The sequence below is a fragment of the Poromitra crassiceps genome (genome assembly GCF_964638095.1).
Source record: "Poromitra crassiceps genome assembly, contig: HAP1_SCAFFOLD_357, whole genome shotgun sequence".
NCBI lineage: Eukaryota > Metazoa > Chordata > Actinopteri > Beryciformes > Melamphaidae > Poromitra > Poromitra crassiceps.
In genome coordinates this window covers 1-72089 of record NW_028152047.1, presented here as the reverse complement: position 1 = coordinate 72089, position 72089 = coordinate 1, and the positions used below count along the sequence as shown (strand labels likewise).

Sequence of the window (72089 nt, the reverse complement as noted above, 5' to 3'; positions counted from 1 at the left end):
TTTGTTATCTCCACTGTGAAATGTTTTATGGTCACTATAGGTGGCTGGTTGGCTTGGTTCCAGGCATAAAACTCACGTAAGGATTTTTCTAAACATCTATGGAGGTAAAGAGGAGTCCCGCACACTGTCAATTACTTGCAAAAAAACCTTTTAATTAACACAACGTTTCGGTCTATCGACCTTCATCAGGTTAAAATCATTTTAACCTGATGTAGGTCGATAGACCGAAACGTTGTGTTAATTAAAAGTTTTTTTTGCAAGTAATTGACAGTGTGCAGGACTCCTCTTTATCTCTCATACGTACTGCATCTCCGACGCACCTGCCTTTAAGAGATTGAAGGTGTGCATCAGCTTCTCTCTGACTTAAACATCTATGGAGAAAAGCAATGGGGAATTCTCTGATGGAACGGCCGGGAGCTGTGGAAAAGTGCTCAGTCACTGTTAAGCTCTATGGACCCAGAAGTTAGGTGCATCCATAGCTGTTTTACAGTACTGTTTTTTTGGGTGGATTTTCCCTTCATGTCAGGCTGCTTTTGATACTTCAGCTTACCTTGTACTTCTGCTTGAGGTTTTCCCACTTTTTTTTATCCAGGCCGCCTCGACCCCCTCAAGGCCATACTCCTTGATGAATGTCCTGCAAGCATTGGTCAAATTGTCATACACTTGAGATAAACATAGTAAATCATTATATTGTGCCTCAATTCTACCAGCCACTTTAATATTTGCATTTGTCTGGTGCAACTTGATCCTGTAGGTTTTGTCCTGGTATTTTAAATAACTTTCAGACAAGAACATTCTGATCTGTATACCACAAGATCAGGATTACATGATCCAGATTTGCAGATAATGAGAATATTTTATTGGTTGATCATTCATCATGATTGTGCAAAAGCCTATCCCTCTTCTCAGGAGGAGGAGGGGGGGGGGGGCAGGCCTTAGATGCACTCTAACCAGCCACACGACTGTATAAGAGGACACTGATTAGATCAGGCTCAGTTTGCCATCTACGCTGCTGGGGGAAGGCTGTTGGTTGGGCCTTTCCTGCCAAATCCCTTTGTCTGCAAATGTACAGATGCATAATTTAAAGTGTTAAGTTTGTTATAGTTAGTGTTATTTCCTTTGTATATTGATTGAGTATTTGATTTGAATTAGTTTTATTATATTAGTTTACAGTTTAATTTGTTTTCTCTTGTTTGTTCGAATACTTTGTTAATATCTTATTTGTCTTTTAGGTTCAATCATCTGTTTACACTTGTCAACATCTGTCTGATGGTTATCCATCCACAAAGGGATCTGCTTTGAATAAAAACCCTTGGAATTGGTTCCTCTGAGTCCTCCTCATTCCACCATGATGTCCCACTTGCTGAGGCCATACCTGTAACTTTCACCTATACAGTTTAACACAATGATTGTATCATTCATTCAGTTGATGTTTCAATTGATAGTCCAAAATTGAAAAATGCTCATTTTCAAAATGTTTCGTTTTATGAATCTGATACAAACAATCAAATTAATTTAATTAAGTAACGTTGCGAGCCATGCACATGGAAATTACATGTTGTTAAATGTTCTTAAGCCTTTCACTGCGGAGTTTTTTTTTGTGTGTGAAGAGCTCTTCATTTTCCCCTCGCCATTTAATGAGGCGCCTGGTGTCTTCACCCCCCCCCCCCTGAAGAAACGAACGTTATGGCATTACTTATTTACGTTCATTATGAATATAACCCTGTCATTCTACTATTATTTGGGCACATTAACGCCACATTACTCACAATTTTAGCTCCTGCTGCTTCCAGCAGCAGCAGCTCCGTCTGCCATTGTAACTGTGGGGAGAGGGAACAGGGGTTCTGTGAGCAGAGGCGCCGCCGGGTGGGTCGACAAAGCTAGCCGGGGCCAGATCAGCCTGTTTCCCCGCAGGCGACAGGCTGCTGCCGACGTGCTCAGTTGTGGAGGTTATACACCCCTTCGAACATTTCGTTATAAAAGTCAACTAAAACGCTGCTACTATCCCTACTTACCGCCTCAAATGTGTCAGAAGTGAAGTTAGTGATGAAATAGCGTGAAAACAAAATTGTGAAAACATACCTGGAGCAGTGAAGTGGCGTTGCTCTAATGGCGGAGTTTCGAGTCTTCCCGGGGCTGGTCAGATGAGTCGCAATGCATTATGGGGGAATGAGTATATGAAGTAAGCAGCTCGTCTCTACTCAGGAAATCTTGCGAATGTAGTAGACTTCCGGGTTTTTCTCGCCTACTCAAAAATTTTATACTGCACAGTGTAAACACACTACATTTCTCAATGTAGTGTGTACTCAATTTAGTAGTAGGAGTAGTAGTAGTAGTAGGCGCAGTACCCGGTTTCGAACACACCCACAGTTTCCGGTCTACAGTGACGAGACAAAAACGTGTAAATAACACAGCTACGTCTGTATGTCTAATTTGCAGGTAAGCAGGACAACATGGGTTGAGTAAACACATATGGTGTCATAGGGTATGTGAAGGAGGAGGGTGGGAATATAGTTGGCCGTTTGTAATTCCGCCTGTGAATGTTTTGAGAGCAAGGTGATAAACGTTAGCAGCTACGCTAATTGTGGCTAACTCTTGCTAGCGGTTGTGCCCTGTGGTGCTGTTTCAGGTGTAAATTCTCTGTGTTTGAAGTACATTCTATAATCTAAGAAGATTGAATCACTTCTACCAACCTGTGAATTCTGTTAGTGACGCTAAAGAGGGGAGAGGAGTATTCATGTTTTGTATGATTTATTTATGTTTATGTTATGGATGCTGTATTTTGTCATTTGTATTTAACTAAGAGAAAAAGACATAGTTTCCGGTCTACAGTGACGAGACAAAAACGTGTAAATAACACAGCTACGTCTGTATATCTAATTTGCAGAATGCCAGTAAAGAAACGTATCATTCCAACACACTGACTGGAGTCTTGCTTAGTCAAGTGTGTAACACAAATGAAATGGCAAGTTTTTCTCTCCACTTCCCATCATGAGGGCAACCATCTGAAATAAAAGTGCTTCATTTGAATTTGACTGTTAAAAATCTGTACCAACCCTAAAGGCTATGTTTTGTGTAAGCATTGAAATTCAACTTCTGTTTTTTGGTTTCTTTTTTACTTAACGGTGTGCAGTTGAGAAGCCTGAGCCTCTCTCTTATGGAATCAATAAAGTGCCATATGTATTTTGAGCTTGAGAAACATTGTTTGTAAACTTTGAACTTGAACTTTGAACTTGTATGTCTGTAAATAAAACTTGTACCTGTAAAAATATCTTGTCCATCTGAGAGAAAGTTTTGTGCATCTGCAACCCATTTTTGTATCGGCAACCCATTTTTGTATCTGTAGACATATCTTGTGCATCTGGGAATAAGTTTTGTACACACGGATAGAATTTGTGCTTCTTCAAAAATATTTTTTACAAGTACAAAAATTTCCTACGTTCGTGTGCGACCTTGAATGCAGCACTTGCAAATTTCCTACGTTCGTGTGCGACCCTGAAAGCACCACGGACAAACTCATATTGCGAGCTTGGATGTCTGTTTACAAGTACAGATTTTCTTTACGAGTACGAATTCTGCCACCCAACCATGTCAACTTGGGGCCATAAATCTGAGCGGACTGGCCAATCAGGTTAGACCCAGTCCCCTCCCACTGAATATCGGATCGTATCGAATAAAACAATTGACAATTGACCAGAAACTTCTTCCGCCTTACAGACAAACAGAGCAGTGTAGTTTGGTAGTTTGGAAAGAATACGAGCTTCAGGTAAGTGGCCACTTTAAGTAAATCGACATAAAATATAAGTTTTGTTGGTTTTATGAGACATTTAACTGCACGACCAGGGAGCCATTTCATAGCATGTTACGATAGACATGATCCCCATGTTACTACACAGGCTCTCCCAGTGAGCTAACTGACGCTAGCTAGGTTAGCTAATGTTAGCTAGCTACTTCATTCAATTTCCCCAAATAAACTAAATCGCTATTTAACCCGCTAGCGTAAGGGGTAATTTGACTAACGTTACAGCTCACGTAAGCTATAAAGACTGTGTCCAGTCTTAGTACAGTTAATTTAGTAGCTGGCTAACGTATCCTGGCTAGCTAGCGTTAGCTTTCATTGCTGACAATGTTCCAGCACAGGCTGAAGCCACGACCGGGGCTATCAAAAGTATGTCAATGAATCATTAGCCTACATTTTATTATTTAACGCTATATAGCGTTACTGTAGGTCTGCTGTTGTACTGGGTCAGGCGATTGGCTGGTATTAGTAGCGTTATGAGTGAGGTACTTCACACAGCCTCACAAACTAGCTTCACGAACTAACGTTAAATCAAGTACAAAGGGCACGTTTGTATAATAGTAATAGTAATAGTGATAATAGAATAACAGTCATTATATTGAACGTGACATGACGGCCTATGTGACGTTATTGTAAGACCCTGGAGCTTTAGCTATCGGATAGCTATGAACGTTACTACTCCAAACAATCAATCAATCAAATTTATATGAATATGGCGTTACTGTAGGGCTACTGTTGTACTGGGTCAGAGATTGGCTGGTATTAGTAGCGTTATGAGTGATGATTCATCGCTTTAACGTGTTTAGTGTTAGCATGACATTATTGCTGAGAATGTCTATGCTTAGTGAGCGTTTTGAGGTATAAAGCTGTCTTGAGTTGCAGTTGTGTTTCCTTGGTATCGTCCTTTCAATATCTGTCTGTCAGTTTCATTGCGTCTTTGTCAGTCAGGTTGTTTACGTAGCGTTACCGAGGTTAGCCATATGATATGTGAATAGGTGGCAACTTCCATGACATGTATTTTTAATGTACCTGACTAGCTAGCTGATTAACTGGACAGTGATTGTTTATCTGTCCAGAGATGTGTAACGTTATGGCTGGACTTGGAATGGAGGCTAGCTGTCTGGAGTAGTAATACATACTACTGGACAAAATGAATACATCTGTAAGCAAGCTTATAGAAGTTGACTGCAGCAAGCTGTATTGATTGAGCATCTAAACATCAGTCAGAGGCAACAAAGGTGTCACACCCAAACCATGTGCCAGGACATCAGCCTGTGTTGCATTGCTGTAATCAGAATTATTATGTGCTTGGAAACCATTGTACATGCTATGTACACAATACTATTTCAATACTATTTTCTTTTTCTATGTCTTGCAATTGAACATGACTGTTTTAAACAACCTGCCCAGTGTTGCCAAAGCTAAACTGGTGTCTGGTATCAGATATTGATTTACAAGCTCTAAATACATTCAAAATGTCAACATTTATCAGCAAGTAGTTGGTATGATCTCCGGGCAATCGTTGATTTATATGTCTTGCTCTTATAAATTAGCTGCTGTGACTGACCTTTTCTCTAATAACCTGGGACTTTTTCATCCATTTGCTCTCCGTCTTTCCCTCTTCCTCTCTCTCTTTCTCTCTTTGCCTACCAGCCCAGGTTATCCTGTTGATTCTACCCTCAATCTTGTCGTGCTCTTCCCAGCAATGGTAATTGAGAATTTAATACTCTGTCATTATACACCGATAAAGCATGAATTCATGGGCCAGAGTTCACCACCAAGGGGCTGAGGGGGAAGTCCACAACAACTAATGAAACCCAGCAATTCTCATTAATCCTGGTGTGACCATGGCTACCTGTACCATCAACCCTGTCAAATGTCAATTCTTCCTTTCCAAACAAAATCTGTTTTCATGATGGGAGGACCTTTGTTTAATCTGCCATCAGCTTCTAGATTTATTTAGGGTTTGATTAGCCTCAATGCCTGATATACTGTATTAGCAGTAATATGTCTCCCAAAGGATGCATTCCAGAAAGCAGGTTAAATGACTACACAGATTTTTGCAGTGTTGGGCAAGCAACTTTGAAAATGTAGTAAGCTAAGCTACCAGCTACTCTACATTAAAATATAGCTTCACTACTTTGAAGCTATCCCCAGTAAAATGTAGTCGGAATGAGATGTTTGGAGCGGGGGAGTCTGGTGCAGCGCACAGGTCCTAGACCTGGTGAGACGAGGGAGGAGCCCGGCCGGGTGGCAACCCACAGAGCCCGGTCCCTCTACGTACCAGAGCCCTTCCCCCCCCGGTCCCGGCAGAGTAGTTCCGGAGCAGCGGATTGAGTGGCCCTGACCGCGTGACCACCTTCGACCCTTCCTAGAGGGCTGACCGTGGGTAGCTACTGGGACCTAAGTTGGGGCTTGGCCAGCCCCGGCTGGGTCACCTGGGCGAGGGTGTATGATGTTGCGAGACCCGAAACATCCAATGACCCCAGGGTACATCACTGAGGATACGTCCCAGTTGCATCCATGCAATGTTTTTTCATTATATAGCATGCTCAGCTACAGGCTCCATGCCAAAATAAAAGTAGCTTGCTACTTTACATTGTGTGTGTGTGTGTGTGTGTGTGTGTGTGTGTGTGTGTGTGTGTGTGTGTGTGTGTGTGTGTGTGTGTGTGTGTGTGTGTGTGTGTGTGTGTGTGAGGGAAAACACTTTCAATTGAACCTATTTCTAGATTTATTAGTGTTGGGCAAGCTACTTTGACAATATGGTGAGCTAAGCTACCAGCTACTCTACATTAAAAATAGCTTCACTACATTTAAGCTATCCCCAGAGAAATGTAGCATGCTGATGTAGCAAGCTAGTAGCTTCACTATTTGTTGCTAGCTACTGCCCAACACTGGAATTTTCCCAACCCATAGTTTAGACTAGAGAAATCTGGGATTTTAGATTCCAAGAAGTTCAATTAGATGAACTCCAGGTCAGTTACCATGGTAAGTTACACTCTGAAGCTACCCCGCTCGGTAGCAGCCTCACTTGAACTAACCTCAAGTATTTGGTCGGAAAACCTGTCAGCCTGCAGCTTTTTACTTGGGAGACAGGTCATATTATTCACAGTCACATGATCCAGTGACTGACTGAATATGGTTGAGAATTAAATTTGCAATATCAAATAATGGTTTGCTTTTTACTTCACTAGGACAACGGAGAAATTGTGTGTGCGCCTCCCTCGACCATCGACCCCCCAGGCACTTCTGCTGAATCTCAGGTGGGTTATCAGAAAATGCTTATTTCTATCAACAGAATCTGTATCAGCTGTGCAGCACACCAACTTCTTGCTGTACAAGAAAGTGCATTGCGTTATTTCTCTGTTGAAGCCCCATTATGCTGTGCTGCGAGCACTCATGTCTCTGTGCTTGAGAGTGGAGAAGGCGGAGAGAGCATATTTAAAAAAAAACTCTCTGTGGTGTAGCTCATTTGTAGCATCTAACTGAATTTCTGTAGTTTGAGGTTTAGTTTATCTCATGTGTTTCGGTTTGTACTTTTCGGATATCTGCTTTATTTCATTCCCTCATCTCTCAGAGCCATGTCATGTTACTGCTGAGCTGATGAAAGCATTTCTTAACCCCTTTGTACTAAAAATATTATATTTGCACTACCAAACTAACGGAGGGCATTTATTAGAAAGGGCTTTAAAGGAAATGCAATGTTTATCCACCATTCCACCCGTGACTTATGATACTTTCGATTAGGCTTTGGTCGGTACTAAGGTATTACGGTATACCATGTATTTAAAAATACTGACAGTATGATTTTCAATACATCAAAACCATATTCTATTTTGTTCAGGCAAAATAGTTGCAACTGTCCTTGCCTGTGCTCAGCTTAGCCTAAATTATTTTCAATCATTTTTTATTTTTTTTCGCCATTTGTAGGCTACCTTACTAATAGGCAAGCATATATGTGTTACAAGCAACACTATATTGTGTGAGACCCAGGCTTGCCCATAACAGTGTCCATTCCATTAGACATTCGTTCAATTGTCAGTCTCCATTGAGGACATTTAAATACTTTTCTGAAAAATAGAAGTTGCAACTTTTTCACTCATGGACCTGAATTTATATACCGTATATAACAGAATAATTATTTGGAGGTAGAAAAGAAACACTTTGCACAATTGGCTGGTTACTCCAAGGTTACTTAAGTTACTTACTACAAGGCTGATACCTGAATGAGAAGAGTAGCATGTAGGTGAGGGTGCAGTTTCCCCAAATAGTGGGGCTTTAATGTTGATGTCCCACCACAAGCTGTGACTTTGGGTTGTGACTTGTGATTTAACTTGTGTTTTAACGTCTCATTTCCACTTGTGCAATTGTAAATCAATTTGATTCACACATGTTTTGCTTGTTTGGTGTAGGCTAGGTTGCTGTAGTGTTTGTGTTTTTATAGCACCTGATAGCATCCTGGACTGTTTATATGTATTCAACGTATTTTCCAATAAGGCCTGATGCTTTTATATAAAGCATATTTCATGATCTCTTTGACAGGTGATGGTGGGAAGTCTTGTGTTAAACAGACTGCGCTCTAGATTGGAGCAGGCCTGTCAGCGACAGCCCTTGGACGTGGACTATGTTGAGTTTATCTGCCGGAGTGAAATGACTCTAATAAACTCACTCTCTGCTCGCTTAGACTTCCCACAGGAGGTAAGTTCACTGCTCTTTCTTCCATGTGCCTTGATATCTCAGCAACCTCGCTGACATGGACACAAAGTGGCATTGTCAGACAATCGAATGCACATTCCCAAGCAAGAGTATGTTGAATTAAAAGGCAGAAGTCACAATACTTATTCTAACCATTTGAAAGCGGTGCTATTCCTTAACTGCCCTTGTATGTAAATGGAACTCGTTCTTCTTTATTCATTTCATGGATTATGTCTGGGGCATATTTTCACCTTTATCGAATAATAACAATTAAATGTATTTTGTATAGCTGCTTTTCAATGACTCAAAGATGCTGACAATCTCGAGTCCACAGTAAACAGAAAAAAACAAACATACAAATAACACAACTAATCGGGTGGAGGGGAGTTGAGGGGGCGTGACATGGGCGGAAGATGTGGTTAAGGGTAGGGTAGGTTGTACGCTTGGGAGAACAGGTAGGTCTTGAGTCGGGATTTGAAAGTGGAGAGTGAGGGTGAGTCTCTGACAGGCTTGTGAAGAGAGTTCCAAAGTCGTGGTGCTGCTCTCGAGAATGCTCGATCTCCAAAGCTGTGGAATTTGTATGGAGGAACAGTGAGCGAAACAGTGGATGAGGATCGGAGGGTTTGGGTGGGGCGATGGGAGAGGAGGAGGTTAGTCAGATAAGGGGGGCGCCAGGCTGTGGTGGGCTTTGAAGGTGATGCGTTGTTTGATGAGGAGCTATGGAGAGAGTGGAGAACTGTAGGTGTCTTTTTTTGGCCTTTATTACGTAGGAAAGTTGTAGACAGGAGAGAGGGGGGATGACAGGCGGCAGAGGGCCATAACTTCATCCACTCTACAACTGCAGAAGATTGTTTCTTTTTTTGGTGTAACATTGTACTGACAGTAGTCAGTGTCAGAGGGTGTTATATTAACACATTGACTGCCAGCCGTTTTTTTTTTGCTGTAGGTAGCTTTTGCCAAGCCGTTTTTTGAGGATTCTGGCTCATTTTACAAGAGCCGAGGATTCTTTTCTGCTTGGAGTTTGTCAACACAAAGTTCACAAAAGTACTAATAGAATGTGTGCTTTCTCTGTCTAAAAGAGTTAGTTTGTAGAGTTAGTAGTTATGTAGATATTAGCCGTTGAGTACAGCATGGTTTTAGCGTCTGAGAGTGAAAGCTGAGATAATCGCAGTTTTGTGAAATTCAATCAAACAGGCAGAACAGTCACTTTAACCATTTATTTTTGACATCAGTGAGAGATCAGACATCTAAACAATATAGTTCCGAACGCCCTCTCCTTCAACTCCTCCCTCCGTGGGCGTGTCTAGTGGCTTTCAGCCTGCGTTTGTCACAAGCGAGTGCTCTGCTGCTGCTGCTGCGAGTTTGAGCAGCCTCCCTCCCTGGCAGCGAGTTTGAGCAGCCTCCCTCCCTGGCAGCAAGTGTGGATAGGTCTCACTCGTCTCTTGGGTTTGAGAGCCCCGATGAAGCCCCGTGCGACTCTAGGCTTTATGCTGCCCACCCAGTCCATTTCTGGAACCCCCCACCGCAGCAGCGCGAAAGCGTCCCCGCCTACAGTATGAGACTGAGGCTCGTTCCTTTCCCGACTGTAAAATAGCCAAGCCATTTCCTTGAGAATGGAGGAAGCAGCCGCGGGAGGCGGCTGCTTTTGGTTGACTTTCTCTCTGTCGGGAGAGGACCGTCGCCACCTAGCTGGTCGGTAAAATAGATTATACACATTCAATACTTCCAATATCTCCATAGGAGACGCGGGGGGCATTGATCCACGTAGCACCGTCAAAAAATTTATTTTTTATTTTTTTGACGTATTAATACGTCAATGGCAGTCAACCGTTGGATTATTTTTGACGTATTAATACGTCAATGGCAGTGAACGTGTTAATCACTATTATCATTTTAAACTTTGCAGCCCTAAGCCGAAATAGATAAAATAACAATCCTGTTGTTTGAAATATGAATACAATTGTTTTATGCTCTAAAATTATCTTACTCTGCTTTGACAATTGAGGCCTGTGAATGAATGAATGAATGACTATGTTGACTTTTAGTGACAAATATAAACTTTATTTAAGGTACTTGAAGGCCTTTCCCAGCTGGTCACCCTCATCGACAATGAAATCAATGGGAGAAGAACAGCACACCAAAGCTGGTTGTTTCCAAAGAATACCTCCGGGACCTGATCCAGATAGACCTGCCTGTCCACTGTCCAAACCTGCTTGGGAAACTTGTGCAGTTCTGGGTGGGCTGGAATGTGCTTCCCAGTGCCGACTCCGCAGGATGGCTTCGCATACCCCAAGTCTTCAACCTGCTTCAACCTGCTTAAACTCCCAGAACGTTACAAAGACTACGAAAGATTTGAAGAGGAAATCCTTGCCGCTATCGCGAGTGTTGATGTTGACCCGGGTTATGGACTGTCGTAAGGAGATGCATATATGTTCTTGTTTAATTGTTAATGAGTTTATTTCTGCAATAACTGCATTTATGGTTCACATACATTCAAAAAATATTTTCTTTAAATCTGAATTTTTTGGACGTTTTAGTCCGAGTGAAATGTTATGTAGTCTCTCCTGTTGTCATTGTCCATTTCTGTTCTTATTTGTAGGATTTGAATCATGGGTGGTATTTTACACCAGTGGTATGGGGGTCCGGGGACCCCCTGGCACTTGCCTGGGGTTCCGCGAAAAGGTTTCAAGAAAATAAAAATGAAAGCTTTTTTTTGCAAAATCTTCATAGTTCAATGAAAATATTTTATCCTTTGAATCTAAAATGGTTCATGGATTACATTCTAATCTAACAAACCTATCAATTTAAAAGTAAAGCACGTTACCATGGAAACAATAAAGCTTAGCCCAAAATCACAAATCAGAATGAGGGGGTCCCCGGTATATGTTCCATCTTGTAAGTGGTCTTTGGCTGAAAAACATTTTGACCACTAGATGGTAGTATGTACCTAGTCTTCTATGAGGTAATGCTGATCTCAGGTGTCAAGCTCACAGGTGAATGGGAATTTTAACATAGGTCTTAGCCTAAGTGTAGAGAATAATTGTCAAGCCACTCTGTTAAACAGCAAATCATGTGGATCACTTCACGATCATGTTAATTGCATCAAGGAAATCTATTTCTGTCTGCAACATCATTCTACAATAAATGAAAACCTCAAAGATACATCATTGTTTGGACATTCACTCACTAACTGGGTACACTGGCTACACACTGGGTCAATAACATTCATTTTCACATTATGCAAGTGAGCACCAATATGAAAATTTTGGCCAATACCGATAACCAACATTAACATTGCCGTTATGGCTGATAACAGATATTTACCTATGTCGATATGATCTGTATAAAAGCAAGTTTTGATGATAATCATATTTTGTACATACTGAAACACATGTAAACACTGAATTTGAAAAACAAGAAGAATCCCTACAGACTGCAGGAAAAAAGCAATAGTCAAATAAATAGTGCAGTGTTCATAAGAGCGACATACCAGAGGTGACTGATATCTGACATCACTACAGTAGGGACTTAGCAACAGCTTGATAATGACATTTTTTTTTTCAAGATTTATTTTATTTTTCGTACAGTTGCTCATTCGTTGACAATATTACAGATCCATAAACATCTCTGCTTGAGCACACGCACATTGCGTAAAATAAAACAAGACAAAATAAACAAATAAATCCCAACCGCATCCCTCCCCCCACCCATCTCCCTTGTATGTTGATAATGACATTATGTGAGACATTCAGTCGACAGATATTTATACAGTACATCAGATTCCTTAACAGTGCCTGGAAGGTGTTAACACATGCCGTGACAAACATCTCACTTGCAGAGCTCCATCTAGGTCTCCTGAGCAATATTCTCATGGCATTATATGCCACTTCAAGTCTGTGCATGCTTGACCTCCGACTCCTATAATCTGACCACAGGTGAGCAGTGTAGAGTGGTGTGCAGTATGCTCTAAACAGAGACACCTTCACTCCATCTGTACACATGTTAAACTTCATCTGACAATTGCTCTGAAATAAAATGACCTAGATATTTAACATTATCACAAACAGTAAGGTTATTATCAGACAATTTAAAAACAGGAAATGTCAAGCATTTGTCCTCTTTGGTCCTGCAAATTAAGACAACACTTACTGGCATTGTATTTGATATCATGTACCAAACCATATTCAGTACATATTGTGAGGAGCTGCTGGAGACCAGCACTACTTGGGCTCAGAACAACAAGATCATCTGTGTACATTAAATGGTTCACTAGGGTATTACCAATAAGGCACCCAGTGTTACAACCATTCAGTTGCTTGGACAAATCATCAACATACAGATTAAAAAGAACTGGGAAGGGATAAGATTCCACCTTGACGGACCCCATTACTAACCCCAAAAAGGGTTGATATGTTGCTCCATTTAACTTGCATAGTCTGATGGGCATACCAAAAGGCCAGAATCCTAACAATATAGCTGGGCAAACCTCTTTGACATTTGACTTTTTTTTTTATGGTTGACGGTCAAAGGCTTTAGAAGCATCAATAAAACATAAAAGAAATTAGAGGTTTTGCCATCTGTATTTGTTTACAATTTCCTTTAAGGCATACAGAGGTCAGTGTGCCATTTGCTTTAAAACCAAACTGCTTGTCTGTGGAGTAGATTAACTCCTTAACTCTGTCCAGCAGAATTCTCTCCAGGACTTTTGACAGTATATATTATATTAAGTTGATATCTGAAGCAACTTGTTGTTAATGTTTTATTTGTTTATTTAATGTTGACTTTCAACTGAAAATATTATTTTACTCATCAGCAATGGTGCATTTTGTATAGTCTAGACTAGCCATCTTGTCTCAGTTGTTGAGATCAAATAATCATTATCCCCTAGGCATCCAGGAAGTTAGTGAAACTATACAGTAAGCATTCCTGCATAACCCAAGAGTCTGTTGGGTTGGCCTGCATTCATGGGAACCAGTCTGTGAGCGGCCACACTCCAGTCAACTTTCTGGAGCTGTCGCTTTCTTTTTCTGAAAGACATCTGGAAAACACTTATGGCTAAACAATAACAAATTGGCAAACACATATTTTTAAACATCCTTATCATCTCATGAGTGCAAATGATCACCAAAGATGAAACTACAACATTTAAAAGGCTTTACTTGGTAAACAATGTTTAATAGTTTTTATCCACAATTACAATCACAAGGACAAACAATGTCCCCCCCACCCCAAAAAACATTTTTCAATAGTAAATTGCTATGTATACAGATGTAGTGTTCATAGTGTAAATGTTTTGATTATATTTTAGGAATAAATGTATATATTACTTTACACTTCATAGAACTTGTCTTGATCCCGCAATACATTGCACTGCCGGGATTGCCCACCAAATTACTGTTCTCAATCTTCCCTTGTTTATTAAAGCAGCATGATCACAAATATCAAATGTTTGATGCACCCAATACATACTGTTGTACTATACTTTAAGATTCTACTATTCTACTACTATTCACTGTTTTTCAAGCATGCAGCGTGCTGCACTCGAGCAGCCAGGCATGAAGTGGGTAAGGTGTGAGCAAGGTGTGAGCGGGACAGGGCAGCACCGGGCAAAACAGAGCGAGGCGTGGACAAAACACAGTGTTTCTGGTGTGAGTTTCAATGACTAGAAGTTAGCCCAATAGAATGTAGTGCATATACTTGGTAATAGCTTTCACTCTCTCCTGTTATCTCCCCATCTACATATATTTGTGGTGTTCAGCTGCGTCGAGGAGCTGCACACCAGCTGTGATCTTCATCCACATAGGCTGATGCGGTGAGCACTCCACTGGCTGATATCCCGATCAGCCCCGGGACTGAGACTGGTGGAGATGTTACGGGAGGAGAGATGAGGGAGAGATGCCTGAAGGATCTATAAGGGCAAAAATTAAATATAAACAGTTTGTTTTGAACCCACAGCATATTACTAAACAGAAAGCTTAGTGATGGGAGTCACTACCTATTGAATATTGGCCATGCATGCTGTGGAAATGATCCACAATGCCCCAAACATATCTCACAAGGGCAAAAAAAAGCCCTTAAAAGTGTATTTTTCCTACCCTGCTCCACAACATAACATTATGTAATACAACATTGTTATACAACATTATAACATTTAAATTCCCAAAATATTCAAGACCTGTAAATTATTAGATTCATTTTTAATGCGTTTCCAGACTTTCCACACCTGTGTAGGTACCCTGTGAACTAGGGATGTTCATCAATTATCGAAAATCGATAATCGATCGTTAAGGATTGGAATCGATCCTGTGGCATTTGGATCGATTTTTTAATTATTAAAAAAAAAAAAAAAAAAAAAAAAAAAAAAAAAAAATTGGACTAGGTTTGGGTGGAAATCGTTCCTCCTCGCCCCACTCCATTGCACAGCCGACTAACGTGAGGTGGAGCTTCATATAGTCTCTAGTTTTCTGGCTGGGCACGGGCCTTTGTGCCAACAAAACTGTTTTAAACATGAGAAATTCACACCGGCATGCGCCGGGGACAGCAGTGTTGGAGAGGAGACACATTGAAATAAAGAGTTCATTGAGGAGAACACGTTGTCTTTCGTATTTTCTGCCATAGGCATTCATTTTGTTAAAAAAAAAAAAAAAAAAAAAAAAAAAATATTGAAAATTTTCTAAGTATTAATAAAATCGATAATCGATAATTGATCGTTAATTCTCACCGATTATCGATTTTGGAAAATTTTCAAAATGAACATCCCTACTGTGAACACAGGCCAAGATCAAGTAATGTAGCTGAAGAATAATTTGCGGGTAGATCATCATGATTAGATATAATTTTAGTATTCATTAATGCTGTCAAGTAAAAAAAAAAAGTTTGTTTCATATCAATATTAACTCATTGAGTGCCAGCCACTTTTGGAGAACGGACGCTCCCAGTGCCAGAGTTTCAGAGCGTTTTCAGTGATTTCTCGAGGCCCACAGAATATTGTGTGATATTACTATGTAAACACTGAACACACACAAAGAACGATGAGACTCTATTCTATCATCTGCAAAAAAAAGTTTATTGATCCCATTTTCCGTTCTTTAGTTATGAGCCGGAGAAGATAGCTTGATTCATCCAAAAACAGTAATTTTTTCCTAGAAGCTGAGATAATTGGCCTTTTGTGAAATTAAACATTTCAAGCACATCACTGACTCTGAAGCTAATCTTTTCTAATGTAGTCACACCTCAAAAATAATTTCCTTCAATAAAACAGTTTAGGCCAGGGAATTTTGTTTGGCAGAATAATATTTTTAGCTACAACCAGCAGCGCTGGCCCCTGCGTGCGCTGCTGGTTGCAGCTTCTTGCTGGTCTTGATTTGCTGCTGGTGGGCATCGGATATTCTGGCTTGCGTTTGTCAATCCTGTCCTGCTGCCTGGGTCTGTCTGGCCGTTGCGTGCTGCTCTGCGTGCCCCCCCCCCCCCCCCCCCCCCCCCCCGCCCCGCCTCGCCTCGCCTCGCCTGCACACTCCTCCTCCTGTCTGTGGTGGCTCTCTGCTGAGTTTGCTGTGCGCACAGTGAAGGGTGCGCAACATCCCGTTTTTTTACAGCGTTCCGCGTGTGTTTGTCACCGGCAACGATGCTTCCAGTTGAGAATAATAACAACTCCACGGTGTGGATGTGCGGATGTGCTGTCGCAACCGACACGGAGCGGCTCAATTGTGGGAGCAGATTGGCTGCTGCAGGCACAGCTGCAGTAACGTGCTTCAGCATATCGATGCATACGGATGCGATGCGATTTCCGTTTCCATAACGACTTCTTCTTTGTTTTTTCCTTGCCTTTCTGTTATGTGGAGAGCACTGTCGCCACCTAAGGGTTCTGTAAAATAGGTTATAGACCTCCAATAGCTACTATAGTTGTACATGAGCTGCGGAAGGCTTTGATCGACGTCCCACCGTCAAAAAACGCATTGGACGTCGAAGGACGTCCGTGGCACTCTACGTCACTATTTAATTGGACGTCGAAGGACGTCCATGGCACTCAATGAGTTAATTTCAGCTGAATTATTATTTTCCAAGGACAGGAAAAATGTGTAACAAAACAAGAGCTTCAACATAATATTGCCTGTGTACTTGTATTGCCTTATTACCGACTCTGGTAGAGTGGCTTGTTGTTTCTGTCCTGCTGTCCTCTGTGTCTTCTGCTGTCAGATGTGACTCCTGGCCAGTGCCAGACAGGGTTGTATCTGGTTGAGGATGGCTGTAACACATGAGAAAATGATTTAACAGTTTGCTCTTACTACCTTCTTCCATGCAAAACAAGACTAGAACCTATCCCTGATGCATTTATTCAGGACCAGGCATGTCCAAAGTCCGGCCCTGGGGCCAATTGTGGCCCGTGGACAGATTTTTTTATTGGTTAATCAAGCAAGTTCAATTTGCATTTGTTTCCTTCACCTAACAATGACAGCACTATCATACAGTTTGTAGAAGCACCAGGTAGGAACAGCACATGCAGAACTACTGTTTTCAGATGGCAAACAAAGTACAATTGTATGTGATTTTTATTTATATTTTTTAATAACACCCATATGAGGTGAGAAGCACCTGCACGGCCGCCTCACCCCCAATTCAAAAAAGTTTGGACAATCCTGCACTAGATGGACAATGTCGGCGTGGCAGAGAGAGAGACAGTTAGACCAGACTCAAATGGGGGTCCGTGGCACTTTGCCAGGGGGTCCACGAAAAGTGTTCAGGAAAATAAAAATAAAAACTTTTTGTGTGTGTTCAAAAGCTTCATAGTTCAACTAAAACATTGTAGGCCTATGCTTTAAATTTAAAATGTTTATTGTCTTACATACTTGTGCCTGCTTCAATAAAATTGTCTCTCCCTGTCCCTGATCACTCACCTGTGTACTCCCTCGGCTGGGTGTAATTTTCAACCAGGAACTCCTAGGTCAGCTGATTCCTACTGAATTGACCAAAACAGTTCAATAATTGCAACCCTGTCAAAATCTTATTGCTATGCTAGTTATTGTTATTAGTTATAGTATGAGTATTAGTTGACCAATTCTATGGGTCAGTCATAATTTTGTAGAAAGAATGCTACTGTCTGAAACTCATTCAAAAGAATCCATCCTTACATAATGAAAAATTAAATTGTTGATATTAACACTTCAAGAGACAAAGTAGTAATAATTTTGTTTGATATTTTTTCTAACTAATGGATTGCGTGAGCATTGAACACGTCACGGTGGCGCAGTGGAAGGCTCGGATGATGCCCTCCTCCACGTACGGCTTCAACTGCTTCAGGAACTCCGCGGCTGCCGCGACCTGGAGACAGAGGAATAGAAGGAAAGGTCTGAGGATGGAGATATCGCATTAACTGTGATAGACTAGATATCAGAAGGAACAGCCTCCATGCAATCCTACACCACCGGCTTGTTTTATAGCTCTTTGGAATCTCAATGTTGTATTGGCAACATACTGCCTTCTTATAACACTTAAGCCATTACATTCCCATTAGTGGACAGACTGCTGCCATGGCAACAGAAACAACACCATTAAAATACAGCCATGGGCCATGGGGCTAAAATGGTTTTCCCCCACCATCTAGTCTCGTATCTATACTAGACTGTATCTATACTATCGACCCTACCCCATATTTATCTACATGATATTCATCCAAAAGAAAGGTTGTGATTTACAGGGAGGAAAAATAACAATATGAGGAAATGTAAGCTATGTATGAGGGAATACAAAGAAACACAAAACATTAAAAAGAAGAATAAAATAGAAATCAGATGAGAAACAAAAAATTGTCAAATATTGTAGGCCTAGGCTACTCACCAAGCTGGCCTCCCATCATGGTACCCAGGCCAGGCCAGTGTACACACCATTAACCACTGACAACTTGATGGAGGACAGACCAGCTGCAAATAACAAGGCAAGTCACAACAACACTCACCTTTAAGAACGGGGTTTCCACGGTTCTCTGTGTCAGGGACATTGTGGGGCTGGATCTGGGCTCTCTGACTGCGGTGTCGGAGAAGATGACTTTGTCCAGGCTACGCTCCATCATGAGCAATGACTCGCACCCACTCCACGGCGTGCTAGTCAAACACAGGAGTACGTTCAGTGAGAGGCTGATCCCACCTAGATGCAAGGAGAGGCACAGGAAATCATTCCTGCCTGTGGCCATTGGACTCTGAAAACCTCTGCTCTAGGTTAGATAGCAAGCTACAATCTGCAGTGCTGTACACATGACTACATTAGAGCTATACAGAACTATACAGACACAGCACAGCTATAAACATGTCACGTGACAGACTTTACTGTAACAGGTATCAGCATGCCATCATTATATTATACTCTGATGATAACGTTTACACAGGAAATATGCAGCTAATGCAAATCAGTGACGCTGACCTTAGTTGGGTTATGTATCGCAATTTTTAAGCATAATAAAGTGGATTACATGGCGCCACTCTTCAATTCGACATGCATTGAATACACTGAGCAGTTACTCTGAGGGAATAAAATTACTATTATAACCTGAAACGCCTGTTATTGTCACTTTTGAACCGCAGCAAAACGGCATGCATTTGAATTGAGTTTGGCTAGCCCAAGGACGCTAACGTTAATTTAGACTATTTCACGATTTTAAGGCATGAATATGTATTCATTGCTTTAACGTTACTCGGCTGACCCGTACAACAGTAGCCCTACAGTAACGCCATATTCATATACATTTGATTGATTGATTGTTTGGAGTAGTAACGTTCATAGCTATCCGATAGCTAATGCTCCAGGGTCTTACAATAACGTCACATAGGCCGTCATGTCACGTTCAATATAATGACTGTTATTCTATTATTACTATTACTATTATACAAACGTGCCCTTTGTACTTGCAGATTTAACGTTAGTTCGTGACACTAGTTTGTGAGGCTGTGTGAAGTACCTCACTCATAACGCTACTAATACCAGCCAATCGCCTGACCCAGTACAACAGCAGACCTACAGTAACGCTATATAGCGGTTTGGGTGCCATGGCACGAGTCCGATACCTCACGAGTCCGACACCTCACGAGTCCGAAAAAAGAGGCTAACTTCCCCCAGACCCTAACCCAAAACCTAACCTCTCCCACCCCCACGCCTAAACCTAACCTCCCCCAGACCCTAACCCAAAACCTAACCTCTCCCACCCCCACGCCTAAACCTAACCTCCCCCAGACCCTAACCCAAAACCATGAGGTGTCGGACTCGTGAGGTATCGGACTCGTGAGGTATCGGACTAGGGGGCAGTCCCCAGCTAGCCAGGATACGTTAGCCAGCTACTAAATTAACTGTACTAAGACTGGACACAGTCTTTATAGCTTACGTGAGCTGTAACGTTAGAGTCAAATTACCCCTTACGCTAGCGGGTTAAATAGCGATTTAGTTTATTTGGGGAAATTGAATGAAGCAGCTAGCTAACATTAGCTAACCTAGCTAGCGTCAGTTAGCTCACTGGGAAAGCCTGTGTAGTAACATGCTATGAAATGGCTCCCTGGTCGTGCAGTTAAATGTCTCATAAAACCAACAAAACTTCTACTTTATGTCGATTTACTTCAAGTGGCCACTTACCTGAAGCTCGTATTCCTTCCAAACTACCAAAGCTCTGTTTGTCGTTTGTCTGTTTGTTTAAGGCGGAAGAAGTTTCTGGTTGAGTTTCTGGTCAATTGTCAATTGTTTTATTCGATACGATCCGATATTCAGTGGGAGGGGACTGGGTCTAACCTGATTGGCCAGTCCGCTCAGATTTATGGCCCCAAGTTGACACCCGGTGGGTGGCAGAATTCGTACTCGTAAAGAAAATCTGTACTCGTAAACAAACATCCATGCTTGCAATATGAGTTTGTCCGTGGTGCTTTCAGGGTCGCACACGAACGTAGGAAATTTGCAAGTGCTGCATTCAAGGTCGCACACGAACGTAGGAAATTTTTGTACTTGTAAAAAATATTTTTGAAGACGCACAAATTCTATCCGTGTGTACAAAACTTATTCCCAGATGCACAAGATATGTCTACAGATACAAAAATGGGTTGCCGATACAAAAATGGGTTGCAGATGCACAAAACTTTCTCTCAGATGGACAAGATATTTCTACAGGTACAAGTTTTATTTACAGACATACAAGTTCAAAGTTCAAGTTCAAAGTTTACAAACAATGTTTCTCAAGCTCAAAATATATTTGGCCCTTATTTAATTCCATACTCTCTCTCTTTACTGTACAATGTTGGCTTATGACAAACAGTATCTAACATGTGCTTTTGTTGTTTAACAGAGTGCTGTGTGTTCTGTGTCATATACCTGACTCTGTAAAAGTCAGCGCTGGTAGCGAGCAACACTCCAAGAAGGGAAGAAGCTCAGGTGCAATAATAAGGCACAAGGGGCTCTATCGTCCGACAGGTGCTATCCTCTAATAGCGCTTGCACACCTGTTTGCGCGTGCCATAAGGCAGGGAAGATAGCAGTCCGCCTTGCGCCGTCCGCCAGGTGTTATGCCGAGTTTTGCACCCCAGCGCCGGCAGCATCCCCACCTCACGGGAGCATATTGTAATGATTCATACAGAAATGTAACTGTTTCAAAGTGATATAATTGTCTGGTAGACGTGAACTCCCTGATTTCTAAGTTAAAGCAGCCCCGAAATATGTTGGGGATGCAATTCTCGGCCGGGATGCGGAAAGGTTCACGGCACCTGTCGCAGACGCAAATTAGAGCCGTGCCAAAATCATGGCTGATGGTTGTACAGAAAACAACTGTCTCTCTTAATGCTACTGTGGAGTATAATAGTAACAAAGCATCCAGGTTGGCTGATCAGTAACGTATGACCTCTGACCTGCATGGATGCAGCACTAGAGGTCACATGACGTATGACCTCTGGCCTGCATGGAGACAGCACTAGAGGTCACATTACGCTCCCAGCTCATTGTGATGTGATTGCCCTTTCAGAATTAAGTATTCAACAAAGCCCTGTAATAATAAAGTTGATCCGACTGATTTATTCAGAGAGAATCCTGTACAAATTTATCTTTCATATTACAGTATCATTAACCTGTCCATGGTGCTGAATTAGCAGGTGTGCATGTGTTTGTGCGTCATGGCCATAATATGAAAATAGGAATATTTGGGACAGATTGTCAGGTCACCACCTAAAATTGGTCTTGTTGTAGGTTTAATGAAATGTGTTGATTTAACATGCAATAGCCTAGCCTCCGAAAGGCTAAATAACAACACAAGCAAGACGACTGTTTCAAAATCAAATTTATTTCACAGCAGTGGTGAAGGCATTATCAAACTGTGGAACAGATGTCAAAGCAAAATAATAGAATTTATGAACAAACGACTACAAATCAACAAAATAACCACATCAGGGTGATTAAGTATTAAAATAAAGTCTAAAAAAATCACACAACTTTTCCCGCCCGCATTGTCCTTGTGCAGTCCTAGACCATTTCGGGTCAATTAGGTTTCTTCATCGTTTCATTGTCATAAATGGTCACAAACGGTATGAATATTGGCTGGGGCGCAGGGTATTTTGGGCTTATATCAAGGATATGTGTGTATTTGGAAATGTGTGTGTGTGTGTGTGTGTGTGTGTGTGTGTGTGTGTGTGTGTGTGCGTGCGTGCGCGCGCGTGCGTGTGCGTGCGTGCGTGCCCCCGCATGTGCATGCGTGTACATGTGTATTATATTGTGGAGGACAACAGATAGCAAGGTAGCTGTCATCAGACATGAGGGCTAAGTGGCAAAACTCAGCACATGCATAAGAGTAAACAAACAGAAACATCATGAAGCAGAAACTGTGAGTGTCAGAGATTATCTGAAGGAGAAGGAATGGAAACAACACTGAACCATACAGTTCATTTACAAACAACAGGCTGCACAGTAACAGATACATAGGTCCATGTAAAAATCTGACTTTGGGTATATTTTGATTAGAATGATTACTATAAAATAATATGAACATGGTTATTAATAGTTTGACATCTCATTGTAAACATGGGAGATGGTAAGATATTATACAAGAAGTGGAATAAATAAATAAAAATCTGTAATTTCCTGATTACCTTGAAAGGAACTTTTAAGTTTCTATTAAACTGTCGAAGGAGAAACCCGGCCGGGAGAACCACAGTGCCTCGACTCTCCATGCACTGATGTTCTGGTCCGTGCGGAGTAGTTCCACAGCAGTGGATTGGGGTTTCTTGGACCCGTCCGCTGGCAACATTGCAGAGGAAGATTAAGTGGTCAGATCCGTGAGTGGCTGCTGCTGGGATACAAGCCGAGGTGTAAGTAGCCTCGGCTGGGTCACCTGGGCGAGTGTGTATGATGTGAGACCCCAAACACCCAACGACCCCAGGTTACATCACTCATGATGTATCCCAGTTGCATTTAGAAGGTGTAGTGTGTAATATGTCGGGTTAGGGCATATTGCACAGTGAAGCCTGGCCTCCCCCTTGCCAGGTGCATCTATCAGATGTATGTGTCAAGTTAACTGGAAAGAAGCATGACATTATGGATTACCGTAAATTCCGGACTATAAGACGCACCGGTCTATAAGCCGCGGGACCAAAATTGACTATTTTTTTCTTCTATAAGCCGCACCGGACTATAAGCCGCGGGTGTTTTGATGTTTAATTACCATGTGAAAGGGTTCGTGCACAGAGAGGAATGTCGGGAAAGAGATCGCTGTTTGGGGAAGCTCCCATTTATTAACATTTCAACAAAACAAAACAAAAGTCAGGTCACTAATCCCCAGACAAAATCACACAACAATAGGCTACCGTATATGTGCAGCAAACCTGTAACCAGAGAAGTCAAGTCACTAATCCTCGTCTTCCTCTTCTTCCTGCGTACTGAAACCACCAAAGTCCTCATCTTCAGTGTCGGAAACGAACAGGTTCAGGGTGGCTTCGTCAACCACTCTCCTCTCTCCTTCATTGTCACTCAAAACCAACGAACTCCTCTTCATCACTGTCGGCATCGAACAGCCTCTGAAGCCTCTGACGGCCCTCAGCGCCAGCTGTGGCGGCGTCATCCTTTTCATCCCGCAGCAGTCCAGCGTTTTGGAACCCGTTGGTGATTGTGGATGTTTTCACACTCCTATAATATTCCGTGATCTTCCTTTGTGTGAATTCGCCGAAGTTTGTGATTTTCTCCTGGTAGTCGGGAGGGAGTTGTTCAGTAGTTCTCCCCCGGACGGACAGTCCCTTTCGTCTCATGAATCGGTAGCACCAAGATGGCCCACCTCTGAAATGTTCAATTTTCATCTCGGTGGCGATTGTTTTGGCCTTCAGTCGGATCTGCACCGTGGAAACGTCTCGGCCGTCTCCTCTCTGGGTCAACACCCAGTCCTCAAGGGAATCTTCAAGTTCCGGCCATCTGCTTTTGTGGCCTCTGAAGGACTTTTTTGTCTTATTACACTGAGACAGTTCCTGCTGCTGCTGCTTCCAACGTCTCACCATTGACTCATCGATGCCCAGGATACGCGCTGCTGCTCTGTTTGTTTCTTTTAGTGCGAGTTCGACTGCTTTCAGCTTGAAAGCTGCGTCGTGTGACTTTCTGCGTACCTTCCCCATGGTAAGTGAGAGAGAGACTGCTTGTCTTGTTGTGATTCCGGGCTGATGAACTTTGCTTACCGTAATTACCATATGTAAGGGTTCACGCACAGAGGGGATTGTTGGCTGTTTGAGGAAGCTCCCATTTACCGTATTACCGTAACATTTCAACAAAACAACATAACACAACACCTTTGTTTATTTCGACAGTGCACACAGTGTCCGCGGTGTGGTGAAAAGAGGGCAAGAGAGGAAATTAAAACAGAAGTGGATTTATAGTTAGAAAGAGTGCTAAAAAAGAGAGTTTTTTTTTTTTTTTTTTTTTTTTTTCTGAAAAAATCCATAGATAAGACGCACCGTTATATAAGCCGCAGGGGCCAAAAAACGGGAAAAAAGCCGCGGCTTATAGTCCGGAATTTACGGTAATTATAGGGAAAATACAGAAAGAAGAAAAACATGAAATGATGTTGTATTTATTTACACTGGCTACACTCACCCTAGAAAATGAGAAGAGAGAAATAAAAAAAAATTAGCCAACATATTCATATTTTGTTTAAATTCTGTGAATTTACTGAACTTTTGTTTCACCAGACCACAACCCAAATAAAGAAAATGATAGTGGGCCACACACACTTTTCAAGACTACAAAATAGTATTTGTATTTACAGATTTGGTTTCCAGTAGTCTTCCAGACTTATCACACTTACACAGGAACCCTGGAACGAGCCAGTATGTAACGATAGACCAGACTTTTACATATGCCTCGTATTTTGGACAGCCCCATTCCATACATGATAGGATTTAAAAGCATTAAAACATTCACCCATGTCTGAGCATACACAAATATACCATATTTCAACACATGGGGCCAACTCCTCTGGTCAACTCTTTTGATACCTATCAAAAAGCAGCAAGCAAAGGAATAGCAGAGAAAGGAAACCAGCTGAGGAGCACAGGTACTAAGAGCTTTCTGCCTGGTCTCTTTTGAACCAGCAAAACAAATGTAAAGAATCTTCATGTAACAAAAAAGGATGGGAATTACAGGGACACAGTTGGTTAGACAAAGGTTAAAGAGACCAAAAATGTTATTGACTCTGGTGTCAGAGCGTGAGCATGCCAGCTTGACGATGAGATAGTTGGCACACTTCCAATCATTGATGAAGTTTCCACACAGTGTCAAACGCAGACTCAAGGATAGATTGATCAGGGTTATGAGAGCAGCGTACAACCACGTCACAACAATAAATACAGCCACCTTGTTAGATGTCATGTGTGTATTATATTGTAGAGGATGACAGATAGCAAGGTATCGGTCATAAGACATGAAGGTTAAAGTGAGAAGCTGCGTATTTCCATATGAGTATAGACAGAACATCTGCAAAAAACACCATGGGACAGAAACTGTGTGAGTGTCAGAGATCAGCTGAACCAGAAGGAATGGAAAAATCGCTGCAGAACGATACAGTTCATTTACAAACAGGCTGCACAGAAACAGATACATAGGTTCATGTAAGCTTCTATTCATCCAAATAACCACAAGGATTGCTGTGTTGGAAAAAACAACTGCAATGTACAACAATGCTATTATTATAAAATACAAGTATTTCAAATGTCCAAAATGTGCATAACCCCCAAGAATGAAAGATACAGTAACATTGTCCATTATCTTTGGAGTAGTTCACAAACCTAATGACAATTCACTCCCGTACCCACACAGAAGATCCAGGATCCGATGCCCCCCCCCCCCCCAAAAGAAAGAGTATACATGACACAAGTTGACATGTTTCACACACAATCTAACGTTCTAATCTGCTGTCATGTACACAGCTGTACTCCTCCCTCCCTGCCTGTAGAGAGCAGCGATGTCCGCTGCTTTATACCTTTTCAGGCCAGTCCCACAGGTACCTGTGCATCACTAGCCTGGTGAACCAGCCCGTCACGTGAACTCACATTTCATTTGGTTCTGCGTGACGGTCTGGCCCCCTGGTGCTAGTGCATCACATATTCATCCAGGCTAAACAACTCTGACTCAGGCACTTTGGGATTCTTTCTTACTGCTAACTTTTCACTGTCTGAAGTTTACATTGGAGCAAAAATAACTGAAAAATGGGTTTGGGGAGCAAACAGAATTATTTTATTCAGTCATAGTATGTTCTGTTCAATTCAATTCAAAATACTTTATTAGTCCCTCGAGGAGCAATTTGAGGCAGGTATCTTTTTCAGCGCACATCTCCTCCCACATACTCACACGTAGACGCCATTCCATCGTTAAGCTGGTTGAGGAATCCATTGCGTGTGTTCAACTTTCCCATATCTTTTGTAGATTTTTTGCCATCCGGGTTCGAACACGGTATTTTTAACATGGGAGGGAATGGACGGGAGGGTGCGACCGACAGACATGTGGTGACAGAGAGGCTGGGCACACACACATACACACAGTGCCGCAGGCATTCAACATGAGGTCCATGGTCCTTTTAAAGGCCGTCAGGATTGAACCTACGGTCCGCGACCCTCTGACAGGCTGCGGGGCTCAACCTGATGGCCCCTGAGGCCCCTGAGGCCCCTTTGGCCCCAGAGGACCTGTTCCCTCACTTATTCACGGCCTCCGGATCCAGCCAGCTCCCTAGAAACTCTCAGTTTAGTGGTGTCACGTCCTCTGTCACTGAGAGTGTCGGTAGGGTAAGCCCTTTCATGAAGTCAGCTTTCTGGGTCACCTGGGGACCATATGTGGAAGAAGCTGACTTCATCACCAAAAGCCTTGCCTAAGCGTTTCTGATGATCGGTGTCCTCTGCTGCCCTTTGGGCCTCTCGTTCAGCTTTCGCTCTGAGCAACTCCTGGTTCTCAAGCTGTTACTCTTGCCAACTCTGTCTCTGTGTGCGTATCTACGATATATTACATATTGCATACTGCCCATTGCTGATGACCAGCTACGTTCTCAATCTCATAATCATAATAAAATGTTCTCAATCTCATAATCATTTATATAGGCACATTGTAAAACGCTTTTATCCAAAGCGCTTTACAATGTGCCTACATTCACCCAATACACACACGCATACATACGCATACACACACAGACACACAGACACACAGACACACACACACACACACACACACACACACACACACACACACACACACACACACACACACACACACACACACACACAGTGGAATCAAACTACATTTAACATTGAATGCCACTATCCTTATCCATCCAAAAAAGAAACATAGTCCAATAGGATGTGATATTGCACCAGCCCTTTAAAAAGAAACATTCTCTGCACCGTCTCTTGACTCTCAAAACATGTTGTGAAACCAGTACAGCCGCTTAGCAGTGTGAAAGAGGGCCAAAATGCCTCACTTTGGTCCATATCATTGCCTCTACCCAGAATGCAACAGTCCTGCTCAGAGTTGCTCTCTGGCTCCATTGATGTGGTGAAATGTGAGCGGATTGCTGCTTCCGGTGCACTTTTTGCACAGACAAGAGAGCTGCAGCTGCTGCTGCTCCAAACACATCCAGGATGCAAATGTTCGTGCCACCACGAGTCATAGGCCACCTGTGATACATGTGTAGCTGCGTCTGATGGCTGTAGATTAGCGTGCGTGTGCCAGTGTCAGTGTCAGGTGTCAGTGGCAGTGGCAGTGTCAGTACAAGAATGGACAAGACACAAGGCTGGTGTCAGGTGTCGGTACCAGACACAAGGCTGGCCAGAATTCCAAGCAATGAGTTGTTTGGACCTGACACACGCTGTTGTGCTGTGTCTCTGGCGCCGCCCTGTGGCGTCTTGGGGATTTACACCACTTCCTCAAACTGCACCACATGGCAGCTGCAGAGAGGTGAGTGGAGTGGCCTTTTGGGCAGCATTGTGGTTGTATTGATGGCGTTTCTGTTTGTTTGCCTCATGGTGAGCCTGTAGTGAGTTGATGCTACATGTTTATTGGATGTTATTGTTGGATTTTTCAAAGCAGAGTTTGACTTGAGTTGAGCACTGAGAGGTGTGCATTTGATTCCCTTGTTGGTGAACGTGTTTTCTCATTCTCGGCCTGTAGCAGTGTGTGTGTGTGTGTGTGTGTGTGTGTGTGTGTGTCGCTGCTGAGCCAAGACGTTTGCTCTGTTGATTGTGTATAAAAGGCTGGGACATTTCTGGGTGCCTGACTGTCCCTTTGTTAAGTGATGAGATGACAATGCAATGCCTGCACCTGCATCTGGTTGAGGCTTTTGCCCTGTTGGGAAAGAGGCAGTGTTTCAGTTGACTTGGGTGTAGTGCCCCACGTTTTAGTCCAGCTTTACCTACCTGTGGCTTAGTTGGTCCTGTGTGTGTGTGTGTGTGTGTGTGTGTTCCAGGGTGACATTCCTTCTAGTATTGACTTCATGCTGTAAACTAAGTGTCTGTTGCTTGTTTCTATGTTAAATGGTGCCAGTTTCACCGTGTGTGCTCAGCATGATGAGAGATATTTTGTTGTAATTGTCACAATGCTTATCTGGTAGCTATACTATACTATAAGAGTTTCCGGTCTACAGTGACGAGACAAAAAGGTGTAAATAACACAGCTACGTGTGCAGGTAAGCAGGACAACATGGGTTGAGTAAACACACATGCTGTCATAGGGTATGTTAAGGAGGGTGGGAATATAGTTGGCCGTTTGTAATTCCGCCTGTGAATGTTTTGAGAGCAAGGTGATAAACGTTAGCATCTATGCTAATTGTGGCTAACTCTTGCTAGCGGTTGTGCCCTGTGGTGCTGTTTCAGGTGTAAATTGTCTGTGTTTGAAGTACATTCTATAATCTAAGAAGATTGAATCACTTCTACCAACCTGTGAATTCTGTTAGTGACGCTAAAGAGGGGAGAGGAGTATTCATGTTTTGTATGATTTATTGATGTTTTATGTTATGGATGCTGTATTTTGTCATTTGTATTTAACTAAGAGAAAAAGACATAGTTTCCGGTCTAAAGTGACGAGACAAAAACGTGTAAATAACACAGCTACGTCTGTATATCTAATTTGCAGAATGCCAGTAAAGAAACGTATCATTCCAACACACTGACTGGAGTCTTGCTTAGTCAAGTGTGTAACACAAATTAAATGGCAAGTTTTTCTCTCCACTTCCCATCATGAGGGCAACCATCTGAAATAAAAGTGCTTCATTTGAATTTGACTGTTAAAAATCTGTACCAACCCTAAAGGCTATGTTTTGTGTAAGCATTGAAATTCAACTTCTGTTTTTTGGTTTCTTTTTTACTTAACGGTGTGCAGTTGAGAAGCCTGAGCCTCTCTCTCTTTACTGTACAATGTTGGCTTATGACAAACCGTATCTAACATGTGCTTTTGTTGTTTAACAGAGTGCTGTGTTCTTTGTCATATACCTGACTCTGTAAAAGTCAGCGCTGGTAGCGAGCAACACTCCAAGAAGGGAAGAAGCTCAGGTGCAATAATAAGACACAAGGGGCTCTATCGTCCGACAGGTGATATCCCCTAATAGCGCTTGCACACCTGTTTGCGCGTGCCTTAAGGCAGGGAAGATAGCAGTCCGCCTTGCGCCATCCGCCAAGTGTTATGCCGAGTTTTGCACCCCAGCGCCGGCAGCATCCCCACCTCACGGGAGCATATTGTAATGATTCATACAGAAATGTAACTGTTTCAAAGTGATATAATTGTCTGGTAGACGTGAACTCCCTGATTTCTAAGTTAAAGCAGCCCCGAAATATGTTGGGGATGCAATTCTCGGCCGGGATGCGGAAAGGTTCACGGCACCTGTCGCAGACGCAAATTAGAGCCGTGCCAAATGTCTCTCTTAATGCTACTGTGGAGTATAATAGTAACAAAGCATCCAGGTTGGCTGATCAGTAACGTATGACCTCTGACCTGCATGGATGCAGCACTAGAGGTCACATGACGTATGACCTCTGGCCTGCATGGAGACAGCACTAGAGGTCACATTACGCTCCCAGCTCATTGTGATGTGATTGCCCTTTCAGAATTAAGTATTCAACAAAGCCGTGTAATAATAAAGTTGATCCGACTGATTTATTCAGAGAGAATCCTGTACAAATTTATCTTTCATATTACAGTATCATTAACCTGTCCATGGTGCTGAATTAGCAGGTGTGCATGTGTTTGTGCGTCATGGCCATAATATGAAAATAGGAATATTTGGGACAGATTGTCAGGTCACCACCTAAAATTGGTCTTGTTGTAGGTTTAATGAAATGTGTTGATTTAACATGCAATAGCCTAGCCTCCGAAAGGCTAAATAACAACACAAGCAAGACGACTGTTTCAAAATCAAATTTATTTCACAGCAGTGGTGAAGGCATTATCAAACTGTGGAACAGATGTCAAAGCAAAATAATAGAATTTATGAACAAACGACTACAAATCAACAAAATAACCACATCAGGGTGATTAAGTATTAAAATAAAGTCTAAAAAAATCACACAACTTTTCCCGCCCGCATTGTCCTTGTGCAGTCCTAGACCATTTCGGGTCAATTAGGTTTCTTCATCGTTTCATTGTCATAAATGGTCACAAACGGTATGAATATTGGCTGGGGCGCAGGGTATTTTGGGCTTATATCAAGGATATGTGTGTATTTGGAAATGTGTGTGTGTGTGTGTGTGTGTGTGTGTGTGTGTGTGTGTGTGTGTGTGTGTGTGTGCGTGCGTGCGTGCGCGCGCGCGCGTGTGCGTGCGTGCGTGCGTGCGTGCGTGCGTGCGTGTGTGTGTGTGTGTGTGCGTGCCCCCGCATGTGCATGCGTGTACATGTGTATTATATTGTGGAGGACAACAGATAGCAAGGTAGCTGTCATCAGACATGAGGGCTAAGTGGCAAAACTCAGCACATGCATAAGAGTAAACAAACAGAAACATCATGAAGCAGAAACTGTGAGTGTCAGAGATTATCTGAAGGAGAAGGAATGGAAACAACACTGAACCATACAGTTAATTTACAAACAACAGGCTGCACAGTAACAGATACATAGGTCCATGTAAAAATCTGACTTTGGGTATATTTTGATTAGAATGATTACTATAAAATAATATGAACATGGTTATTAATAGTTTGACATCTCATTGTAAACATGGGAGATGGTAAGATATTATACAAGAAGTGGAATAAATAAATAAAAATCTGTAATTTCCTGATTACCTTGAAAGGAACTTTTAAGTTTCTATTAAACTGTCGAAGGAGAAGCTCGGCCGGGAGAACCACAGTGCCTCGACTCTCCATGCACTGATGTTCTGGTCCGTGCGGAGTAGTTCCACAGCAGTGGATTGGGGTTTCTTGGACCCGTCCGCTGGCAACATTGCAGAGGAAGATTAAGTGGTCAGATCCGTGAGTGGCTGCTGCTGGGATACAAGCCGAGGCGTAATTAGCCTCAGCTGGGTCACCTGGGCGAGTGTGTATGATGTTGTGAGACCCCAAACACCCAACGACCCCAGGTTACATCACTCATGATGTATCCCAGTTGCATTTAGAAGATGTAGTGTGTAATATGTCGGGTTAGGGCATATTGCACAGTGAAGCCTGGCCTCCCCCTTGCCAGGTGCATCTATCAGATGTATGTGTCAAGTTAACTGGAAAGAAGCATGACATTATGGATTAATTATAGGGAAAATACAGAAAGAAGAAAAACATGAAATGATGTTGTATTTATTTACACTGGCTACACTCACCCTAGAAAATGAGAAAAGAGAAATAAAAAAAAATGAGCCAACATATTCATATTTTGTTTAAATTCTGTGAATTTACTGAACTTTTATTTCACCAGACCACAACCCAAATAAAGAAAATGATAGTGGGCCACACACAAAATAGTATTTGTATTTACAGATTTGGTTTCCAGTAGTCTTCCAGACTTATCACACTTACACAGGAACCCTGGAACGAGCCAGTATGTAACAATAGACCAGACTTTTACATATGCCTCGTATTTTGGACAGCCCCATTCCATACATGATAGGATTTAAAAGCATTAAAACATTCACCCATGTCTGAGCATACACAAATATACCATATTTCAACACATGGGGCCAACTCCTCTGGTCAACTCTTTTGATACCTATCAAAAAGATGCAAGCAAAGGAATAGCAGAGAAAGGAAACCAGCTGAGGAGCACAGGTACTAAGAGCTTTCTGCCTGGTCTCTTTTGAACCAGCAAAACAAATGTAAAGAATCTTCATGTAACAAAAAAGGATGGGAATTACAGGGACACAGTTGGTTAGACAAAGGTTAAAGAGACCAAAAATGTTATTGACTCTGGTGTCAGAGCGTGAGCATGCCAGCTTGACGATGAGATAGTTGGCACACTTCCAATCATTGATGAAGTTTCCACACAGTGTCAAACGCAGACTCAAGGATAGATTGATCAGGGTTATGAGAGCAGCGTACAACCATGTCACAACAATAAATACAGCCACCTTGTTAGATGTCATGTGTGTATTATATTGTAGAGGATGACAGATAGCAAGGTATCGGTCATAAGACATGAAGGCTAAAGTGAGAAGCTGCGTACCTCCATATGAGTATAGACAGAACATCTGCAAAAAACACCATGGGACAGAAACTGTGTGAGTGTCAGAGATCAGCTGAACCAGAAGGAATGGAAAAATCGCTGCAGAACGATACAGTTCATTTACAAACAGGCTGCACAGAAACAGATACATAGGTTCATGTAAGCTTCTATTCATCCAAATAACCACAAGGATTGCTGTGTTGGAAAAAACAACTGCAATGTACAACAATGCTATTATTATAAAATACAAGTATTTCAAATGTCCAAAATGTGCATAACCCCCAAGAATGAAAGATACAGTAACATTGTCCATTATCTTTGGAGTAGTTCACAAACCTAATGACAATTCACTCCCGTACCCACACAGAAGATCCAGGATCCGATGCCCCCCCCCCCCCAAAAGAAAGAGTATACATGACACAAGTTGACATGTTTCACACACAATCTAACGTTCTAATCTGCTGTCATGTACACAGCTGTACTCCTCCCTCCCTGCCTGTAGAGAGCAGCGATGTCCGCTGCTTTATACCTTTTCAGGCCAGTCCCACAGGTACCTGTGCATCACTAGCCTGGTGAACCAGCCCGTCACGTGAACTCACATTTCATTTGGTTCTGCGTGACGGTCTGGCCCCCTGGTGCTAGTGCATCACATATTCATCCAGGCTAAACAACTCTGACTCAGGCACTTTGGGATTCTTTCTTACTGCTAACTTTTCACTGTCTGAAGTTTACATTGGAGCAAAAATAACTGAAAAATGGGTTTGGGGAGCAAACAGAATTATTTTATTCAGTCATAGTATGTTCTGTTCAATTCAATTCAAAATACTTTATTAGTCCCTCGAGGAGCAATTTGAGGCAGGTATCTTTTTCAGCGCACATCTCCTCCCACATACTCACATGTAGACGCCATTCCATCGTTAAGCTGGGTGAGGAATCCATCGCGTGTGTTCAACTTTCCCATATCTTTTGTAGATTTTTTGCCATCCGGGTTCGAACACGGTGTTTTTAACATGGGAGGGAATGGACGGGAGGGTGCGACCGACAGACATGTGGTGACAGAGAGGCTGGGCACACACACATACACACAGTGCCGCAGGCATTCAACATGAGGTCCATGGTCCTTTTAAAGGCCGTCAGGATTGAACCTACGGTCCGCGACCCTCTGACAGGCCGCGGGGCTCAACCTGATGGCCCCTGAGGCCCCTGAGGCCCCTTTGGCCCCAGAGGACCTGTTCCCTCACTTATTCACGGCCTCCGGATCCAGCCAGCTCCCTAGAAACTCTCAGTTTAGTGGTGTCACGTCCTCTGTCACTGAGAGTGTCGGTAGGGTAAGCCCTTTCATGAGGGTATAAGTCAGCTTTCTGGGTCACCTGGGGACCATATGTGGAAGAAGCTGACTTCATCACCAAAAGCCTTGCCTAAGCGTTTCTGATGATCGGTGTCCTCTACTGCCCTTTGGGCCTCTCGTTCAGCTTTCGCTCTGAGCAACTCCTGGTTCTCAAGCTGTTACTCTTGCCAACTCTGTCTCTGTGTGCGTATCTACGATATATTACATATTGCATACTGCCCATTGCTGATGACCAGCTACGTTCTCAATCTCATAATCATAATAAAATGTTCTCAATCTCATAATCATTTATATAGGCACATTGTAAAACGCTTTTATCCAAAGCGCTTTACAATGTGCCTACATTCACCCAATACACACACGCATACATACGCATACACACACAGACACACAGACACACACACACACACACACACACACACACACACACACACACACACACACACACACACACACACACACACACACACACACACACACACAGTGGAATCAAACTACATTTAACATTGAATGCCACTATCCTTATCCATCCAAAAAAGAAACATAGTCCAATAGGATGTGATATTGCACCAGCCCTTTAAAAAGAAACATTCTCTGCACCGTCTCTTGACTCTCAAAACATGTTGTGAAACCAGTACAGCCGCTTAGCAGTGTGAAAGAGGGCCAAAATGCCTCACTTTGGTCCATATCATTGCCTCTACCCAGAATGCAACAGTCCTGCTCAGAGTTGCTCTCTGGCTCCATTGATGTGGTGAAATGTGAGCGGATTGCTGCTTCCGGTGCACTTTTTGCACAGACAAGAGAGCTGCAGCTGCTGCTGCTCCAAACACATCCAGGATGCAAATGTTCGTGCCACCACGAGTCATAGGCCACCTGTGATACATGTGTAGCTGCGTCTGATGGCTGTAGATTAGCGTGCGTGTGCCAGTGTCAGTGTCAGGTGTCAGTGGCAGTGGCAGTGTCAGTACAAGAATGGACAAGACACAAGGCTGGTGTCAGGTGTCGGTACCAGACACAAGGCTGGCCAGAATTCCAAGCAATGAGTTGTTTGGACCTGACACACGCTGTTGTGCTGTGTCTCTGGCGCCGCCCTGTGGCGTCTTGGGGATTTACACCACTTCCTCAAACTGCACCACATGGCAGCTGCAGAGAGGTGAGTGGAGTGGCCTTTTGGGCAGCATTGTGGTTGTATTGATGGCGTTTCTGTTTGTTTGCCTCATGGTGAGCCTGTAGTGAGTTGATGCTACATGTTTATTGGATGTTATTGTTGGATTTTTCAAAGCAGAGTTTGACTTGAGTTGAGCACTGAGAGGTGTGCATTTGATTCCCTTGTTGGTGAACGTGTTTTCTCATTCTCGGCCTGTAGCAGTGTGTGTGTGTGTGTGTGTGTGTGTGTGTGTGTGTGTGTGTGTGTGTGTGTGTGTGTGTGTCGCTGCTGAGCCAAGACGTTTGCTCTGTTGATTGTGTATAAAAGGCTGGGACATTTCTGGGTGCCTGACTGTCCCTTTGTTAAGTGATGAGATGACAATGCAATGCCTGCACCTGCATCTGGTTGAGCCTTTTGCCCTGTTGGGAAAGAGGCAGTGTTTCAGTTGACTTGGGTGTAGTCAGTGCCCCACGTTTTAGTCCAGCTTTACCTACCTGTGGCTTAGTTGGTCCTGTGTGTGTGTGTGTTCCAGGGTGACATTCCTTCTAGTATTGACTTCATGCTGTAAACTAAGTGTCTGTTGCTTGTTTCTATGTTAAATGGTGCCAGTTTCACCGTGTGTGCTCAGCATGATGAGAGATATTTTGTTGTAATTGTCACAATGCTTATCTGGTAGCTATACTATACTATAAGAGTTTCCGGTCTACAGTGACGAGACAAAAAGGTGTAAATAACACAGCTACGTGTGCAGGTAAGCAGGACAACATGGGTTGAGTAAACACACATGCTGTCATAGGGTATGTTAAGGAGGGTGGGAATATAGTTGGCCGTTTGTAATTCCGCCTGTGAATGTTTTGAGAGCAAGGTGATAAACGTTAGCATCTATGCTAATTGTGGCTAACTCTTGCTAGCGGTTGTGCCCTGTGGTGCTGTTTCAGGTGTAAATTGTCTGTGTTTGAAGTACATTCTATAATCTAAGAAGATTGAATCACTTCTACCAACCTGTGAATTCTGTTAGTGACGCTAAAGAGGGGAGAGGAGTATTCATGTTTTGTATGATTTATTGATGTTTTATGTTATGGATGCTGTATTTTGTCATTTGTATTTAACTAAGAGAAAAAGACATAGTTTCCGGTCTACAGTGACGAGACAAAAACGTGTAAATAACACAGCTACGTCTGTATATCTAATTTGCAGAATGCCAGTAAAGAAACGTATCATTCCAACACACTGACTGGAGTCTTGCTTAGTCAAGTGTGTAACACAAATTAAATAAGAAGTTTTTCTCTCCACTTCCCATCATGAGGGCAACCATCTGAAATAAAAGTGCTTCATTTGAATTGGACTGTTAAAAATCTGTACCAACCCTAAAGGCTATGTTTTGTGTAAGCATTGAAATTCAACTTCTGTTTTTTGGTTTCTTTTTTACTTAACGGTGTGCAGTTGAGAAGCCTGAGCCTCTCTCTCTCTTTACTGTACAATGTTGGCTTATGACAAACCGTATCTAACATGTGCTTTTGTTGTTTAACAGAGTGCTGTGTGTTCTGTGTCATATACCTGACTCTGTAAAAGTCAGCGCTGGTAGCGAGCAACACTCCAAGAAGGGAAGAAGCTCAGGTGCAATAATCAGACACAAGGGGCTCTATCGTCTGACAGGTGCTATCCTCTAATAGCGCTTGCACACCTGTTTGCGCGTGCCATAAGGCAGGGAAGATAGCAGTCCGCCTTGCGCCATCCGCCAAGTGTTATGCCGAGTTTTGCACCCCAGCGCCGGCAGCATCCCCACCTCACAGGAGCATATTGTAATGATTCATACAGAAATGTAACTGTTTCAAAGTGATATAATTGTCTGGTAGACGTGAACTCCCTGATTTCTAAGTTAAAGCAGCCCCGAAATATGTTGGGGATGCAATTCTCGGCCGGGATGCGGAAACGTTCACGGCACCTGTCGCAGACGCAAATTAGAGCCGTGCCAAAATCATGGCTGATGGTTGTACAGAAAACAACTGTCTCTCTTAATGCTACTGTGGAGTATAATAGTAACAAAGCATCCAGGTTGGCTGATCAGTAACGTATGACCTCTGACCTGCATGGATGCAGCACTAGAGGTCACATGACGTATGACCTCTGGCCTGCATTGAGACAGCACTAGAGGTCACATTACGCTCCCAGCTCATTGTGATGTGATTGCCCTTTCAGAATTAAGTATTCAACAAAGCCGTGTAATAATAAAGTTGATCCGACTGATTTATTCAGAGAGAATCCTGTACAAATTTATCTTTCATATTACAGTATCATTAACCTGTCCATGGTGCTGAATTAGCAGGTGTGCATGTGTTTGTGTGTCATGGCCATAATATGAAAATAGGAATATTTGGGACAGATTGTCAGGTCACCACCTAAAATTGGTCTTGTTGTAGGTTTAATGAAATGTGTTGATTTAACATGCAATAGCCTAGCCTCCGAAAGGCTAAATAACAACACAAGCAAGACGACTGTTTCAAAATCAAATTTATTTCACAGCAGTGGTGAAGGCATTATCAAACTGTGGAACAGATGTCAAAGCAAAATAATAGAATTTATGAACAAACGACTACAAATCAACAAAATAACCACATCAGGGTGATTAAGTATTAAAATAAAGTCTCAAAAAATCACACAACTTTTCCCGCCCGCATTGTCCTTGTGCAGTCCTAGACCATTTCGGGTCAATTAGGTTTCTTCATCGTTTCATTGTCATAAATGGTCACAAACGGTATGAATATTGGCTGGGGCGCAGGGTATTTTGGGCTTATATCAAGGATATGTGTGTATTTGGAAATGTGTGTGTGTGTGTGTGTGTGTGTGTGTGTGTGTGTGTGTGTGTGTGTGTGTGTGTGTGTGTGTGTGTGTGTGTGTGTGCATGCGTGTACATGTGTATTATATTGTGGAGGACAACAGATAAGAAGGTAGCTGTCATCAGACATGAGGGCTAAGTGGCAAAACTCAGCACATGCATAAGAGTAAACAAACAGAAACATCATGAAGCAGAAACTGTGAGTGTCAGAGATTATCTGAAGGAGAAGGAATGGAAACAACACTGAACCATACAGTTAATTTACAAACAACAGGCTGCACAGTAACAGATACATAGGTCCATGTAAAAATCTGACTTTGGGTATATTTTGATTAGAATGATTACTATAAAATAATATGAACATGGTTATTAATAGTTTGACATCTCATTGTAAACATGGGAGATGGTAAGATATTATACAAGAAGTGGAATAAATAAATAAAAATCTGTAATTTCCTGATTACCTTGAAAGGAACTTTTAAGTTTCTATTAAACTGTCGAAGGAGAAGCTCGGCCGGGAGAACCACAGTGCCTCGACTCTCCATGCACTGATGTTCTGGTCCGTGCGGAGTAGTTCCACAGCAGTGGATTGGGGTTTCTTGGACCCGTCCTCTAGCAACATTGCAGAGGAAGATTAAGTGGTCAGATCCGTGAGTGGCTGCTGCTGGGATACAAGCCGAGGCGTAATTAGCCTCAGCTGGGTCACCTGGGCGAGTGTGTATGATGTTGTGAGACCCCAAACACCCAACGACCCCAGGTTACATCACTGATGATGTATCCCAGTTGCATTTAGAAGATGTAGTGTGTAATATGTCGGGTTAGGGCATATTGCACAGTGAAGCCTGGCCTCCCCCTTGCCAGGTGCATCTATCAGATGTATGTGTCAAGTTAACTGGAAAGAGGCATGACATTATGGATTAATTATAGGGAAAATACAGAAAGAAGAAAAACATGAAATGATGTTGTATTTATTTACACTGGCTACACTCACCCTAGAAAATGAGAAAAGAGAAAGAAAAAAAAATTAGCCAACATATTCATATTTTGTTTAAATTCTGTGAATTTACTGAACTTTTGTTTCACCAGACCACAACCCAAATAAAGAAAATGATAGTGGGCCACACACACATTTCAAGACTACAAAATAGTATTTGTATTTACAGATTTGGTTTCCAGTAGTCTTCCAGACTTATCACACTTACACAGGAACCCTGGAACGAGCCAGTATGTAACAATAGACCAGACTTTTACATATGCCTTGTATTTTGGACAGCCCCATTCCATACATGATAGGATTTAAAAGCATTAAAACATTCACCCATGTCTGAGCATACACAAATATACCATATTTCAACACATGGGGCCAACTCCTCTGGTCAACTCTTTTTGATACCTATCAAAAAGATGCAAGCAAAGGAATAGCAGAGAAAGGAAACCAGCTGAGGAGCACAGGTACTAAGAGCTTTCTGCCTGGTCTCTTTTGAACCAGCAAAACAAATGTAAAGAATCTTCATGTAACAAAAAAGGATGGGAATTACAGGGACACAGTTGGTTAGACAAAGGTTAAAGAGACCAAAAATGTTATTGACTCTGGTGTCAGAGCGTGAGCATGCCAGCTTGACGATGAGATAGTTGGCACACTTCCAATCATTGATGAAGTTTCCACACAGTGTCAAACGCAGACTCAAGGATAGATTGATCAGGGTTATGAGAGCAGCGTACAACCATGTCACAACAATAAATACAGCCACCTTGTTAGATGTCATGTGTGTATTATATTGTAGAGGATGACAGATAGCAAGGTATCGGTCATAAGACATGAAGGTTAAAGTGAGAAGCTGCGTACCTCCATATGAGTATAGACAGAACATCTGCAAAAAACACCATGGGACAGAAACTGTGTGAGTGTCAGAGATCAGCTGAACCAGAAGGAATGGAAAAATCGCTGCAGAACGATACAGTTCATTGACAAACAGGCTGCACAGAAACAGATACATAGGTTCATGTAAGCTTCTATTCGTCCAAATAACCGCAAGGATTGCTGTGTTGGAAAAAACAACTGCAATGTACAACAATGCTATTATTATAAAATACAAGTATTTCAAATGTCCAAAATGTGCATAACCCCCAAGAATGAAAGATACAGTAACATTGTCCATTATCTTTGGAGTAGTTCACAAACCAATAATTAGTGTCAACATAATTAAATCATTTGGCTTAATGCTTTAGAGATGATCATCAAGTGTAAAGGAGATTAACAAACGTGAGACCCAAAATGACAATTCACTCCCCTACCCACACAGAAGATCCAGGATCCGATGCCCCCCCCCCCCCCCCCAAAAGAAAGAGTATACATGACACAAGTTGACATGTTTCACACACAATCTAACGTTCTAATCTGCTGTCATGTGCACAGCTGTACTCCTCCCTCCCTGCCTGTAGAGAGCAGCGATGTCCGCTGCTTTATACCTTTTCAGGCCAGTCCCACAGGTACCTGTGCATCACTAGCCTGGTGAACCAGTCCGTCACGTGAACTCACATTTCATTTGGTTCTGCGTGACGGTCTGGCCCCCGACGCCATGGGGGGGCTGGTGGACTAGCCTGGTAAAACGCTTTTATCCAAAGCGCTTTACAATGTGCCTACATTCACCCAATACACACACGCATACATACGCATACACACACAGACACACAGACACACACAGACACACAGACACACACACACACACACACACACACACACACACACACACACACACACACACACACACACACACACACACACACACACACACACACACACAGTGGAATCAAACTACATTTAACATTGAATGCCACTATCCTTATCCATCCAAAAAAGAAACATAGTCCAATAGGATGTGATATTGCACCAGCCCTTTAAAAAGAAACATTCTCTGCACCGTCTCTTGACTCTCAAAACATGTTGTGAAACCAGTACAGCCGCTTAGCAGTGTGAAAGAGGGCCAAAATGCCTCACTTTGGTCCATATCATTGCCTCTACCCAGAATGCAACAGTCCTGCTCAGAGTTGCTCTCTGGCTCCATTGATGTGGTGAAATGTGAGCGGATTGCTGCTTCCGGTGCACTTTTTGCACAGACAAGAGAGCTGCAGCTGCTGCTGCTCCAAACACATCCAGGATGCAAATGTTCGTGCCACCACGAGTCATAGGCCACCTGTGATACATGTGTAGCTGCGTCTGATGGCTGTAGATTAGCGTGCGTGTGCCAGTGTCAGTGTCAGGTGTCAGTGGCAGTGGCAGTGTCAGTACAAGAATGGACAAGACACAAGGCTGGTGTCAGGTGTCGGTACCAGACACAAGGCTGGCCAGAATTCCAAGCAATGAGTTGTTTGGACCTGACACACGCTGTTGTGCTGTGTCTCTGGCGCCGCCCTGTGGCGTCTTGGGGATTTACACCACTTCCTCAAACTGCACCACATGGCAGCTGCAGAGAGGTGAGTGGAGTGGCCTTTTGGGCAGCATTGTGGTTGTATTGATGGCGTTTCTGTTTGTTTGCCTCATGGTGAGCCTGTAGTGAGTTGATGCTACATGTTTATTGGATGTTATTGTTGGATTTTTCAAAGCAGAGTTTGACTTGAGTTGAGCACTGAGAGGTGTGCATTTGATTCCCTTGTTGGTGAACGTGTTTTCTCATTCTCGGCCTGTAGCAGTGTGTGTGTGTGTGTGTGTGTGTGTGTGTGTGTGTCGCTGCTGAGCCAAGACGTTTGCTCTGTTGATTGTGTATAAAAGGCTGGGACATTTCTGGGTGCCTGACTGTCCCTTTGTTAAGTGATGAGATGACAATGCAATGCCTGCACCTGCATCTGGTTGAGGCTTTTGCCCTGTTGGGAAAGAGGCAGTGTTTCAGTTGACTTGGGTGTAGTGCCCCACGTTTTAGTCCAGCTTTACCTACCTGTGGCTTAGTTGGTCCTGTGTGTGTGTGTGTGTGTGTGTGTGTTCCAGGGTGACATTCCTTCTAGTATTGACTTCATGCTGTAAACTAAGTGTCTGTTGCTTGTTTCTATGTTAAATGGTGCCAGTTTCACCGTGTGTGCTCAGCATGATGAGAGATATTTTGTTGTAATTGTCACAATGCTTATCTGGTAGCTATACTATACTATAAGAGTTTCCGGTCTACAGTGACGAGACAAAAAGGTGTAAATAACACAGCTACGTGTGCAGGTAAGCAGGACAACATGGGTTGAGTAAACACACATGCTGTCATAGGGTATGTTAAGGAGGGTGGGAATATAGTTGGCCGTTTGTAATTCCGCCTGTGAATGTTTTGAGAGCAAGGTGATAAACGTTAGCATCTATGCTAATTGTGGCTAACTCTTGCTAGCGGTTGTGCCCTGTGGTGCTGTTTCAGGTGTAAATTGTCTGTGTTTGAAGTACATTCTATAATCTAAGAAGATTGAATCACTTCTACCAACCTGTGAATTCTGTTAGTGACGCTAAAGAGGGGAGAGGAGTATTCATGTTTTGTATGATTTATTGATGTTTTATGTTATGGATGCTGTATTTTGTCATTTGTATTTAACTAAGAGAAAAAGACATAGTTTCCGGTCTAAAGTGACGAGACAAAAACGTGTAAATAACACAGCTACGTCTGTATATCTAATTTGCAGAATGCCAGTAAAGAAACGTATCATTCCAACACACTGACTGGAGTCTTGCTTAGTCAAGTGTGTAACACAAATTAAATGGCAAGTTTTTCTCTCCACTTCCCATCATGAGGGCAACCATCTGAAATAAAAGTGCTTCATTTGAATTTGACTGTTAAAAATCTGTACCAACCCTAAAGGCTATGTTTTGTGTAAGCATTGAAATTCAACTTCTGTTTTTTGGTTTCTTTTTTACTTAACGGTGTGCAGTTGAGAAGCCTGAGCCTCTCTCTCTTTACTGTACAATGTTGGCTTATGACAAACCGTATCTAACATGTGCTTTTGTTGTTTAACAGAGTGCTGTGTTCTTTGTCATATACCTGACTCTGTAAAAGTCAGCGCTGGTAGCGAGCAACACTCCAAGAAGGGAAGAAGCTCAGGTGCAATAATAAGACACAAGGGGCTCTATCGTCCGACAGGTGATATCCCCTAATAGCGCTTGCACACCTGTTTGCGCGTGCCTTAAGGCAGGGAAGATAGCAGTCCGCCTTGCGCCATCCGCCAAGTGTTATGCCGAGTTTTGCACCCCAGCGCCGGCAGCATCCCCACCTCACGGGAGCATATTGTAATGATTCATACAGAAATGTAACTGTTTCAAAGTGATATAATTGTCTGGTAGACGTGAACTCCCTGATTTCTAAGTTAAAGCAGCCCCGAAATATGTTGGGGATGCAATTCTCGGCCGGGATGCGGAAAGGTTCACGGCACCTGTCGCAGACGCAAATTAGAGCCGTGCCAAATGTCTCTCTTAATGCTACTGTGGAGTATAATAGTAACAAAGCATCCAGGTTGGCTGATCAGTAACGTATGACCTCTGACCTGCATGGATGCAGCACTAGAGGTCACATGACGTATGACCTCTGGCCTGCATGGAGACAGCACTAGAGGTCACATTACGCTCCCAGCTCATTGTGATGTGATTGCCCTTTCAGAATTAAGTATTCAACAAAGCCGTGTAATAATAAAGTTGATCCGACTGATTTATTCAGAGAGAATCCTGTACAAATTTATCTTTCATATTACAGTATCATTAACCTGTCCATGGTGCTGAATTAGCAGGTGTGCATGTGTTTGTGCGTCATGGCCATAATATGAAAATAGGAATATTTGGGACAGATTGTCAGGTCACCACCTAAAATTGGTCTTGTTGTAGGTTTAATGAAATGTGTTGATTTAACATGCAATAGCCTAGCCTCCGAAAGGCTAAATAACAACACAAGCAAGACGACTGTTTCAAAATCAAATTTATTTCACAGCAGTGGTGAAGGCATTATCAAACTGTGGAACAGATGTCAAAGCAAAATAATAGAATTTATGAACAAACGACTACAAATCAACAAAATAACCACATCAGGGTGATTAAGTATTAAAATAAAGTCTAAAAAAATCACACAACTTTTCCCGCCCGCATTGTCCTTGTGCAGTCCTAGACCATTTCGGGTCAATTAGGTTTCTTCATCGTTTCATTGTCATAAATGGTCACAAACGGTATGAATATTGGCTGGGGCGCAGGGTATTTTGGGCTTATATCAAGGATATGTGTGTATTTGGAAATGTGTGTGTGTGTGTGTGTGTGTGTGTGTGTGTGTGTGTGTGTGTGTGTGTGTGTGTGCGTGCGTGCGTGCGCGCGCGCGCGTGTGCGTGCGTGCGTGCGTGCGTGCGTGCGTGCGTGTGTGTGTGTGTGTGTGCGTGCCCCCGCATGTGCATGCGTGTACATGTGTATTATATTGTGGAGGACAACAGATAGCAAGGTAGCTGTCATCAGACATGAGGGCTAAGTGGCAAAACTCAGCACATGCATAAGAGTAAACAAACAGAAACATCATGAAGCAGAAACTGTGAGTGTCAGAGATTATCTGAAGGAGAAGGAATGGAAACAACACTGAACCATACAGTTAATTTACAAACAACAGGCTGCACAGTAACAGATACATAGGTCCATGTAAAAATCTGACTTTGGGTATATTTTGATTAGAATGATTACTATAAAATAATATGAACATGGTTATTAATAGTTTGACATCTCATTGTAAACATGGGAGATGGTAAGATATTATACAAGAAGTGGAATAAATAAATAAAAATCTGTAATTTCCTGATTACCTTGAAAGGAACTTTTAAGTTTCTATTAAACTGTCGAAGGAGAAGCTCGGCCGGGAGAACCACAGTGCCTCGACTCTCCATGCACTGATGTTCTGGTCCGTGCGGAGTAGTTCCACAGCAGTGGATTGGGGTTTCTTGGACCCGTCCGCTGGCAACATTGCAGAGGAAGATTAAGTGGTCAGATCCGTGAGTGGCTGCTGCTGGGATACAAGCCGAGGCGTAATTAGCCTCAGCTGGGTCACCTGGGCGAGTGTGTATGATGTTGTGAGACCCCAAACACCCAACGACCCCAGGTTACATCACTCATGATGTATCCCAGTTGCATTTAGAAGATGTAGTGTGTAATATGTCGGGTTAGGGCATATTGCACAGTGAAGCCTGGCCTCCCCCTTGCCAGGTGCATCTATCAGATGTATGTGTCAAGTTAACTGGAAAGAAGCATGACATTATGGATTAATTATAGGGAAAATACAGAAAGAAGAAAAACATGAAATGATGTTGTATTTATTTACACTGGCTACACTCACCCTAGAAAATGAGAAAAGAGAAATAAAAAAAAATGAGCCAACATATTCATATTTTGTTTAAATTCTGTGAATTTACTGAACTTTTATTTCACCAGACCACAACCCAAATAAAGAAAATGATAGTGGGCCACACACAAAATAGTATTTGTATTTACAGATTTGGTTTCCAGTAGTCTTCCAGACTTATCACACTTACACAGGAACCCTGGAACGAGCCAGTATGTAACAATAGACCAGACTTTTACATATGCCTCGTATTTTGGACAGCCCCATTCCATACATGATAGGATTTAAAAGCATTAAAACATTCACCCATGTCTGAGCATACACAAATATACCATATTTCAACACATGGGGCCAACTCCTCTGGTCAACTCTTTTGATACCTATCAAAAAGATGCAAGCAAAGGAATAGCAGAGAAAGGAAACCAGCTGAGGAGCACAGGTACTAAGAGCTTTCTGCCTGGTCTCTTTTGAACCAGCAAAACAAATGTAAAGAATCTTCATGTAACAAAAAAGGATGGGAATTACAGGGACACAGTTGGTTAGACAAAGGTTAAAGAGACCAAAAATGTTATTGACTCTGGTGTCAGAGCGTGAGCATGCCAGCTTGACGATGAGATAGTTGGCACACTTCCAATCATTGATGAAGTTTCCACACAGTGTCAAACGCAGACTCAAGGATAGATTGATCAGGGTTATGAGAGCAGCGTACAACCATGTCACAACAATAAATACAGCCACCTTGTTAGATGTCATGTGTGTATTATATTGTAGAGGATGACAGATAGCAAGGTATCGGTCATAAGACATGAAGGCTAAAGTGAGAAGCTGCGTACCTCCATATGAGTATAGACAGAACATCTGCAAAAAACACCATGGGACAGAAACTGTGTGAGTGTCAGAGATCAGCTGAACCAGAAGGAATGGAAAAATCGCTGCAGAACGATACAGTTCATTTACAAACAGGCTGCACAGAAACAGATACATAGGTTCATGTAAGCTTCTATTCATCCAAATAACCACAAGGATTGCTGTGTTGGAAAAAACAACTGCAATGTACAACAATGCTATTATTATAAAATACAAGTATTTCAAATGTCCAAAATGTGCATAACCCCCAAGAATGAAAGATACAGTAACATTGTCCATTATCTTTGGAGTAGTTCACAAACCTAATGACAATTCACTCCCGTACCCACACAGAAGATCCAGGATCCGATGCCCCCCCCCCCCCAAAAGAAAGAGTATACATGACACAAGTTGACATGTTTCACACACAATCTAACGTTCTAATCTGCTGTCATGTACACAGCTGTACTCCTCCCTCCCTGCCTGTAGAGAGCAGCGATGTCCGCTGCTTTATACCTTTTCAGGCCAGTCCCACAGGTACCTGTGCATCACTAGCCTGGTGAACCAGCCCGTCACGTGAACTCACATTTCATTTGGTTCTGCGTGACGGTCTGGCCCCCTGGTGCTAGTGCATCACATATTCATCCAGGCTAAACAACTCTGACTCAGGCACTTTGGGATTCTTTCTTACTGCTAACTTTTCACTGTCTGAAGTTTACATTGGAGCAAAAATAACTGAAAAATGGGTTTGGGGAGCAAACAGAATTATTTTATTCAGTCATAGTATGTTCTGTTCAATTCAATTCAAAATACTTTATTAGTCCCTCGAGGAGCAATTTGAGGCAGGTATCTTTTTCAGCGCACATCTCCTCCCACATACTCACATGTAGACGCCATTCCATCGTTAAGCTGGGTGAGGAATCCATCGCGTGTGTTCAACTTTCCCATATCTTTTGTAGATTTTTTGCCATCCGGGTTCGAACACGGTGTTTTTAACATGGGAGGGAATGGACGGGAGGGTGCGACCGACAGACATGTGGTGACAGAGAGGCTGGGCACACACACATACACACAGTGCCGCAGGCATTCAACATGAGGTCCATGGTCCTTTTAAAGGCCGTCAGGATTGAACCTACGGTCCGCGACCCTCTGACAGGCCGCGGGGCTCAACCTGATGGCCCCTGAGGCCCCTGAGGCCCCTTTGGCCCCAGAGGACCTGTTCCCTCACTTATTCACGGCCTCCGGATCCAGCCAGCTCCCTAGAAACTCTCAGTTTAGTGGTGTCACGTCCTCTGTCACTGAGAGTGTCGGTAGGGTAAGCCCTTTCATGAGGGTATAAGTCAGCTTTCTGGGTCACCTGGGGACCATATGTGGAAGAAGCTGACTTCATCACCAAAAGCCTTGCCTAAGCGTTTCTGATGATCGGTGTCCTCTACTGCCCTTTGGGCCTCTCGTTCAGCTTTCGCTCTGAGCAACTCCTGGTTCTCAAGCTGTTACTCTTGCCAACTCTGTCTCTGTGTGCGTATCTACGATATATTACATATTGCATACTGCCCATTGCTGATGACCAGCTACGTTCTCAATCTCATAATCATAATAAAATGTTCTCAATCTCATAATCATTTATATAGGCACATTGTAAAACGCTTTTATCCAAAGCGCTTTACAATGTGCCTACATTCACCCAATACACACACGCATACATACGCATACACACACAGACACACAGACACACACACACACACACACACACACACACACACACACACACACACACACACACACACACACACACACACACACACACACACACACACAGTGGAATCAAACTACATTTAACATTGAATGCCACTATCCTTATCCATCCAAAAAAGAAACATAGTCCAATAGGATGTGATATTGCACCAGCCCTTTAAAAAGAAACATTCTCTGCACCGTCTCTTGACTCTCAAAACATGTTGTGAAACCAGTACAGCCGCTTAGCAGTGTGAAAGAGGGCCAAAATGCCTCACTTTGGTCCATATCATTGCCTCTACCCAGAATGCAACAGTCCTGCTCAGAGTTGCTCTCTGGCTCCATTGATGTGGTGAAATGTGAGCGGATTGCTGCTTCCGGTGCACTTTTTGCACAGACAAGAGAGCTGCAGCTGCTGCTGCTCCAAACACATCCAGGATGCAAATGTTCGTGCCACCACGAGTCATAGGCCACCTGTGATACATGTGTAGCTGCGTCTGATGGCTGTAGATTAGCGTGCGTGTGCCAGTGTCAGTGTCAGGTGTCAGTGGCAGTGGCAGTGTCAGTACAAGAATGGACAAGACACAAGGCTGGTGTCAGGTGTCGGTACCAGACACAAGGCTGGCCAGAATTCCAAGCAATGAGTTGTTTGGACCTGACACACGCTGTTGTGCTGTGTCTCTGGCGCCGCCCTGTGGCGTCTTGGGGATTTACACCACTTCCTCAAACTGCACCACATGGCAGCTGCAGAGAGGTGAGTGGAGTGGCCTTTTGGGCAGCATTGTGGTTGTATTGATGGCGTTTCTGTTTGTTTGCCTCATGGTGAGCCTGTAGTGAGTTGATGCTACATGTTTATTGGATGTTATTGTTGGATTTTTCAAAGCAGAGTTTGACTTGAGTTGAGCACTGAGAGGTGTGCATTTGATTCCCTTGTTGGTGAACGTGTTTTCTCATTCTCGGCCTGTAGCAGTGTGTGTGTGTGTGTGTGTGTGTGTGTGTGTGTGTGTGTGTGTGTGTGTGTGTGTGTGTGTCGCTGCTGAGCCAAGACGTTTGCTCTGTTGATTGTGTATAAAAGGCTGGGACATTTCTGGGTGCCTGACTGTCCCTTTGTTAAGTGATGAGATGACAATGCAATGCCTGCACCTGCATCTGGTTGAGCCTTTTGCCCTGTTGGGAAAGAGGCAGTGTTTCAGTTGACTTGGGTGTAGTCAGTGCCCCACGTTTTAGTCCAGCTTTACCTACCTGTGGCTTAGTTGGTCCTGTGTGTGTGTGTGTTCCAGGGTGACATTCCTTCTAGTATTGACTTCATGCTGTAAACTAAGTGTCTGTTGCTTGTTTCTATGTTAAATGGTGCCAGTTTCACCGTGTGTGCTCAGCATGATGAGAGATATTTTGTTGTAATTGTCACAATGCTTATCTGGTAGCTATACTATACTATAAGAGTTTCCGGTCTACAGTGACGAGACAAAAAGGTGTAAATAACACAGCTACGTGTGCAGGTAAGCAGGACAACATGGGTTGAGTAAACACACATGCTGTCATAGGGTATGTTAAGGAGGGTGGGAATATAGTTGGCCGTTTGTAATTCCGCCTGTGAATGTTTTGAGAGCAAGGTGATAAACGTTAGCATCTATGCTAATTGTGGCTAACTCTTGCTAGCGGTTGTGCCCTGTGGTGCTGTTTCAGGTGTAAATTGTCTGTGTTTGAAGTACATTCTATAATCTAAGAAGATTGAATCACTTCTACCAACCTGTGAATTCTGTTAGTGACGCTAAAGAGGGGAGAGGAGTATTCATGTTTTGTATGATTTATTGATGTTTTATGTTATGGATGCTGTATTTTGTCATTTGTATTTAACTAAGAGAAAAAGACATAGTTTCCGGTCTACAGTGACGAGACAAAAACGTGTAAATAACACAGCTACGTCTGTATATCTAATTTGCAGAATGCCAGTAAAGAAACGTATCATTCCAACACACTGACTGGAGTCTTGCTTAGTCAAGTGTGTAACACAAATTAAATAAGAAGTTTTTCTCTCCACTTCCCATCATGAGGGCAACCATCTGAAATAAAAGTGCTTCATTTGAATTGGACTGTTAAAAATCTGTACCAACCCTAAAGGCTATGTTTTGTGTAAGCATTGAAATTCAACTTCTGTTTTTTGGTTTCTTTTTTACTTAACGGTGTGCAGTTGAGAAGCCTGAGCCTCTCTCTCTCTTTACTGTACAATGTTGGCTTATGACAAACCGTATCTAACATGTGCTTTTGTTGTTTAACAGAGTGCTGTGTGTTCTGTGTCATATACCTGACTCTGTAAAAGTCAGCGCTGGTAGCGAGCAACACTCCAAGAAGGGAAGAAGCTCAGGTGCAATAATCAGACACAAGGGGCTCTATCGTCTGACAGGTGCTATCCTCTAATAGCGCTTGCACACCTGTTTGCGCGTGCCATAAGGCAGGGAAGATAGCAGTCCGCCTTGCGCCATCCGCCAAGTGTTATGCCGAGTTTTGCACCCCAGCGCCGGCAGCATCCCCACCTCACAGGAGCATATTGTAATGATTCATACAGAAATGTAACTGTTTCAAAGTGATATAATTGTCTGGTAGACGTGAACTCCCTGATTTCTAAGTTAAAGCAGCCCCGAAATATGTTGGGGATGCAATTCTCGGCCGGGATGCGGAAACGTTCACGGCACCTGTCGCAGACGCAAATTAGAGCCGTGCCAAAATCATGGCTGATGGTTGTACAGAAAACAACTGTCTCTCTTAATGCTACTGTGGAGTATAATAGTAACAAAGCATCCAGGTTGGCTGATCAGTAACGTATGACCTCTGACCTGCATGGATGCAGCACTAGAGGTCACATGACGTATGACCTCTGGCCTGCATTGAGACAGCACTAGAGGTCACATTACGCTCCCAGCTCATTGTGATGTGATTGCCCTTTCAGAATTAAGTATTCAACAAAGCCGTGTAATAATAAAGTTGATCCGACTGATTTATTCAGAGAGAATCCTGTACAAATTTATCTTTCATATTACAGTATCATTAACCTGTCCATGGTGCTGAATTAGCAGGTGTGCATGTGTTTGTGTGTCATGGCCATAATATGAAAATAGGAATATTTGGGACAGATTGTCAGGTCACCACCTAAAATTGGTCTTGTTGTAGGTTTAATGAAATGTGTTGATTTAACATGCAATAGCCTAGCCTCCGAAAGGCTAAATAACAACACAAGCAAGACGACTGTTTCAAAATCAAATTTATTTCACAGCAGTGGTGAAGGCATTATCAAACTGTGGAACAGATGTCAAAGCAAAATAATAGAATTTATGAACAAACGACTACAAATCAACAAAATAACCACATCAGGGTGATTAAGTATTAAAATAAAGTCTCAAAAAATCACACAACTTTTCCCGCCCGCATTGTCCTTGTGCAGTCCTAGACCATTTCGGGTCAATTAGGTTTCTTCATCGTTTCATTGTCATAAATGGTCACAAACGGTATGAATATTGGCTGGGGCGCAGGGTATTTTGGGCTTATATCAAGGATATGTGTGTATTTGGAAATGTGTGTGTGTGTGTGTGTGTGTGTGTGTGTGTGTGTGTGTGTGTGTGTGTGTGTGTGTGTGTGTGTGTGTGTGTGTGTGCATGCGTGTACATGTGTATTATATTGTGGAGGACAACAGATAAGAAGGTAGCTGTCATCAGACATGAGGGCTAAGTGGCAAAACTCAGCACATGCATAAGAGTAAACAAACAGAAACATCATGAAGCAGAAACTGTGAGTGTCAGAGATTATCTGAAGGAGAAGGAATGGAAACAACACTGAACCATACAGTTAATTTACAAACAACAGGCTGCACAGTAACAGATACATAGGTCCATGTAAAAATCTGACTTTGGGTATATTTTGATTAGAATGATTACTATAAAATAATATGAACATGGTTATTAATAGTTTGACATCTCATTGTAAACATGGGAGATGGTAAGATATTATACAAGAAGTGGAATAAATAAATAAAAATCTGTAATTTCCTGATTACCTTGAAAGGAACTTTTAAGTTTCTATTAAACTGTCGAAGGAGAAGCTCGGCCGGGAGAACCACAGTGCCTCGACTCTCCATGCACTGATGTTCTGGTCCGTGCGGAGTAGTTCCACAGCAGTGGATTGGGGTTTCTTGGACCCGTCCTCTAGCAACATTGCAGAGGAAGATTAAGTGGTCAGATCCGTGAGTGGCTGCTGCTGGGATACAAGCCGAGGCGTAATTAGCCTCAGCTGGGTCACCTGGGCGAGTGTGTATGATGTTGTGAGACCCCAAACACCCAACGACCCCAGGTTACATCACTGATGATGTATCCCAGTTGCATTTAGAAGATGTAGTGTGTAATATGTCGGGTTAGGGCATATTGCACAGTGAAGCCTGGCCTCCCCCTTGCCAGGTGCATCTATCAGATGTATGTGTCAAGTTAACTGGAAAGAGGCATGACATTATGGATTAATTATAGGGAAAATACAGAAAGAAGAAAAACATGAAATGATGTTGTATTTATTTACACTGGCTACACTCACCCTAGAAAATGAGAAAAGAGAAAGAAAAAAAAATTAGCCAACATATTCATATTTTGTTTAAATTCTGTGAATTTACTGAACTTTTGTTTCACCAGACCACAACCCAAATAAAGAAAATGATAGTGGGCCACACACACATTTCAAGACTACAAAATAGTATTTGTATTTACAGATTTGGTTTCCAGTAGTCTTCCAGACTTATCACACTTACACAGGAACCCTGGAACGAGCCAGTATGTAACAATAGACCAGACTTTTACATATGCCTTGTATTTTGGACAGCCCCATTCCATACATGATAGGATTTAAAAGCATTAAAACATTCACCCATGTCTGAGCATACACAAATATACCATATTTCAACACATGGGGCCAACTCCTCTGGTCAACTCTTTTTGATACCTATCAAAAAGATGCAAGCAAAGGAATAGCAGAGAAAGGAAACCAGCTGAGGAGCACAGGTACTAAGAGCTTTCTGCCTGGTCTCTTTTGAACCAGCAAAACAAATGTAAAGAATCTTCATGTAACAAAAAAGGATGGGAATTACAGGGACACAGTTGGTTAGACAAAGGTTAAAGAGACCAAAAATGTTATTGACTCTGGTGTCAGAGCGTGAGCATGCCAGCTTGACGATGAGATAGTTGGCACACTTCCAATCATTGATGAAGTTTCCACACAGTGTCAAACGCAGACTCAAGGATAGATTGATCAGGGTTATGAGAGCAGCGTACAACCATGTCACAACAATAAATACAGCCACCTTGTTAGATGTCATGTGTGTATTATATTGTAGAGGATGACAGATAGCAAGGTATCGGTCATAAGACATGAAGGTTAAAGTGAGAAGCTGCGTACCTCCATATGAGTATAGACAGAACATCTGCAAAAAACACCATGGGACAGAAACTGTGTGAGTGTCAGAGATCAGCTGAACCAGAAGGAATGGAAAAATCGCTGCAGAACGATACAGTTCATTGACAAACAGGCTGCACAGAAACAGATACATAGGTTCATGTAAGCTTCTATTCGTCCAAATAACCGCAAGGATTGCTGTGTTGGAAAAAACAACTGCAATGTACAACAATGCTATTATTATAAAATACAAGTATTTCAAATGTCCAAAATGTGCATAACCCCCAAGAATGAAAGATACAGTAACATTGTCCATTATCTTTGGAGTAGTTCACAAACCAATAATTAGTGTCAACATAATTAAATCATTTGGCTTAATGCTTTAGAGATGATCATCAAGTGTAAAGGAGATTAACAAACGTGAGACCCAAAATGACAATTCACTCCCCTACCCACACAGAAGATCCAGGATCCGATGCCCCCCCCCCCCCCCCCAAAAGAAAGAGTATACATGACACAAGTTGACATGTTTCACACACAATCTAACGTTCTAATCTGCTGTCATGTGCACAGCTGTACTCCTCCCTCCCTGCCTGTAGAGAGCAGCGATGTCCGCTGCTTTATACCTTTTCAGGCCAGTCCCACAGGTACCTGTGCATCACTAGCCTGGTGAACCAGTCCGTCACGTGAACTCACATTTCATTTGGTTCTGCGTGACGGTCTGGCCCCCGACGCCATGGGGGGGCTGGTGGACTAGCCTGGTAAAACGCTTTTATCCAAAGCGCTTTACAATGTGCCTACATTCACCCAATACACACACGCATACATACGCATACACACACAGACACACAGACACACACAGACACACAGACACACACACACACACACACACACACACACACACACACACACACACACACACACACACACACACACACACACACACACACACACACACAGTGGAATCAAACTACATTTAACATTGAATGCCACTATCCTTATCCATCCAAAAAAGAAACATAGTCCAATAGGATGTGATATTGCACCAGCCCTTTAAAAAGAAACATTCTCTGCACCGTCTCTTGACTCTCAAAACATGTTGTGAAACCAGTACAGCCGCTTAGCAGTGTGAAAGAGGGCCAAAATGCCTCACTTTGGTCCATATCATTGCCTCTACCCAGAATGCAACAGTCCTGCTCAGAGTTGCTCTCTGGCTCCATTGATGTGGTGAAATGTGAGCGGATTGCTGCTTCCGGTGCACTTTTTGCACAGACAAGAGAGCTGCAGCTGCTGCTGCTCCAAACACATCCAGGATGCAAATGTTCGTGCCACCACGAGTCATAGGCCACCTGTGATACATGTGTAGCTGCGTCTGATGGCTGTAGATTAGCGTGCGTGTGCCAGTGTCAGTGTCAGGTGTCAGTGGCAGTGGCAGTGTCAGTACAAGAATGGACAAGACACAAGGCTGGTGTCAGGTGTCGGTACCAGACACAAGGCTGGCCAGAATTCCAAGCAATGAGTTGTTTGGACCTGACACACGCTGTTGTGCTGTGTCTCTGGCGCCGCCCTGTGGCGTCTTGGGGATTTACACCACTTCTCCTCAAACTGCACCACATGGCAGCTGCAGAGAGGTGAGTGGAGTGGCCTTTTGGGCAGCATTGTGGTTGTATTGATGGCGTTTCTGTTTGTTTGCCTCATGGTGAGCCTGTAGTGAGTTGATGCTACATGTTTATTGGATGTTATTGTTGGATTTTTCAAAGCAGAGTTTGACTTGAGTTGAGCACTGAGAGGTGTGCATTTGATTCCCTTGTTGGTGAACGTGTTTTCTCATTCTCGGCCTGTAGCAGTGTGTGTGTGTGTGTGTGTGTGTGTGTGTGTGTGTCGCTGCTGAGCCAAGACGTTTGCTCTGTTGATTGTGTATAAAAGGCTGGGACATTTCTGGGTGCCTGACTGTCCCTTTGTTAAGTGATGAGATGACAATGCAATGCCTGCACCTGCATCTGGTTGAGGCTTTTGCCCTGTTGGGAAAGAGGCAGTGTTTCAGTTGACTTGGGTGTAGTGCCCCACGTTTTAGTCCAGCTTTACCTACCTGTGGCTTAGTTGGTCCTGTGTGTGTGTGTGTGTGTGTGTGTGTTCCAGGGTGACATTCCTTCTAGTATTGACTTCATGCTGTAAACTAAGTGTCTGTTGCTTGTTTCTATGTTAAATGGTGCCAGTTTCACCGTGTGTGCTCAGCATGATGAGAGATATTTTGTTGTAATTGTCACAATGCTTATCTGGTAGCTATACTATACTATAAGAGTTTCCGGTCTACAGTGACGAGACAAAAAGGTGTAAATAACACAGCTACGTGTGCAGGTAAGCAGGACAACATGGGTTGAGTAAACACACATGCTGTCATAGGGTATGTTAAGGAGGGTGGGAATATAGTTGGCCGTTTGTAATTCCGCCTGTGAATGTTTTGAGAGCAAGGTGATAAACGTTAGCATCTATGCTAATTGTGGCTAACTCTTGCTAGCGGTTGTGCCCTGTGGTGCTGTTTCAGGTGTAAATTGTCTGTGTTTGAAGTACATTCTATAATCTAAGAAGATTGAATCACTTCTACCAACCTGTGAATTCTGTTAGTGACGCTAAAGAGGGGAGAGGAGTATTCATGTTTTGTATGATTTATTGATGTTTTATGTTATGGATGCTGTATTTTGTCATTTGTATTTAACTAAGAGAAAAAGACATAGTTTCCGGTCTAAAGTGACGAGACAAAAACGTGTAAATAACACAGCTACGTCTGTATATCTAATTTGCAGAATGCCAGTAAAGAAACGTATCATTCCAACACACTGACTGGAGTCTTGCTTAGTCAAGTGTGTAACACAAATTAAATGGCAAGTTTTTCTCTCCACTTCCCATCATGAGGGCAACCATCTGAAATAAAAGTGCTTCATTTGAATTTGACTGTTAAAAATCTGTACCAACCCTAAAGGCTATGTTTTGTGTAAGCATTGAAATTCAACTTCTGTTTTTTGGTTTCTTTTTTACTTAACGGTGTGCAGTTGAGAAGCCTGAGCCTCTCTCTCTTTACTGTACAATGTTGGCTTATGACAAACCGTATCTAACATGTGCTTTTGTTGTTTAACAGAGTGCTGTGTTCTTTGTCATATACCTGACTCTGTAAAAGTCAGCGCTGGTAGCGAGCAACACTCCAAGAAGGGAAGAAGCTCAGGTGCAATAATAAGACACAAGGGGCTCTATCGTCCGACAGGTGATATCCCCTAATAGCGCTTGCACACCTGTTTGCGCGTGCCTTAAGGCAGGGAAGATAGCAGTCCGCCTTGCGCCATCCGCCAAGTGTTATGCCGAGTTTTGCACCCCAGCGCCGGCAGCATCCCCACCTCACGGGAGCATATTGTAATGATTCATACAGAAATGTAACTGTTTCAAAGTGATATAATTGTCTGGTAGACGTGAACTCCCTGATTTCTAAGTTAAAGCAGCCCCGAAATATGTTGGGGATGCAATTCTCGGCCGGGATGCGGAAAGGTTCACGGCACCTGTCGCAGACGCAAATTAGAGCCGTGCCAAATGTCTCTCTTAATGCTACTGTGGAGTATAATAGTAACAAAGCATCCAGGTTGGCTGATCAGTAACGTATGACCTCTGACCTGCATGGATGCAGCACTAGAGGTCACATGACGTATGACCTCTGGCCTGCATGGAGACAGCACTAGAGGTCACATTACGCTCCCAGCTCATTGTGATGTGATTGCCCTTTCAGAATTAAGTATTCAACAAAGCCGTGTAATAATAAAGTTGATCCGACTGATTTATTCAGAGAGAATCCTGTACAAATTTATCTTTCATATTACAGTATCATTAACCTGTCCATGGTGCTGAATTAGCAGGTGTGCATGTGTTTGTGCGTCATGGCCATAATATGAAAATAGGAATATTTGGGACAGATTGTCAGGTCACCACCTAAAATTGGTCTTGTTGTAGGTTTAATGAAATGTGTTGATTTAACATGCAATAGCCTAGCCTCCGAAAGGCTAAATAACAACACAAGCAAGACGACTGTTTCAAAATCAAATTTATTTCACAGCAGTGGTGAAGGCATTATCAAACTGTGGAACAGATGTCAAAGCAAAATAATAGAATTTATGAACAAACGACTACAAATCAACAAAATAACCACATCAGGGTGATTAAGTATTAAAATAAAGTCTAAAAAAATCACACAACTTTTCCCGCCCGCATTGTCCTTGTGCAGTCCTAGACCATTTCGGGTCAATTAGGTTTCTTCATCGTTTCATTGTCATAAATGGTCACAAACGGTATGAATATTGGCTGGGGCGCAGGGTATTTTGGGCTTATATCAAGGATATGTGTGTATTTGGAAATGTGTGTGTGTGTGTGTGTGTGTGTGTGTGTGTGTGTGTGTGTGTGTGTGTGTGTGTGCGTGCGTGCGTGCGCGCGCGCGCGTGTGCGTGCGTGCGTGCGTGCGTGCGTGCGTGCGTGTGTGTGTGTGTGTGTGCGTGCCCCCGCATGTGCATGCGTGTACATGTGTATTATATTGTGGAGGACAACAGATAGCAAGGTAGCTGTCATCAGACATGAGGGCTAAGTGGCAAAACTCAGCACATGCATAAGAGTAAACAAACAGAAACATCATGAAGCAGAAACTGTGAGTGTCAGAGATTATCTGAAGGAGAAGGAATGGAAACAACACTGAACCATACAGTTAATTTACAAACAACAGGCTGCACAGTAACAGATACATAGGTCCATGTAAAAATCTGACTTTGGGTATATTTTGATTAGAATGATTACTATAAAATAATATGAACATGGTTATTAATAGTTTGACATCTCATTGTAAACATGGGAGATGGTAAGATATTATACAAGAAGTGGAATAAATAAATAAAAATCTGTAATTTCCTGATTACCTTGAAAGGAACTTTTAAGTTTCTATTAAACTGTCGAAGGAGAAGCTCGGCCGGGAGAACCACAGTGCCTCGACTCTCCATGCACTGATGTTCTGGTCCGTGCGGAGTAGTTCCACAGCAGTGGATTGGGGTTTCTTGGACCCGTCCGCTGGCAACATTGCAGAGGAAGATTAAGTGGTCAGATCCGTGAGTGGCTGCTGCTGGGATACAAGCCGAGGCGTAATTAGCCTCAGCTGGGTCACCTGGGCGAGTGTGTATGATGTTGTGAGACCCCAAACACCCAACGACCCCAGGTTACATCACTCATGATGTATCCCAGTTGCATTTAGAAGATGTAGTGTGTAATATGTCGGGTTAGGGCATATTGCACAGTGAAGCCTGGCCTCCCCCTTGCCAGGTGCATCTATCAGATGTATGTGTCAAGTTAACTGGAAAGAAGCATGACATTATGGATTAATTATAGGGAAAATACAGAAAGAAGAAAAACATGAAATGATGTTGTATTTATTTACACTGGCTACACTCACCCTAGAAAATGAGAAAAGAGAAATAAAAAAAAATGAGCCAACATATTCATATTTTGTTTAAATTCTGTGAATTTACTGAACTTTTATTTCACCAGACCACAACCCAAATAAAGAAAATGATAGTGGGCCACACACAAAATAGTATTTGTATTTACAGATTTGGTTTCCAGTAGTCTTCCAGACTTATCACACTTACACAGGAACCCTGGAACGAGCCAGTATGTAACAATAGACCAGACTTTTACATATGCCTCGTATTTTGGACAGCCCCATTCCATACATGATAGGATTTAAAAGCATTAAAACATTCACCCATGTCTGAGCATACACAAATATACCATATTTCAACACATGGGGCCAACTCCTCTGGTCAACTCTTTTGATACCTATCAAAAAGATGCAAGCAAAGGAATAGCAGAGAAAGGAAACCAGCTGAGGAGCACAGGTACTAAGAGCTTTCTGCCTGGTCTCTTTTGAACCAGCAAAACAAATGTAAAGAATCTTCATGTAACAAAAAAGGATGGGAATTACAGGGACACAGTTGGTTAGACAAAGGTTAAAGAGACCAAAAATGTTATTGACTCTGGTGTCAGAGCGTGAGCATGCCAGCTTGACGATGAGATAGTTGGCACACTTCCAATCATTGATGAAGTTTCCACACAGTGTCAAACGCAGACTCAAGGATAGATTGATCAGGGTTATGAGAGCAGCGTACAACCATGTCACAACAATAAATACAGCCACCTTGTTAGATGTCATGTGTGTATTATATTGTAGAGGATGACAGATAGCAAGGTATCGGTCATAAGACATGAAGGCTAAAGTGAGAAGCTGCGTACCTCCATATGAGTATAGACAGAACATCTGCAAAAAACACCATGGGACAGAAACTGTGTGAGTGTCAGAGATCAGCTGAACCAGAAGGAATGGAAAAATCGCTGCAGAACGATACAGTTCATTTACAAACAGGCTGCACAGAAACAGATACATAGGTTCATGTAAGCTTCTATTCATCCAAATAACCACAAGGATTGCTGTGTTGGAAAAAACAACTGCAATGTACAACAATGCTATTATTATAAAATACAAGTATTTCAAATGTCCAAAATGTGCATAACCCCCAAGAATGAAAGATACAGTAACATTGTCCATTATCTTTGGAGTAGTTCACAAACCTAATGACAATTCACTCCCGTACCCACACAGAAGATCCAGGATCCGATGCCCCCCCCCCCCCAAAAGAAAGAGTATACATGACACAAGTTGACATGTTTCACACACAATCTAACGTTCTAATCTGCTGTCATGTACACAGCTGTACTCCTCCCTCCCTGCCTGTAGAGAGCAGCGATGTCCGCTGCTTTATACCTTTTCAGGCCAGTCCCACAGGTACCTGTGCATCACTAGCCTGGTGAACCAGCCCGTCACGTGAACTCACATTTCATTTGGTTCTGCGTGACGGTCTGGCCCCCTGGTGCTAGTGCATCACATATTCATCCAGGCTAAACAACTCTGACTCAGGCACTTTGGGATTCTTTCTTACTGCTAACTTTTCACTGTCTGAAGTTTACATTGGAGCAAAAATAACTGAAAAATGGGTTTGGGGAGCAAACAGAATTATTTTATTCAGTCATAGTATGTTCTGTTCAATTCAATTCAAAATACTTTATTAGTCCCTCGAGGAGCAATTTGAGGCAGGTATCTTTTTCAGCGCACATCTCCTCCCACATACTCACATGTAGACGCCATTCCATCGTTAAGCTGGGTGAGGAATCCATCGCGTGTGTTCAACTTTCCCATATCTTTTGTAGATTTTTTGCCATCCGGGTTCGAACACGGTGTTTTTAACATGGGAGGGAATGGACGGGAGGGTGCGACCGACAGACATGTGGTGACAGAGAGGCTGGGCACACACACATACACACAGTGCCGCAGGCATTCAACATGAGGTCCATGGTCCTTTTAAAGGCCGTCAGGATTGAACCTACGGTCCGCGACCCTCTGACAGGCCGCGGGGCTCAACCTGATGGCCCCTGAGGCCCCTGAGGCCCCTTTGGCCCCAGAGGACCTGTTCCCTCACTTATTCACGGCCTCCGGATCCAGCCAGCTCCCTAGAAACTCTCAGTTTAGTGGTGTCACGTCCTCTGTCACTGAGAGTGTCGGTAGGGTAAGCCCTTTCATGAGGGTATAAGTCAGCTTTCTGGGTCACCTGGGGACCATATGTGGAAGAAGCTGACTTCATCACCAAAAGCCTTGCCTAAGCGTTTCTGATGATCGGTGTCCTCTACTGCCCTTTGGGCCTCTCGTTCAGCTTTCGCTCTGAGCAACTCCTGGTTCTCAAGCTGTTACTCTTGCCAACTCTGTCTCTGTGTGCGTATCTACGATATATTACATATTGCATACTGCCCATTGCTGATGACCAGCTACGTTCTCAATCTCATAATCATAATAAAATGTTCTCAATCTCATAATCATTTATATAGGCACATTGTAAAACGCTTTTATCCAAAGCGCTTTACAATGTGCCTACATTCACCCAATACACACACGCATACATACGCATACACACACAGACACACAGACACACACACACACACACACACACACACACACACACACACACACACACACACACACACACACACACACACACACACACACACACACACACAGTGGAATCAAACTACATTTAACATTGAATGCCACTATCCTTATCCATCCAAAAAAGAAACATAGTCCAATAGGATGTGATATTGCACCAGCCCTTTAAAAAGAAACATTCTCTGCACCGTCTCTTGACTCTCAAAACATGTTGTGAAACCAGTACAGCCGCTTAGCAGTGTGAAAGAGGGCCAAAATGCCTCACTTTGGTCCATATCATTGCCTCTACCCAGAATGCAACAGTCCTGCTCAGAGTTGCTCTCTGGCTCCATTGATGTGGTGAAATGTGAGCGGATTGCTGCTTCCGGTGCACTTTTTGCACAGACAAGAGAGCTGCAGCTGCTGCTGCTCCAAACACATCCAGGATGCAAATGTTCGTGCCACCACGAGTCATAGGCCACCTGTGATACATGTGTAGCTGCGTCTGATGGCTGTAGATTAGCGTGCGTGTGCCAGTGTCAGTGTCAGGTGTCAGTGGCAGTGGCAGTGTCAGTACAAGAATGGACAAGACACAAGGCTGGTGTCAGGTGTCGGTACCAGACACAAGGCTGGCCAGAATTCCAAGCAATGAGTTGTTTGGACCTGACACACGCTGTTGTGCTGTGTCTCTGGCGCCGCCCTGTGGCGTCTTGGGGATTTACACCACTTCCTCAAACTGCACCACATGGCAGCTGCAGAGAGGTGAGTGGAGTGGCCTTTTGGGCAGCATTGTGGTTGTATTGATGGCGTTTCTGTTTGTTTGCCTCATGGTGAGCCTGTAGTGAGTTGATGCTACATGTTTATTGGATGTTATTGTTGGATTTTTCAAAGCAGAGTTTGACTTGAGTTGAGCACTGAGAGGTGTGCATTTGATTCCCTTGTTGGTGAACGTGTTTTCTCATTCTCGGCCTGTAGCAGTGTGTGTGTGTGTGTGTGTGTGTGTGTGTGTCGCTGCTGAGCCAAGACGTTTGCTCTGTTGATTGTGTATAAAAGGCTGGGACATTTCTGGGTGCCTGACTGTCCCTTTGTTAAGTGATGAGATGACAATGCAATGCCTGCACCTGCATCTGGCTGTTGGGAAAGAGGCAGTGTTTCAGTTGACTTGGGTGTAGTGCCCCACGTTTTAGTCCAGCTTTACCTACCTGTGGCTTAGTTGGTCCTGTGTGTGTGTGTGTGTTCCAGTGTGACATTCCTTCTAGTATTGACTTCATGCTGTAAACTAAGTGTCTGTTGCTTGTTTCTATGTTAAATGGTGCCAGTTTCACCGTGTGTGCTCAGCATGATGAGAGATATTTTGTTGTAATTGTCACAATGCTTATCTGGTAGCTATACTATACTATAAGAGTTTCCGGTCTACAGTGACGAGACAAAAAGGTGTAAATAACACAGCTACGTGTGCAGGTAAGCAGGACAACATGGGTTGAGTAAACACACATGCTGTCATAGGGTATGTTAAGGAGGGTGGGAATATAGTTGGCCGTTTGTAATTCCGCCTGTGAATGTTTTGAGAGCAAGGTGATAAACGTTAGCATCTATGCTAATTGTGGCTAACTCTTGCTAGCGGTTGTGCCCTGTGGTGCTGTTTCAGGTGTAAATTGTCTGTGTTTGAAGTACATTCTATAATCTAAGAAGATTGAATCACTTCTACCAACCTGTGAATTCTGTTAGTGACGCTAAAGAGGGGAGAGGAGTATTCATGTTTTGTATGATTTATTTATGTTTTATGTGATGGATGCTGTATTTTGTCATTTGTATTTAACTAAGAGAAAAAGACATAGTTTCCGGTCTACAGTGACGAGACAAAAACGTGTAAATAACACAGCTACGTCTGTATATCTAATTTGCAGAATGCCAGTAAAGAAACGTATCATTCCAACACACTGACTGGAGTCTTGCTTAGTCAAGTGTGTAACACAAATTAAATAAGAAGTTTTTCTCTCCACTTCCCATCATGAGGGCAACCATCTGAAATAAAAGTGCTTCATTTGAATTGGACTGTTAAAAATCTGTACCAACCCTAAAGGCTATGTTTTGTGTAAGCATTGAAATTCAACTTCTGTTTTTTGGTTTCTTTTTTACTTAACGGTGTGCAGTTGAGAAGCCTGAGCCTCTCTCTCTCTTTACTGTACAATGTTGGCTTATGACAAACCGTATCTAACATGTGCTTTTGTTGTTTAACAGAGTGCTGTGTTCTTTGTCATATACCTGACTCTGTAAAAGTCAGCGCTGGTAGCGAGCAACACTCCAAGAAGGGAAGAAGCTCAGGTGCAATAATCAGACACAAGGGGCTCTATCGTCTGACAGGTGATATCCCCTAATAGCGCTTGCACACCTGTTTGCGCGTGCCATAAGGCAGGGAAGATAGCAGTCCGCCTTGCGCCATCCGCCAGGTGTTATGCCGAGTTTTGCACCCCAGCGCCGGCAGCATCCCCACCTCACGGGAGCATATTGTAATGATTCATACAGAAATGTAACTGTTTCAAAGTGATATAATTGTCTGGTAGACGTGAACTCCCTGATTTCTAAGTTAAAGCAGCCCCGAAATATGTTGGGGATGCAATTCTCGGCCGGGATGCGGAAAGGTTCACCGCACCTGTCGCAGACGCAAATTAGAGCCGTGCCAAAATCATGGCTGATGGTTGTACAGAAAACAACTGTCTCTCTTAATGCTACTGTGGAGTATAATAGTAACAAAGCATCCAGGTTGGCTGATCAGTAACGTATGACCTCTGACCTGCATGGATGCAGCACTAGAGGTCACATTACGCTCCCAGCTCATTGTGATGTGATTGCCCTTTCAGAATTAAGTATTCAACAAAGCCGTGTAATAATAAAGTTGATCCGACTGATTTATTCAGAGAGAATCCTGTACAAATTTATCTTTCATATTACAGTATCATTAACCTGTCCATGGTGCTGAATTAGCAGGTGTGCATGTGTTTGTGTGTCATGGCCATAATATGAAAATAGGAATATTTGGGACAGATTGTCAGGTCACCACCTAAAATTGGTCTTGTTGTAGGTTTAATGAAATGTGTTGATTTAACATGCAATAGCCTAGCCTCCGAAAGGCTAAATAACAACACAAGCAAGACGACTGTTTCAAAATCAAATTTATTTCACAGCAGTGGTGAAGGCATTATCAAACTGTGGAACAGATGTCAAAGCAAAATAATAGAATTTATGAACAAACGACTACAAATCAACAAAATAACCACATCAGGGTGATTAAGTATTAAAATAAAGTCTCAAAAAATCACACAACTTTTCCCGCCCGCATTGTCCTTGTGCAGTCCTAGACCATTTCGGGTCAATTAGGTTTCTTCATCGTTTCATTGTCATAAATGGTCACAAACGGTATGAATATTGGCTGGGGCGCAGGGTATTTTGGGCTTATATCAAGGATATGTGTGTATTTGGAAATGTGTGTGTGTGTGTGTGTGTGTGTGTGTGTGTGTGTGTGTGTGTGTGTGTGTGTGTGTGTGTGTGTGTGCATGCGTGTACATGTGTATTATATTGTGGAGGACAACAGATAAGAAGGTAGCTGTCATCAGACATGAGGGCTAAGTGGCAAAACTCAGCACATGCATAAGAGTAAACAAACAGAAACATCATGAAGCAGAAACTGTGAGTGTCAGAGATTATCTGAAGGAGAAGGAATGGAAACAACACTGAACCATACAGTTCATTTACAAACAACAGGCTGCACAGTAACAGATACATAGGTCCATGTAAAAATCTGACTTTGGGTATATTTTGATTAGAATGATTACTATAAAATAATATGAACATGGTTATTAATAGTTTGACATCTCATTGTAAACATGGGAGATGGTAAGATATTATACAAGAAGTGGAATAAATAAATAAAAATCTGTAATTTCCTGATTACCTTGAAAGGAACTTTTAAGTTTCTATTAAACTGTCGAAGGAGAAGCTCGGCCGGGAGAACCACAGTGCCTCGACTCTCCATGCACTGATGTTTCTGGTCCGTGCGGAGTAGTTCCACAGCAGTGGATTGGGGTTTCTTGGACCCGTCCGCTGGCAACATTGCAGAGGAAGATTAAGTAGTCAGATCCGTGAGTGGCTGCTGCTGGGATACAAGCCGAAGTGTAAGTAGCCTCGGCTGGGTCACCTGGGCGAGTGTGTATGATGTTGTGAGACCCCAAACACCCAACGACCCCAGGTTACATCACTCATGATGTATCCCAGTTGCATTTAGAAGGTGTAGTGTGTAATATGTCGGGTTGGGGCATATTGCACAGTGAAGCCTGGCCTCCCCCTTGCCAGGTGCATCTATCAGATGTATGTGTCAAGTTAACTGGAAAGAAGCATGACATTATGGATTAATTATAGGGAAAATACAGAAAGAAGAAAAACATGAAATGATGTTGTATTTATTTACACTGGCTACACTCACCCTAGAAAATGAGAAAAGAGAAATAAAAAAAAATGAGCCAACATATTCATATTTTGTTTAAATTCTGTGAATTTACTGAACTTTTATTTCACCAGACCACAACCCAAATAAAGAAAATGATAGTGGGCCACACACACTTTTCAAGACTACAAAATAGTATTTGTATTTACAGATTTGGTTTCCAGTAGTCTTCCAGACTTATCACACTTACACAGGAACCCTGGAACGAGCCAGTATGTAACAATAGACCAGACTTTTACATATGCCTCGTATTTTGGACAGCCCCATTCCATACATGATAGGATTTAAAAGCATTAAAACATTCACCCATGTCTGAGCATACACAAATATACCATATTTCAACACATGGGGCCAACTCCTCTGGTCAACTCTTTTGATACCTATCAAAAAGATGCAAGCAAAGGAATAGCAGAGAAAGGAAACCAGCTGAGGAGCACAGGTACTAAGAGCTTTCTGCCTGGTCTCTTTTGAACCAGCAAAACAAATGTAAAGAATCTTCATGTAACAAAAAAGGATGGGAATTACAGGGACACAGTTGGTTAGACAAAGGTTAAAGAGACCAAAAATGTTATTGACTCTGGTGTCAGAGCGTGAGCATGCCAGCTTGACGATGAGATAGTTGGCACACTTCCAATCATTGATGAAGTTTCCACACAGTGTCAAACGCAGACTCAAGGATAGATTGATCAGGGTTATGAGAGCAGCGTACAACCATGTCACCACAATAAATACAGCCACCTTGTTAGATGTCATGTGTGTATTATATTGTAGAGGATGACAGATAGCAAGGTATCGGTCATAAGACATGAAGGTTAAAGTGAGAAGCTGCGTACCTCCATATGAGTATAGACAGAACATCTGCAAAAAACACCATGGGACAGAAACTGTGTGAGTGTCAGAGATCAGCTGAACCAGAAGGAATGGAAAAATCGCTGGAGAACGATACAGTTCATTTACAAACAGGCTGCACAGAAACAGATACATAGGTTCATGTAAGCTTATATTCGTCCAAATAACCACAAGGATTGCTGTGTTGGAAAAAACAACTGCAATGTACAACAATGCTATTATTATAAAATACAAGTATTTCAAATGTCCAAAATGTGCATAACCCCCAAGAATGAAAGATACAGTAACATTGTCCATTATCTTTGGAGTAGTTCACAAACCTAATGACAATTCACTCCCGTACCCACACAGAAGATCCAGGATCCGATGCCCCCCCCCCCCAAAAGAAAGAGTATACATGACACAAGTTGACATGTTTCACACACAATCTAACGTTCTAATCTGCTGTCATGTACACAGCTGTACTCCTCCCTCCCTGCCTGTAGAGAGCAGCGATGTCCGCTGCTTTATACCTTTTCAGGCCAGTCCCACAGGTACCTGTGCATCACTAGCCTGGTGAACCAGCCCGTCACGTGAACTCACATTTCATTTGGTTCTGCGTGACGGTCTGGCCCCCGACGCCATGGGGGGGCTGGTGGACTAGCCTGGTGCTAGTGCATCACATTCATCCAGGCTAAACAACTCTGACTCAGGCACTTTGGGATTCTTTCTTACTGCTAACTTTTCACTGTCTGAAGTTTACTTTGGAGCAAAAATAACTGAAAAATGGGTTTGGGGAGCAAACAGAATTATTTTATTCAGTCATAGTATGTTCTGTTCAATTCAATTCAAAATACTTTATTAGTCCCTCGAGGAGCAATTTGAGGCAGGTATCTTTTTCAGCGCACATCTCCTCCCACATACTCACATGTAGACGCCATTCCATCGTTAAGCTGGGTGAGGAATCCATCGCGTGTGTTCAACTTTCCCATATCTTTTGTAGATTTTTCGCCATCCGGGTTCGAACACGGTATTTTTAACATGGGAGGGAATGGACGGGAGGGTGCGACCGACAGACATGTGGTGACAGAGAGGCTGGGCACACACACATACACACAGTGCCGCAGGCATTCAACATGAGGTCCATGGTCCTTTTAAAGGCCGTCAGGATTGAACCTACGGTCCGCGACCCTCTGACAGGCTGCAGGGCTCAACCTGATGGCCCCTGAGGCCCCTGAGGCCCCTTTGGCCCAGAGGACCTGTTCCCTCACTTATTCACGGCCTCCGGATCCAGCCAGCTCCCTAGAAACTCTCAGTTTAGTGGTGTCACGTCCTCTGTCACTGAGAGTGTCGGTAGGGTAAGCCCTTTCATGAAGTCAGCTTTCTGGGTCACCTGGGGACCATATGTGGAAGAAGCTGACTTCATCACCAAAAGCCTTGCCTAAGCGTTTCTGATGATCGGTGTCCTCTGCTGCCCTTTGGGCCTCTCGTTCAGCTTTCGCTCTGAGCAACTCCTGGTTCTCAAGCTGTTACTCTTGCCCACTCTGTCTCTGTGTGCGTATCTACGATATATTACATATTGCATACTGCCCATTGCTGATGACCAGCTACGTTCTCAATCTCATAATCATAATAAAATGTTCTCAATCTCATAATCATTTATATAGGCACATTGTAAAACGCTTTTATCCAAAGCGCTTTACAATGTGCCTACATTCACCCAATACACACACGCATACATACGCATACACACACAGACACACAGACACACAGACACACACACACACACACACAGACACACACACACACACACACACACACACACACACACACACACACACACACACACACACACACACACACACACACACACACACACACAGTGGAATCAAACTACATTTAACATTGAATGCCACTATCCTTATCCATCAAAAAAAGAAACATAGTCCAATAGGATGTGATATTGCACCAGCCCTTTAAAAAGAAACATTCTCTGCACCGTCTCTTGACTCTCAAAACATGTTGTGAAACCAGTACAGCCGCTTAGCAGTGTGAAAGAGGGCCAAAATGCCTGACTTTGGTCCATATCATTGCCTCTACCCAGAATGCAACAGTCCTGCTCAGAGTTGCTCTCTGGCTCCATTGATGTGGTGAAATGTGAGCGGATTGCTGCTTCCGGTGCACTTTTTGCACAGACAAGAGAGCTGCAGCTGCTGCTGCTCCAAACACATCCAGGATGCAAATGTTCGTGCCACCACGAGTCATAGGCCACCTGTGATACATGTGTAGCTGCGTCTGATGGCTGTAGATTAGCGTGCGTGTGCCAGTGTCAGTGTCAGGTGTCAGTGGCAGTGGCAGTGTCAGTACAAGAATGGACAAGACACAAGGCTGGTGTCAGGTGTCGGTACCAGACACAAGGCTGGCCAGAATTCCAAGCAATGAGTTGTTTGGACCTGACACACGCTGTTGTGCTGTGTCTCTGGCGCCGCCCTGTGGCGTCTTGGGGATTTACACCACTTCCTCAAACTGCACCACATGGCAGCTGCAGAGAGGTGAGTGGAGTGGCCTTTTGGGCAGCATTGTGGTTGTATTGATGGCGTTTCTGTTTGTTTGCCTCATGGTGAGCCTGTAGTGAGTTGATGCTACATGTTTATTGGATGTTATTGTTGGATTTTTCAAAGCAGAGTTTGACTTGAGTTGAGCACTGAGAGGTGTGCATTTGATTCCCTTGTTGGTGAACGTGTTTTCTCATTCTCGGCCTGTAGCAGTGTGTGTGTGTGTGTGTGTGTGTGTGTGTGTGTGTCGCTGCTGAGCCAAGACGTTTGCTCTGTTGATTGTGTATAAAAGGCTGGGACATTTCTGGGTGCCTGACTGTCCCTTTGTTAAGTGATGAGATGACAATGCAATGCCTGCACCTGCATCTGGTTGAGGCTTTTGCCCTGTTGGGAAAGAGGCAGTGTTTCAGTTGACTTGGGTGTAGTCAGTGCCCCACGTTTTAGTCCAGCTTTACCTACCTGTGGCTTAGTTGGTCCTGTGTGTGTGTGTGTTCCAGGGTGACATTCCTTCTAGTATTGACTTCATGCTGTAAACTAAGTGTCTGTTGCTTGTTTCTATGTTAAATGGTGCCAGTTTCACCGTGTGTGCTCAGCATGATGAGAGATATTTTGTTGTAATTGTCACAATGCTTATCTGGTAGCTATACTATACTATAAGAGTTTCCGGTCTACAGTGACGAGACAAAAAGGTGTAAATAACACAGCTACGTGTGCAGGTAAGCAGGACAACATGGGTTGAGTAAACACACATGCTGTCATAGGGTATGTTAAGGAGGGTGGGAATATAGTTGGCCGTTTGTAATTCCGCCTGTGAATGTTTTGAGAGCAAGGTGATAAACGTTAGCATCTATGCTAATTGTGGCTAACTCTTGCTAGCGGTTGTGCCCTGTGGTGCTGTTTCAGGTGTAAATTGTCTGTGTTTGAAGTACATTCTATAATCTAAGAAGATTGAATCACTTCTACCAACCTGTGAATTCTGTTAGTGACGCTAAAGAGGGGAGAGGAGTATTCATGTTTTGTATGATTTATTTATGTTTATGTTATGGATGCTGTATTTTGTCATTTGTATTTAACTAAGAGAAAAAGACATAGTTTCCGGTCTACAGTGACGAGACAAAAACGTGTAAATAACACAGCTACGTCTGTATATCTAATTTGCAGAATGCCAGTAAAGAAACGTATCATTCCAACACACTGACTGGAGTCTTGCTTAGTCAAGTGTGTAACACAAATTAAATAAGAAGTTTTTCTCTCCACTTCCCATCATGAGGGCAACCATCTGAAATAAAAGTGCTTCATTTGAATTGGACTGTTAAAAATCTGTACCAACCCTAAAGGCTATGTTTTGTGTAAGCATTGAAATTCAACTTCTGTTTTTTGGTTTCTTTTTTACTTAACGGTGTGCAGTTGAGAAGCCTGAGCCTCTCTCTCTCTTTACTGTACAATGTTGGCTTATGACAAACCGTATCTAACATGTGCTTTTGTTGTTTAACAGAGTGCTGTGTTCTTTGTCATATACCTGACTCTGTAAAAGTCAGCGCTGGTAGCGAGCAACACTCCAAGAAGGGAAGAAGCTCAGGTGCAATAATAAGACACAAGGGGCTCTATCGTCCGACAGGTGCTATCCTCTAATAGCGCTTGCACACCTGTTTGCGCGTGCCTTAAGGCAGGGAAGATAGCAGTCCGCCTTGCGCCGTCCGCCAGGTGTTATGCCGAGTTTTGCACCCCAGCGCCGGCAGCATCCCCACCTCACGGGAGCATATTGTAATGATTCATACAGAAATGTAACTGTTTCAAAGTGATATAATTGTCTGGTAGACGTGAACTCCCTGATTTCTAAGTTAAAGCAGCCCCGAAATATGTTGGGGATGCAATTCTCGGCCGGGATGCGGAAAGGTTCACGGCACCTGTCGCAGACGCAAATTAGAGCCGTGCCAAATGTCTCTCTTAATGCTACTGTGGAGTATAATAGTAACAAAGCATCCAGGTTGGCTGATCAGTAACGTATGACCTCTGACCTGCATGGATGCAGCACTAGAGGTCACATGACGTATGACCTCTGGCCTGCATGGAGACAGTACTAGAGGTCACATTACGCTCCCAGCTCATTGTGATGTGATTGCCCTTTCAGAATTAAGTATTCAACAAAGCCCTGTAATAATAAAGTTGATCCGACTGATTTATTCAGAGAGAATCCTGTACAATTTATATTTCATATTACAGTATCATTAACCTGTCCATGGTGCTGAATTAGCAGGTGTGCATGTGTTTGTGCGTCATGGCCATAATATGAAAATAGGAATATTTGGGACAGATTGTCAGGTCACCACCTAAAATTGGTCTTGTTGTAGGTTTAATGAAATGTGTTGATTTAACATGCAATAGCCTAGCCTCCGAAAGGCTAAATAACAACACAAGCAAGACGACTGTTTCAAAATCAAATTTATTTCACAGCAGTGGTGAAGGCATTATCAAACTGTGGAACAGAGGTCAAAGCAAAATAATAGAATTTATGAACAAACGACTACAAATCAACAAAATAACCACATCAGGGTGATTAAGTATTAAAATAAAGTCTCAAAAAATCACACAACTTTTCCCGCCCGCATTGTCCTTGTGCAGTCCTAGACCATCGGGTCAATTAGGTTTCTTCATCGTTTCATTGTCATAAATGGTCACAAACGGTATGAATATTGGCTGGGGCGCAGGGTATTTTGGGCTTATATCAAGGATATGTGTGTATTTAGAAATGTGTGTGTGTGTGTGTGTGTGTGTGTGTGTGTGTGTGTGTGTGTGTGTGTGTGTGTGTGTGTGTGTGTGTGTGTGTGCGTGTGTGTGTGTGTGTGCATGCGTGTACATGTGTATTATATTGTGGAGGACAACAGATAGCAAGGTAGCT

The 72089-nt window shown here is 42.9% G+C and overlaps 7 protein-coding genes across 7 annotated transcripts; all 7 read right to left on the bottom strand.

Annotated features, from left to right (window-relative positions):
• Window positions 1-22606: 22606 nt before the first annotated feature.
• LOC310771106 (olfactory receptor 10H1-like) lies at window positions 22607-25743 on the bottom strand (the record flags this gene model as incomplete). Its single annotated transcript, XM_083663776.1, has 2 exons — window positions 22607-22740; window positions 24978-25743. The coding sequence occupies 2 exons, from the start codon at window positions 25741-25743 to the stop codon at window positions 22607-22609; spliced, it is 900 nt and encodes a 299-aa protein (XP_083519902.1).
• A 5504-nt stretch (window positions 25744-31247) lies between these two features.
• Window positions 31248-32912, bottom strand: LOC310771105 (olfactory receptor 10H1-like; the record flags this gene model as incomplete). The annotated part of the gene is made up of 2 exons (XM_083663775.1): window positions 31248-31381; window positions 32147-32912. 2 exons carry the CDS (start codon window positions 32910-32912, stop codon window positions 31248-31250), a joined length of 900 nt encoding a protein of 299 aa, XP_083519901.1.
• Window positions 32913-39306: 6394 nt separating this feature from the next.
• On the bottom strand, window positions 39307-40089 carry LOC310771104 (olfactory receptor 10H2-like; the record flags this gene model as incomplete). Its single annotated transcript, XM_083663774.1, has 1 exon — window positions 39307-40089. One exon carries the CDS (start codon window positions 40087-40089, stop codon window positions 39307-39309), a length of 783 nt encoding a protein of 260 aa, XP_083519900.1.
• A 4641-nt stretch (window positions 40090-44730) lies between these two features.
• On the bottom strand, window positions 44731-46395 carry LOC310771102 (olfactory receptor 10H1-like; the record flags this gene model as incomplete). Its single annotated transcript, XM_083663773.1, has 2 exons — window positions 44731-44864; window positions 45630-46395. 2 exons carry the CDS (start codon window positions 46393-46395, stop codon window positions 44731-44733), a joined length of 900 nt encoding a protein of 299 aa, XP_083519899.1.
• A 6394-nt stretch (window positions 46396-52789) lies between these two features.
• Window positions 52790-53572, bottom strand: LOC310771101 (olfactory receptor 10H2-like; the record flags this gene model as incomplete). The annotated part of the gene is made up of 1 exon (XM_083663772.1): window positions 52790-53572. One exon carries the CDS (start codon window positions 53570-53572, stop codon window positions 52790-52792), a length of 783 nt encoding a protein of 260 aa, XP_083519898.1.
• Window positions 53573-58213: 4641 nt separating this feature from the next.
• Window positions 58214-59878, bottom strand: LOC310771100 (olfactory receptor 10H1-like; the record flags this gene model as incomplete). Its single annotated transcript, XM_083663771.1, has 2 exons — window positions 58214-58347; window positions 59113-59878. 2 exons carry the CDS (start codon window positions 59876-59878, stop codon window positions 58214-58216), a joined length of 900 nt encoding a protein of 299 aa, XP_083519897.1.
• Window positions 59879-60806: 928 nt separating this feature from the next.
• LOC310771099 (olfactory receptor 10H2-like) lies at window positions 60807-66953 on the bottom strand (the record flags this gene model as incomplete). Its single annotated transcript, XM_083663770.1, has 2 exons — window positions 60807-60935; window positions 66231-66953. 2 exons carry the CDS (start codon window positions 66951-66953, stop codon window positions 60807-60809), a joined length of 852 nt encoding a protein of 283 aa, XP_083519896.1.
• Between the last annotated feature and the right edge of the window lie 5136 nt (window positions 66954-72089).